We start from the raw sequence: 69171 nt of genomic DNA on the forward strand, positions 1-69171 counted from the left end.
CGATAATATTGCCGGCAATGACAGCTCCTGTCGGCTGCGCTCATTAGTTGGCATTTATCAGCTGCGCTAATTAATTGGCGTTTATCAGCCCCGCAGGGAGTTTGCGTAATCGTCGCTTTACGAGGGCGCAAGCGATGATTTGTCCGTGACATTTGTTTTTTTTGTCAATAGTGTTTTTTTGTGTGTGATCAGAATCAGAATATGTATTCACGCTCCTCCGGTTGGCCTACGTAGGGTGCGAAAGAAGTTCAACATACTTACAAACATACATGCCGATGAGCTATAAAGCTCTTTTTCGCGTTGGCAGCCGTGGTGCAAAGCCACAAACAATAAACATCACCTCAATAAGCACCGTTGCGGACTTAAAAGGATTAATATATATAATAGGCGACGTTTCGGGCAATGGCCCTTCTTTATAGGTACACAGGTAGAGATGCCGGACAGGTTTGTCTCTCTCGTTGACGATAAAGCGGTGAGTGGAGGGGGGGGGGAGGTGAGGGGGGTGAGCGGGGTGGGTGGGTGGGTGGTGGTGTTACAATGGAAGGAGGTTTCTGAAATAATTCATTCGACAACGAAGCAACGCGTTGCGCCTACGCTCGCTCGGCCTAGAGAAGGCACGAGTACACGCGACGCGTCACCGTGTGCACGTGCCTAGAGAAGGCACGAGTACACGCGACGCGTCACCGTGTGCACGTGCCGAGAGAGGGCACGTGTACACGTGCGCACAGCTCCCTCGGCGAACGCACTGCCGGAGGGCGGGGTGGAGGTGACGGCATTCCCCGCGCCGTGCGGCGCGCTACGGTGGGAAGCTTCATTAGGACAGACGGAGCCGTGCCGATCCGCGCAGTGCCGGGGGTTGCTGAAGGAAGACGGTGGGGGGGGGGAGGGGGTAACACAGACGTGGGAGCATAGAAGTACTGCACAACGGTGGATTGTTCTGATGCTCCGCCCTCTACTGCCCATCACTGCGTCGCTCCCCGGTAGACTGCAACGTCTCCTGTGCGTGGTAATCGGTCCATGTTTCGTACAGGCTCAAACACCCCCCCCCCCCACACTGCGCTGAGCCTTCTGAGATCTTAACGGGATCGGGTACAATGCGGAGAGACGGAATATCCACGGGTCGGGCTATATCACGTACAAGAAGAAGAAAAAAACAGACCAGTCCATTAAGTGAGCAAGCTTAGACCCGTGTGTAAAAAAACACACACACACATCCCTCCAGGCATTCGCCAATCCCGCTGGTAGGCCAGAATAGCGTTAAACGCTTTTAAAATATTATATTCCTGGTTTCGCGATCCGTTGCCAATGATAATATTTCGCTGGCAATCTTTGGCAAAGGGAACGGGCGTGGGGGGGGGGGGGAAGAACCACGCAGACTTAGGCATTGGTGCTGGAGGGTTCTGTGGTGAGTTGGGCTATAGAGTTGGTGAGCTGTGTGGTGAGTTTTGTATCGGTGATGGTGAGCTGCGTGGTTAGTCTAGTATCGGTGATGGTGAGCTGCGTGGTGAGTTCAGTATTGGTGTCTGTTGGCTTGTTGGCTTCCTATGAAACGGCACTTGCAGCAGCTGATAGCTGCCCACGGCGGCAACGAGAGGGCACTGGTAATGACGTCTGGAACAAGGAGCCCTCTGTGTATTTTGCACGGCTCGCTCTGCTGATGAGGCCTGGGAGGGCGAAGCCGATGCCAGAGTTATTGCGCTTAATCAAATGTTCCCGGTTAACATAAGCGAAGGCCGATAGGCTGCAATAAAGATCGTATTGATTTGAAGCTTTCGTGACTGCAGGAATTCACACTCTTTGGTTCTTTCGGTAAAGTCACGTAGGTATAAAAAAATTATAGATCACGACGTTTCGATCGCAACACAAGCGATCATCATCAGATCGTCATCGTCATCACCTGATAACGATTGCTTGTGTTGCGATCGAAACGTCGTGATCTATTCTTTTTTCTACCGACGTGACTTTACCGAAAGAACCAAAGAGTAAAGATTGTTTTGCTGAGGAGTTATGGAACAGCAATAACTAGTATCGCCCACAATATCGCGGCGTGGATACGACTCGTGTATGCTTTGATCCAGAGGTGTAGTGATCTTGGCTAACGATGCATGCTGAACTTCTTTCGCACCGTACGTAGCCCAACGGCGCCAATCGGAGGCGCGGAACCACGATGATGAATCATCAGCCGGGGTATGAAAAAAATAAGAATCGGGGTTTACCCTTTCTGGCGATAAAACAGTTGTCGAGATGTCAAACACCAAACCTTTCACCAAGCAATCATCAGCCGGGGATCAATCCACTGCTGGATGAAGGCCTCCCCACGCTCCTGCGAAGCACCCAAATGCTGTTGCATTCCGCACGCCAGCCGAATACATCGCTCCGTCTCCGCGTGAGATTTCCCTTGTCGGCTCGCTCGCTCGCTCGCTCTCCCTGCCGCCTGTCCCTTACGTTGTCAATTTGCGTTACTTTATGTTCGTCTGACGCCATTGATTTATTAAAAAAAACTAGTCACTTATTTTTTGCAAGCAACATTAAATCTAAAAAGTCTCCCTCCTCGCCCCCCCCCCCCGCGTCTCACCCAACCACACCCAACACTCCCCCACCTCGCAACCACCCACCTACCCAACCACTCACCCACCCACCCACCTCCCTCTGCCTCACTCATTCTGCTCCCCTCCTCACCCTTATTCTTAACACCCCCACCTCTCTCGCCCCCCCCCCCCCGCCTCCCCCCTCTCGAGCCACCAGTGGAACGAGTGAGTTTAGCGAGCAATCCAACACACGCCCCATATCCCACCCACCCACCCACCACTCTTCCAACCCCCTCTCTCCCCCCCTCTCTCTCAAGCCCCTCCGCCCACAAATTGCCGTGACCTCCCATGAATAAGAGGCGGCTCGCCTGTAGGAGCGTGGCCAGTGCACTAGCCCTGCCAGTCCCCCGCCAGGAGAGACAGACAGAGAGAGAGAGAGACCAGAGTGGAGACCTCCAGTTGTGAGCGCGAGCGCGCTGAGAACGACGAACATCGCCCGACGAGAGAGAGAGAGAGACGCGGAGAAGACAAAGAGAACGAGGGAGACAAGAGGAGGGAGAGACACGAGGAAGGATCCACGTGGGAAGGTGGACTGGCACGGCACGGCACGCGCGCGCACGCGATCCACGACCAGGGCTCGAGAACGCCCGAACATAACCCGGCAAAAGAAAATCGGTAGAATTCAATAATTGAAATTTCTCATTTTTTTTGTTTAAGTCCAGCACGCGCGTCCCCTGCACCAGCCCTGCGTCTGCCCCTCTCTGCTTCTCGCGTGACCCAGGTGAGCGCCTCTGTCGGGTGCATCTGTGCGGCTATGATGGTGACGGTGCTGATGACTATCTGTGACGATGTGCAACAGTGAATTATTCAACCAGGTGAGAAAGAGCCCATTCAAATGAGATTATTGCAAAGGAGGCATTGGCTTTGATTGCTGATGATGGGGGTGTTGGCATGTTGGTGAAGTCGTGGTGGTGGTGATTGATGGCGTTGTGGTGGTGGCAATGATGAAAGTAGTCGTGATGACAGTGGTGGTAATGATGATGATGATAGCGAAAAATGACCATAGATGAATGAATGGAGGATGATGGACAGCGATACTATTAACGACCGGTGCTAACTTTCACGTGCGTCAATTAAAACAGCCGTTCGTCTCCACCGGATTGCCCCATCAATGGATCATCGCCACGGCCACGCGCCTCGTCGATTGACAGCGATTGCTCATTCGCGTTGGAGGTGGCGCGTGTCTCGGACCGCAGGGCACCCCCGGGGGGGGGGGGTCCCTCGGCCGCTAACGAGAGGCGCGTCTCATTGCGATTTCACGGGGCAATTTGGAGAAGCCCCTTACATCTGGAGAGAGCGGCGCGAAGCGACACGCACACTCAGGATGCAGCCCTCTCGACTCCGTCCAGGCCCTGCCGCTTCGCAGCGTTGAACATCTCACGCGGCCCAATAAGATCACCCCCCCACCCACCACCACCCCCTACCCACATCTCGCGCCAAGTAGGAAAAAAGACGCGTGTGTAGTGATGCGTCTATAATGTACACACGTGCCGAATTCTCCGCGTGCGATTCAAATCGAACTAGCAGCCCGCGCGTTCTTTGGCCGTGCCCGTCCATCGGTGCCTCCATCCCTGCGGATGTGGCGCCGTGCCAGCCAGCCAGCCAGACAGTGACACGTGTGTTTCTCATGCTGTATGAAGTTGCGGTTACGTCTTTATACTCCGGTAGATGTGTGCGTGTGCGATCAGATTGCGATCGCTTTATGGGACACCGGATGCACTTTTCGGGTGCGTCCAACTCTCTGGGGTTGTCTTATGATCCATAAAATACGATCATGAGGACGTTAGTATTACTATAATCTACAGTAGAAAAACACAATGTTGATAGTAACTTTCAACAATTTTCCAATTCCACTGCTGGATGAAGGCCGCCCCTACTCTCTGTCGGTCGCGGCGGCTGTTTGACCATACTTCACCACGCCGGCCAGTGTGGGGATTGGTGAATGTGGTCGAAAGAGAGAGAGAGAGGGGGGGGGGGATTTCGAGGACTGCTCAGATACCACTCGCTGCCGTTGATGCGAATCCGAGGCCACGGATCGAATCTCACGTGGCCGGGTTCGTAGCGCGGTCACGCCAACCACAGCGACACCGTCTCCCCACAGTGTATCTCTCTCGCTCTATATATAGGCACACAAACACACACACACACTACACACGATGAGATGTGCAGATTAAATTCCACCGCGTTCCTAGCAAAACGCCCCCCCCCCCCCGAATTTAATTTCGGAACGAAACAAAGGAAATGTTAATTGGGCGGTGTTTGTTGGCCCGATCCGCGCGTAACGAGGAAGCCGTGCGCCTGTTTGCTCTGCTCGGGGGTGCTCCGATTTCAAAATTTGAAATTAAAACCAGGACGAAACGAAGATTTGTAGAGCGCGCAATTGCGCCCACCCACGCCGCCTCCCTCCTATCACAGGATGCGTTGAGCAGACCACACTCGTACAGGGAGAGCGACTCAGTCAAGCATGGGCAATATAGATACGAGCGTGCATTTCTTGAGCTTGGACTTGGAAGGGGGGGGGGGGCAGGTAGTCGACAGCACGGATGCCTGGGGGAGGGGTGGGGGGATGGAGCTTCCAGGCGATTGGGTACAGCAAAAGAGAAGCAGCGACCTCCCCACTCGTTGAGTGAAGGCTGATTTGGGGGAGCTTCGAGAGAAAGCCTGAGTTGCTGGAGCGGAGAGCACGCGGAGGGGATTGGAGCGAGATGAGAGGGGAGAGGGAGGAGAGTACGTGGAGGGGAGTGGAGTGAGATGAGAGGGGATAGGTAAGAGAGTGCGTGGAGGGGAGGGGAGTGGAATTAGAGGGGAGACAAAGGAGAGTGCGTGGATGGGAGTGGAGTGAGATGAGAGGGGAGAGGTAGGAGGGTGGGAGAAGGGGAGTAGAGTGAGATGAGACGGGAGAGGGAGGAGAGTGCGTGGAGGGGAGTGGAGTGAGATGAGAGGGGATAGGTAAGAGGGTGGGAGAATGGGAGTAGAGAGATGAGAGGGGAGACGTCGGAGGGTGTTTCACCTTGATGAGGGTTTGTGAAGTCTGGAACTCCTAGGCAGGAACAATTCACATCGCCGTGGCCTGGAATAGAACTCGGATCGCTGGGTCCATAGGGCGTTACAACAACCATAGGCGATGGCTTTGAGAGGCCTTCACACAGCAGTAGATAGACCATGGCTGCTGATGATGCTGATGAATACTCAACAGCCCACGTGTGTAAGCGCTGCTGACCGAGACTCGCACGCACGTTGCCACAATTCATTGTTAATTGAACGAGTCTCAGTGAATGGGTTGGGGTTGGTGAATCAAGCACGGATTTACGACTACTATAGCTGGAGCGCTGGCTAAGGTTGGCGAGTTGCTTGGGGAGATTGTGTTTCTTTTTTAACCCAGCAGTGGATTGATCATGTTTGATCGTGATGATGATAATGATGCCCACTCGGCTGGGCAAATAGTTGGTTGTCTGTAGTAGGCAGTACAGCAAGTAGGTTCGTGACACGTCCTGACCGAGAGCCCGTGGTGCGGACATCGTTTGAGCACGTGTCCCCGCGCATGCGAAATGAATCGTCATAATCATTGATTCATCATTTAATCAAAAAAAATTCAAACATCAAGCATCAAGAATCATCTCATCATCATCGAGTCATTAAATCATCACATCATCTTTATTAATTTTGCACATATTGTATGTATGTTGAACTTTTTTCGCACCGTACGTTGCCAACCGTGCTAATCGGAGGCGCGGGGGAGCACGTTCGTCGCTCGTTGCAAAGCTCCGCGGTTCCAACCCAGCGGCCGCTCCGATTAATACTGCTGCGGGTGTTGTATTAACCGCAGTAGCACTTTGCGCCTTTTTTTCATCGGTGGACGTTTAAATATCCCCCTGGTGTCATTCGCAAGAGTAGGCCATTGGGTGCCAGGCGCCACGGCGCAAAATGTGGCAACGTTCGAAAGTTCCCCGCAAATTCTCCTAAATTGGGACCTCACGAACACACAGCCGCAACAGCAGCAATCAATGCCCCCTACTGGCAGATCCATGCTCCCCAGGTCACTCTCGCAAATTCTTTCGTATGGAATTGTGAAAAGCAACAGTGTTTTTGTCTTAATGATCGTCATAAATGAATGCAAAGGTTCTTCATCCAGTCCAATGAGGTGGTTGACGCAGTGTGGATTTCAACGATACCGCCAGGATGTGCATGGATGGAGCATTCGTCGGTGCATTCGTCGCAAGTGAAACTTCCCCATCCCAGTCTCGTCGCCTTCTCGCCTGTGTCAACAAAAAATCAACTCAAATTTTCCTTAATAATAGTAATAAAAACACAGCTTTGTGAGCGAGATTCACTTGCAGCGAAAAGCGCTCGCTCGCTCGCTCGCTCGCTCACTTCCCTCCGCAATTTGAAATCAGCGCGCATTTCGAGCAGTGGTTCTTAACCTTGACTGCAGCCTTCACCCCCCCCCCTTGGTTCTCAGAAGAGGCATCTGGCAACCCCGGGTTAAGAACCACCGGTTTAGAGTTGTGTTGTGCTGCTGTGAATGGCCTCACACGGTAAGCCGCCTCGCTGAGCTCTCATCTGTGATCAGCAAGGGTCGCTTCTGAATGAAGAGCGTCATAACTCAGTGGGCCTTACCTGGTGAAATAAAGCAAAGAATAGTTGTTAGTTAGACGCACTCGCCCGCACCCCCCCCCCCCCTCTACTACCCGCCTTGTGCCCTGACCGCAACACGAGGAAGGGGATTAGGGGGTGTATGGGGTCACGGGGTAGGGCTGGGGTCTCGGCCGAGTGTCGGTGTTTGTGTCAGATATTAAAAACGCGTGCATACTCGTTCAACCCAGGCAATCGGCAATCAAAGTAACAAGAAGAACCATGTTTTTTCGCTTCTTCTTTTTCAATTTTCCGTACGGAACTCAAGTATTTCAAGAGCCGCGCAACGCACGTGGCGATTACGATACGCTGACGTTCCTTCAATCAATCACCGTCACGCAGCGGTCCTTGAAGAGCCGCACGCGTTTCCCGAGCTACAGGTTGCTGACCCCTGGTGTCGACCCCCAACTTTGGATCCCTCTCCTGCCCCCTTCATCCTCCCTCTCCTCTCCGACCCTGGCTCCATTCTCCCCCCCCCCTCCCTCCACTGTGGCTTAACAGACGCGCCGATTCATCGATTAGTATCGATTATAAAAGCTCACGGCGCATCACGTGCACGGGACAGCTAGCGCAAAGAATCGCGCATACATATACGGTGCAGAGACTCATCTACTTACGAACACTCGACTTACGAACTTTCAGAGGTTACGAACAAAGCTGTCCGTATGTCCAGTTGCCTGTTTCGGACCGAGAGTCGAAAGCTCAACTGCCGCGCAATAGACGGCGGTGGTGGAATCTACATCTGCAGAACACGAAGAACCAGTGGCATCTACATCTATAGAAGATTATGCAACTTTTAAATATATTCCCCGTTTTTAGTGTGCACGCCGTACAACACGTTTGGAATCGACGGGAGTAAAGTTGGACTTAGGAACACATCGACTTACGAACAGTATCCTCTGGAACCTAACTCGCTCGTAAGTAGAGGAGTCCCTGTATTTATTCAGCTTCGTGTGCGTACCTAACGAGTTTCGATGACGTCAACCCGCCAGCCACGAGAAGCCGCTGCATTCATCGGAGTGTAGAAAACCAAAAATACGAGTATCATCTGCGTCTCGACCGTCCGCCAGTAGAGGGCCGCTACGTTCGCCACAGAACTGCGGGGGATTTCAATCGACGTTTCAATCGAATCGGGCCATCTAATGGAATGAGCGGGGCGTGAAACATGACAGACGCGTTGCGTGCTCCACAGCTCCCTGCCTCCTCTCCCCTCCCGGCCCCTTACGGAGTCTCTCCACCTCCTCCCCTCTCCCCCCACGCCCTGCCAGTCGCCTCACCCCGGCAGCCACCGGGCTGCCGAGTCGTCATCAATCTGGCTGACTCGATGGGGCACAGTCACCGAGCTCGGTCGTGACGCAGTTCCCTTCCCGTAATTATCGCCCCCCCACTCACCCCACCCCTCTGTCGACCCCCCCCCCCTCCACCGTTCCTCAACCCCCCCCCCCCCCCATCATCACCATTACCCCCTCATCTCGACTCTTGCATCCATCCCTCCCCCGACCCGCGGAGCCAGCCGCGCGTGTTAAAGTGCGAGGCTCGCTTGCGGCTCCACTGAGCAGCGGTGGTTGCTGGTCAATTGGGGGGGAGGAGGAGGGGGCTAAGCAAAATTCCACTCCCCCCTCTCCCCCCACTTTAAACGTATAAACTCCTAGTGAGATGACATGACGTCAAAGTGAGTTCTCGCTTCAATTGAAGCGAGGCTCGTCTCTTTACATGCCCTAATCCAGCGGGTGAAAATTCCGCAACAAAGTGGTACTAACGTTATCGACCCCTAACCCCCCACATTGATGATGGGCTGAGTCGATGCCCTAGCAGGATTTTAATTTGCAACCTTGGCATTGCGAGCCACCGCCTGGCCTGTGAGATGACAGAAGAGACATCGACAAGCGGTCCCCCCCCCCAAGGGCAACAATAACAACTAAGCACACGCGAAGGTCCCCAAGAAGCTCAAGGGGAATTTAATATCGTTCCCTCTCTCTCTCTCTCGCATCCCCCATCTCCTCTGTTATTTATTTTCGCCCGTCTCAATCACATCTCTCGAGCTTTTGTCCACATTTCTCAAGACTCCCTACATTTCTCTCGTCGCAATGCATCACTGCCTCGTGTCTACATATCTTCTGTCATCTCACTGCGAGTGTGTGATATCGAAAGAGCCCTACCCCCACCCGCCTACCCTGCCCTCCCCCCCAAAAAACAATTGCTGCATCCAGTGGGCCAGCACCACCACCACGGCTGGCAGAGAAATTCGCCTCTAAATCCTCACACGTTTTGTCCCGAGGCCGATGTTTGCCTTGTGCCAACATTTGCGTGCATTTCCAGGACCCCGATTGAGTTGACCTAATGACCCCTGCACGGGAGGGGGGGGGAGGGGTGTGAGGGATGTTGGGAGGGAGGGGAGGGGTCACACTCTGTCCACATCACGACGCCAGGCGACGGTGCCAAGGTGGCGCAGCGATGGTCTAAAATGTGAAAAGGTTAAAAGCGCAGCCCCGCAATTGCGCGCGCCCATACCACTGCTGGCGGGAGGGCCTCCACTTAGAGCAGTGGTTCCTGACCTGGGGTGCACGCACCCACTGGGGGTGCGAGACGTGGCCAGATTTTTTTAGAAGGTAAATCATCGAAAGACAAATCAAGCACGGACACGTGAGTGCAACTTACTTTGTTGCACCAAACGCCTACGTATTTATTAACATTATACGGTTTTCTTAACGATTGAGAATCAACGGGGTGCAAGGCTGCAGTCAAAGTTAAGAACCTCTGACTTAAGAGGGAGCAACTAGACTGTCGAGAACCTATCGCTCTAGGGTGTTTATTATTTGTTGTTGCCTACTTTACCACGCTGGCCGCAGTGGTTAGCACGCAGAGAAAACAAACTCGTGAGACGTAAAACAAATGCACGATAAGCTGAACGAACCCACTTGCTGTACTGCCATCTGCTAGCTACCTCACATCCCAGTTACTTCTATTCACTGCCACTGTGTTCATCCACTCTTGGATGAAGGCTTCCCCACATCGTCATGTTACCGACCTCGCCTAGTATACAGCAGTTCGTGGGTTCGACCCTGACGCCTGCTGTAGAGTTGAAGTTTGCGTGTCTCTCTCTCCCCGTGGTCGCGTGGATTTTTCTCCGGGCCCTCCCGGTTTTTTCCCTTCCACCATTTAGAATCAACATCACGCGTTTACAGTATTTGGCTTGCTATTACTGTCCACACGGCAAGCCACTTCGTTGAGCTATCACTTGTGATATCCAGGTCGATTCTGATAAATAGCGTACCTGGTAAAATACAATATATAGATCTAATGCACATTTAGGGTTGCTTGACCATATTTCACCATGCATGCTATGGGGTCAGCGTGGTATGGTGAAAGTGGGTGGGGCGACGAGGGGTGAGAGAGCCGGAGGGGAGTTTACCAAGCATCGGTTCAGATAACAGTCGGCACTGGAACGAGCCCTGGCCGGGATTCGGCCTCAGATCGCACGGATTATGAACCAAGTGTACCTCCGCTAAGGATGCTTATTATGCTCACCACAAATTCCCAGCGCTCCCACGCACGTGCCACGCGGCCCCTTTAAAATAATACGTAATTGCCCGTAGAGCTCGCAGCATTCAAAGCCTCTAAATTGGAATAATTTTCCTGTCTAGTTTTCTAGGGATTTTTTTTTGTTGTTGGCTAAACGCGAACAATGAGAGCACTGTTGTTACGACCCCAGGACCATATCTCCAATTGGCAACTTGGGTGGACTGTAATGAACAATAAGAGCTGTTGATACGACCTAGGGGCCATCTCTAGAATTGGCCACTTGGGTGGACTGTAGCGAACAATGAGATATCTGTTGTTTCGACATAGGGACCATCTATAGAATTGGCCACTTGCGTGGAATGTAATGAACAATGAGAGATCTGACTATTTCACAGCTCTTGTTAGGAGTTGGCCGTTTCTTGTGTGCCGATGGCTCGGGTGCAATTCATTAATTAGTTTAGCAGCTGCGTGCATGGCTGAGTCTCGAGACTCAGTCGCAAGCAGGGCCACAGGAAGACGTCTTCACAATTATCGCCAGTCGCCTGATGAAGCTGGTCGTTGTTTGTACTCACCAGCGAAACGTCAGAGTACTCGAATTGTGAATGTTGTGGGTTTAGTCTCCAACACACCGGTGCGCTGAGCTAGTAGCTAATTGGCACGTTTTGGTTTTGGCGACAAACCTCACTAATTAGCTGTGTCGGGTGGTGGCGGGATTAACGACACATTTATTCTTACGCGATGTTACGAATTTTTTTTTATTATAGTGCCACTGATTTAAATGTTTGGCCTATGCATTTTAAAAGTTATATATTGCTATATATTTGTACATTCCTACAGATTGATATCAGGGAGTTTGGCTTTCATGACAGACGTGACGTTAAATAATGACCTGCACAGCGATAGGAGAGCAGCAACTTCCAGCGTGCAAACAATTGAAGAATCAAACACGGCAAAAACGCCACCCGGCAATTTGAAATGTTACAAAATAAATTATTTTCATAATAACCTCTGATAGTGTGGTCGGGGTTGTACCACGTGTTGTTCGGCACGTGGAACGAAACGTCGGACATCATGCCAAACACACACGCGGTACAACCATCGGGGAGATATACAGCACAACGGCGAATTCCTCCGTATCAATTTGAGTAAGTATTACTTTATTCCACCATTGGAACATCATTTGCCAGTAAAAAATATGATAATTGGTTTTTTACCCTTCTATTTGGCAATAAAACTGACACCTTTTTAACAAGGAGTCATGTTTGCATAGACCACAATACCTGCAGTCATAAGGTGTAAGTTTTGTTGCCAGATAGAAGGGTAAAAAACAATTATCATATTACTTTATTTTTTGAGGTTATTAAAGCCATTCATGCTGAGGCTGTTAGTTGTCCCCCCACCAGCGTTATTGTACCTGTGCCATCGGCGTCACGTGACGAACAATCCGTTTGGATCTCTCACGCCGCGCGTAAAAGAACGGTTCTTGCGGAGGTCACGGAACTACATCCGAGAGCCCACCACGTGACCCCCGATCCACACGCTAGGGGGCAGCACTTTACAAAGTTCGTCTTCATCGCAGAACCAAATGTACGATCATTATTGTTTTTCGATTTAAAGCTTTCGTGACTGCAGGGATTCATCTTCTTGGTTCTTTCGGTAAAGTCACGTAGAAGGGAAAAAATAATAATAATAATTCTCACGACGTTTCGGCCACAACGCAAGCAGCCGTCCTCAGGCGAAGAACAGGTCTGTCGGAAAGACAGCGTATCTTTCCGACAAACGCTGTCTTTCTGACAGACCTGTTGCTTCACCTGAGGAAGGCTGCCGAAACGTCGTGAGAATTATTTGATTATGTTTTATTTTTATTATTTCCCTTCTACGTGACTTTACCGAAAGAACCAAGAAGAATGATTGTTTTGTGTGCAGTCATTGGTGACCATCGGGGTGACCCGGTTACACCACAGGCAGCGGCTGGAACTTGGATTCGAACCCAGGATCTCAACGGTGCTGGCTCCGCGCTCCGACCTCCGAGCCACCCGGTCACCTCCAAATCATGAATTATTAAAGGTTATAATTGTTCTTTGTAACAAAAAACTAAATTGGCTCCAACACGTGCGCCCTTTATGTTAATTACTCGCAAATTATATTTTTTGCATAATTGCCAAATTTGACTTCCATTCAATGCCTGCAAGTAAAGTTTAATGGTGGGGGGGGGGGGCAACTTAACCCCCCCCCCACTCCCCCCGTCATCCCCCCACCCCCCCCCCCGTCCTTGCCCTCTTTCTATCGACACTCACGCGCGCGTGTTCGCGTGTTCGCGTGTTCGCGTGTTCGTGCACAGTGCTCTTGCCAACTCACTGCTGGGTAAGTTGGCTCCCCACGTCGTTGCTGCGGGTCATGGTGGAAGGTGGTGGGAGGGGTGGGGGGTTATCTGACCATACTTCACCACGACGATCAGTGCGGGTTAGTGAAGGGCCTGGAAAGCCATAGGCGGTGGGGCATCGTGGAATACAACAATGGATTGTGATTCACTGCCATCAGCTGTCCACCGCATCGCCCCGCGGTATAAACAATGCACGCTGCTAAACTTTGTGTAGTGTGGATGGCATGGACAGGGAATTCACGATGAACTGGACACATTTCCCCCACTTGTTCCCCAGTGCAGATGCACCGCCTGCACACTCGATAGCGATACCCCCCCCCCTCCCCGCTCCTCTCCCCTCCCCGACGTTCCTCTCCTCCTCCTCCTCTCCCAGGGCCGCGTCTGGGCTGACCGTCACCATTCCTCTTGAAACGCGACACGGACGGAGGGCGACGGGAAACAAGCGCAATTTTGTTTAATAATGGGGCCGAGATGAAATCTATCCGCTTATCCGACCGCTCCCGCCACCGTTGGTTTGTTCATTGGGCACAGATGTGGGGGGAGGAAGGAGGGGAGTGATCAGGAAGGGGGGGGGGGTACAAAGTTTACATCAGCGCAATTACCGCCAGATCCCCTAAGCCTCCGGAACAACGCGACGCAGCTTGCGTCTGGGTGCGCGTTTCATTCTGCGCGGCCTTAAACCTCCTCCTGATCTTCCTGATCTTCTTCCTCGTTCTCCTGGCCGGGCCCGAATGTCCCCGAATGAGATTCGACTGGTTTGTAACACAACACAGAATTAATGTATCTCTTTGTTTTAACGCCCCGGGGAACCGGTTCAGATAATCGTCACGGGTGTTGGTGGCCGTGAGCCGGCTTCGAACCTCGGGGTCGCCGGGTTGGTCCGTAGCGCAGCGCCGCAACCGCTGCGCCACCGCTCCCCGACACGCACGGCACGCGCGCACACCCAAACACGCACACGCGCACCCCATCCTGGCAGTGGTGAGAAACATAACTTTTTAATTTTTGGGGGGGGAAGAAGAAAAATATTTTTTTAAGAACACAAAATTAATTCGCGCATAAGCAAGCGTCGTGTTTTGCCTCGAGTCAGAGTTGGCGCTAACTACCTCGTTGCATGTCTCGTGGTCTCAAATGGGCTCTTACCTCGTTATAAAGGTCACATATTTGTCCAAACACATGCGCGCACATATATCACTAACACATGCGCGGGCACGCACAGACTCACTCACACACACACACCACACACACACACAGAGAAAGACTCGCATATCCTGTGCAACGAGTAGCCAAATGGCAAAAATTCTGTCAGCGTGCATCTACTGAGAACGTTACGGTGCAGGAAAGGATGAGGTGGTGGGGGTGTGGCTAGTACCACGACTGACCACCCTTTGTCTCCCTACCGCTGATATTTTCACGCCACACCAGGTTCTCATTTAAGGCTGAGTCGACCTAGGGGAGGCCCAGGACCGGTTCCGATAATCGTCATCGCTGTTGGCCGTGAGCGGGAATCTAACTCCGGGCGCCGGGTTCGTAGCGCAAGCGTAGTGCTAACCGCTGCACCGCCGCTCCCCATACCCACACACGCGCGCGTGCACGCAACAGACTCTTCAATCTGCCATCAGGAACGTGTTTTTTCCCCAAGCTCACTTAACTCTTAATAACAGTTGGAATAATGTTAACCTGCGTGTGTGTTGTTCCCACCACCCACTCACCTCTCTCTCTGTCTGTCTCACCGTGCCATTCCCAGCACCCACCCACCTCTCTCTGTCTCTCGGTGTCATTCCCAACACCCACCCACCTCTCTCTGTCTCTCGGTGTCATTCCCAGCACCCACCCACCTCTCTCTGTCTCTCGGTGTCATTCCCAACACCCACCCACCTCTCTCTGTCTCTCTGTGTCATTCCCAGCACCCACCCACCACTCTCTCTCTCTTTGTCTCTCGGTGTCATTCCCAGCACCCTCCCACCTCTCTCTGTCTATCTCTTGGTGTCATTCCCAGCACTCTGCCTATCTCCATGCTTCTTTGGGCACATTTCAGGTCTCGCTCAACGTTTGTCGGTCTCCACGTTTCCCGTGTCTGATCGGTGCCCGCGCGGGTACCATGCGCTGATTGCAAAGCTGTCTTCTTATCGCCGTTTTTTCAATAAGAAATCCCAACTCTGCGGATGTAAATGGCAGCGCGTGGTTTTTAAATAACGCAATTGGAATGTTGACAAGTCGAATCCTGGTTAGGGATGGACCCAGACCGTCATCCTCGTAGGGTCGATAAAATTAGTACCACTTTGCGGGAAACTCAAAAGCGGTTGTCCTATAAAGAGACTCGTCCCCGTCCACGTAAGGTGGAATTTTCCACCCAGAGCTGTAAACGTGAAGTAAAACTTTGCCTTCTTTCGTACTTTTTTTTGCTCCAATTCAGGTTCTCGGATGGCGGGTCCCAGGATGAAGCCTCTCCATTCTCCCCACGGCGCGAGCGGCCGGCCCCGCTCCTCCGCCGCCCTCATCATCGCCGTCGCCACCGTCGGCGTGGTCATCTTCAACGTCGCTGCCACGGCTGGTGAGATGCGCACGTTCCGCGTGAGGAAGCACGTGCATCAGCGCGTGTTGCATTGAGTTGTGTGTATGCGTGTGCGCGCGTGTGTGTACCTGGTGCCTTCATTAGGTGCTCGCTAACAGCACTTGCCCCAACAGTCCGTTAAGGCTATACGGGGGGGGAGGGGTTCTTTATATTTGTACCTGCCACGGTGTGTAAAATATCAGTGCCGGGAAGACAAAGGACAGCCGGGCGTGATGATGGTCCACGCACAATAGGCGCTCGCTAACGGCACTCCATTGGCTACACGAGGCACCTTTGTCTGAAAGGTATGGCAGGCGTCGATTACAAATCAATTCCCTGCACCAAACGACACGTCCATCGAATCGATCGTGGTGCTAGCCCCCCCCCCCCGCCGGTCGAGCCCCATCAGCCCGTTTAAACGTCTACAACCAATCGTGCGGCAGAGGCAAACCTTTGTCTTTGTCTCGGCCGTCACGTGTGCACGCATACGGGGGGGGGGGGGCGATGTGAGGGGGGGGGGCTGTGTGCGCACGTGCGCGCGCGCGTGCCTGGGCGCGAGCGAGGCTGGTCACGCGGAGCGACTGTGACGTCATCACCGCAGTGCCACGTCACCGCTCGCACCGCCTGTTGCCGCGTTTCGCAAATTGCGTAAACGGCCGCCGGAGCGTTCTGGCAATTATTATTTCTTCATCATCATCATCCTGATTGTTGTTGTTGTTGTTGAGGAGTTTGGTTGCAGCTGTCGCTGTTACGGGGCGGGGAAGGGGTGCTCGCTAACAGTACTTGCCCCTCCAGCCTGTGAAGGCTATATGGGGGATCTTTGTCTTTGTTATCATGAGTGCGGGTGAGACACGAAGGCGGAGGAGTGCGGATTTTAAGAAACCTGCCCCAGCACTTTGCAAGCGGCTGCGTCGGCGACTTGAATGGGTGCGCTGTGCGACCTTTCTGCATTGGAAGCCCAGCGTGGTGGTGCTGGTGGTGGTGGTGGTGCTGCTGGTGGTGGTGGTGCTGCTGGTGGTGGTGCTGTTGGTGGTGCTGCTGAGAACCCATTCACACCGGCGGCATCCCCTCGTCCCGCTGCTGCTGTTACTCGAAACTCCTAAGGACCTCCGCCTCGTGGTCGGGATCGCTTTACTCGGCGGCAAGCTGACGCGGCCGCATTGGCATGAGATGAGACGCATGCGCGCGCGCGCGCCCGTGACACGCGCCGCGCTCCGGGGCTGCTGCTGCTGTTGTTGAAACAGCTGGCGCATTACGCGCGTGCTCACAAACGAGCGGCGAAAATTATTTGGGGGGGGGGGTGGGGGGGGGAGTAGGCGGGGGGAGTGGGGGGGCACACAACTACATTGACAAAGATCCCCTCCGTGTAGCTTGTTGGGGCAAGTGCTGTTAGCTCGTAGAAACGTAATGAAGGCGCGGCAACCGCGGGTGTGTGGTGGTTCAACACCACGACGCAGAGGCCGCCTTTGTCTCCCCAAGTGTACGATGCTCACTACACACCGCACCAGCCACTGCTTTGTTTTTCACCAAGAGGAGGCCCCGGACTTGTCCATAGACTTCGTCGCCGGTTTTGGCCGTGAGCGAGAATCGAACTCGGCTCGCCGTGGCTCTGTTGCGCTGACGGCCGCGCGCCACCGCTCCCCACGCATCCAGAACGCGTCCAGTGCAGCGTATACAAAGACAAAGACCCGCCGTATAGCCTTAACAGACTGTAGGGGCAAGTGCTGTTAGCGAGCACCTACGAAGACCGGCACGGCACACGAGGGAGTGGGTGGCCAACACCACGCCCGGCCGCCTTTGCCTCCCTAGTGGCGATGTTTACGCACCGCACCGGGTACTGATTTGAGACTGAGTCGACCTAGGGGAGGTCCAGAACCGGCTCAGATAATCGTCACCGGTGTTGGCCGTGAGCGGGAATCGAACCCGGGTCGCCGGGTTCGTAGCGCAGCGCGGCGCTGACCGCCGCACCGCCGCTCGCGCTCCGCTCGCGTAGAGCGGCGGAGTTGTTGTTGTGCGTCGACGCGAGCGTGGCAACGTCTTAGCAACGTCGTGGAAACGTCGCGGTGCTTTTTTTAATTGTTGCTGCCGGGAAGCAGAGGGAGGCACGCGCGCACGCACGAGCCGCCGCCACCCACGAGAGTGAGGGACGCAGAGCGGTCGGCTTTGCGGGGCTTATTGCAAACACGTGGTGGCCGGGCGCACATCGCTCGCTCATCGGTTATCGTCACGCAGACATCGCTGATGAGAAGAAGTAGAAGAAGAATAGGCTGTAAGCATTCCCGACAATGGTGCAGGTGTTAAGGTCCTTGTTTCTTTGTTTTCATCATCATCTTGATATCGACCAGACAAAATGGGTGTCTCGTTGATACCAAAATCGCTGTCTCTATGCCTTGGTGATACACTCAGTCATCATCATCACTACGATAATCATAATCGCCATCAATACATTTGTAATCCGCGCATTCTGTCATCGATGATTATGGTCATTGGTCGTCAGCATTATCATCATGACCTCGATTCAACTTGTTTTCATCGTAGTTGATGACGATAATTATGATAGTCGTCATCATTATCATCATTGACTCAATTCTACTTCGTAAACAGAGAACGCTGACGATGACTGAAGGGCGAGGCGGATAACGCAACGCTCTGTGTTAACACGTGCTACGATGGTGGTGGATGGAAATATTGATGGTGATTATTAAGACCATCACGAACATGTTACTGATGATGATAACGACGATGATGCTTTTGACGTTAAAGTTGCTGCGAATGATTCCTCTACCGCTGATGGTGATGATGAATGTTGCTGCTTCTGCCACCGCCACGGTTGTTGCTTCTGCTGACGTTGCTCCCGCTTCTGATGACGACGCCCACCACCATCATCATCATCCTCATCATCATCTTCGTCTCACCACCATCGCCCCCTTTCTCCTGCAGCCTCGGGTCACGTGCCCACACCGAAGGCCATGAAGGTTCGCGCGGCCCGGCAAGCGCCCGTGCGCGGCGTCCTCGCCGGGACGGTGACCCTCCCCTGCAGCTACGCGCACAACCCCCACGACGACGAGGAGGTGGCGGCGAGCCACCCTCCTCCCGACCGTGACCACAAGCACCACCACCACCACAAGCACCACCACCACAAGCACCACCACCACCACCACGGGGACGACCACGTCGACCGAGGCACCGTGCCACCGACGCCGGCCGGCACACACTCGCGACCGCGCGTCAAGTGGAGCAAGTTGGGCGCCGACGGACACTGGGCGGACGTGATCGTCTCGCAGAACCTCCACTCGCGCGCGGGTCCCGGGTTCGAGGGCCGCGTCTCCCTGCCGCGGTTCCTGGCGCCCCACGGTGGCGGAGACGCGGCGAGCGGAGACGCCTCGCTCGAAATCTCGCTCCTGCGCGACTCCGATCGCGGCACGTATCGCTGCGAGGTGATGGCCGGCATGGACGACGAGAGGGACGTGGTGGAGCTGCTGGTCGATGGTGAGCGGTGTGGCCGTCGTTGTTGTCGTCACCCCACGAGCAATTGTCGTCGTCGATGTCGTCATCATCATCGATGTCGTCATCATCATCAGTCGTTGCGATGTACCTTGTCTTACCCTTTAACATCACAATCTCCCTCTCACGCTCGGGCCTTCCCATTTACCCCTCTCTCTCTCTCTAGCTACCTTCTCTCCTCCATCTCTTTCCTCTCCATCCATCCATCCTCCCCCCCTCTCTCACTCTTACATCTCTTTTCCTCTATCTTCCCCCTCCCACATACCTCTCTCCCCTCTATCCCCTCCACTCTCCTCTCTCTCTTACGACTCGACGCTACGTGCCTCCCTCTCAACTCTCTCCCCCTCCAATCTCCAATCCTCTCTCTCGCTCCCTTACATCTCGTCCCCGTGGCTGTCTCCCCTCTTCCCCTCCCCCTCCGCACTCTCGTCTCACCAGCGCCACTTCATGTTTCTGTTATCATAGAATATTTTCCGAGCCCCCATCCGTCCGGACCCCCACCGGCACAACCAACTATCCCTCCCTCCTCTCCCCCCACCTCTCCCCCCCAATCATCATTCCATTTCTCCCACACCAACGGGAAAAGGCAGAGGGCAGCATTTTTGTCTTCACCGGGTAAGGCCCGCTTAGCAACGTAGCTCTTTTTCAGAAGCCACCTAGCCACAAATGATCACTCGACGAAGCGGGCTCATCACGTGGATATTTACAGCAGCCGAATACTCTAAACGCGTGATGTTGATTCTAAAATGTGGAGGGAAAAACCAGAGGACTCGAAGAAAAATCAACGCGACCATGGGGAAAGAGAGAGAGACACGCAAACTCAAAATATACAGCAGCAGGCATCGGGGTCGGGATCGAACCCACGACCTCCTGCATACCAGGCGAGGTAGTTAACATCTCCTAGCCACCGTGGTGCACAGCCTCTCCCTTCCCCCCCCCACCCTGCACACCCAACTCCCCCCCCCCCCCCACCAACGACGAAAGGCGGAGTGGAACAACATTTTCCAGAGCTCTGCCCCGGGACAGCTCCGGCTGGAACGAAGCAAGCCCCTGTCGTCTCCCCCCCCCCCCCCCGCGTCTCCCTCCCGCGCCAGGTGTGGTGTTCCACTACCGCTCGGCGCAGAGCCGCTACACCCTGGACTTCGCGAGCGCGCAGGCGGCGTGCGCCCAGAACGGGGCGCGCCTCGCCTCGCCGCAGCAGCTGCAGGCCGCGTACGAGGACGGCATGGACCAGTGCGACGCCGGCTGGCTCTCCGACCGGAGCGTGCGGTGAGAGACTCGCTTTGCACCACGACCGGCCAGTGACGACGACGACGGGTCGCTCGGCTGGCAGAGTCGCGCGTCTCTCAACTCGCCTGCGCTCCCCCCCCCCCCCCTCGCAATGCCGCGTGCCTCTCACCTCGCGTCACCTGCAAAGCCACGTGGCATGTCCTTAGTCTGCAAAGTCACGCGTCGCTCGCCGAGGCTTGCCTGCAAAGCCACGTGGCATGTCCTTCGCCTGCAATGCCGCGTGTCTCTCACCCATGTCTCTTCACCTGTTCAGCAACGTGTCTCTCACCTACGCCCGGCATGATGAGTCACGTCGCTCACCATGGCTCTCTCCGAGCATTGCTCGGCTCTGGAACTCCCTCCCCACCGTCTCCCTTTGCCGCAGGTCTCTCGATCGACCGACGCGGGCGCGCGTGAACTCGCGTCTTATCGCACCCTCTTTAATCCGGCGCCCGCTGTTCTCCCTGGTGCCCTCAACCCCCCCCCCTCCCCGTTGCCACCCGCCTCTCGCAGGTATCCCATCATCCGGCCGAGGCCCGGCTGCTACGCGGACAAGAACGGCAACCCGGGCGTGCGCTCGTACGGCCAGCGCGCCGCGCACGAGACGTACGACGCGTACTGCTTCACCGAGAGGCTCGCAGGTTTGTGCGCGCCCACGTACGCGCGGGTTCAAATTCTTTCGCGCCGTGCGTAGCCGACCGTGCTAATAATCGTGGGTGCGGAGGAAGGGCAACGCCACTCTCCCGCAGCCCGTAACGACAGCAGCCAGTTCGCCACTAAGTGACGGTGAAGTCACCACGGCGCTTGTGCCAGGATAGGTGCGCTTTGAGGCTATCGCTTGAAGCTGTTGTCAGGAGGAGGTCACGGGAACAGACCCAGCAGATGGCATGGTGTTGACCGACTGAGATGGGTAGATGCACCATCTGTGCCCCCCGTTGTTGTTGTTGGAGGGCGACTGACTCCAACTGTCCAGTAGAGGCCTTCACGAACCTCATCCACTTACTCTCACTCGCTCTCGCCTCACCTACACACACTCATCACTCGACACACACACACACGACGATAAGAGACAAAGATCCCTGGTATAAGTTAAAAAGGCTGTTGGGGCAAGTGCTGTTAGCGAGCACCTATGAAGGCCGGAATGGCACGCGAGGGGGTGGGTGGCCAGCACCCATGCCTGGCCGCCTTTACCTATGCATCTCGCCAGGTACTCATTTGAGGCTGAGTCGACCTAGGGGAAGGCCCAGGACCGTTTCAGATAACCGTCACTGGCGTCTGTGACCGTGAGCGGCGATCGAACTCGAGCCGCCGGCAGTGCCGGATTAAGCTAGTGCGTGGCCTGTAGCATATGTTATAAATGGGCCCTAAATAAAAAAAATATGCATAAATATTAAAACACACTTTTTTTACTTGCACAATAATATTATTGTAATACAACAAATCGCTAACCTTAAACACCCAGTCGTTTATAAAAGTTGAAGGCAGTATAGTACTATAGTAATAGAGCAAGTGCAGAATCACTGATCCGGAATTGATAGCTTGAAAGCATTTAGCGCAGGGCCCTTGAAAGTGCGGGGCCCGTAGCTACTACATATGTAGCTACTACCAGGTACTACATATGTAGCTACTACACATGCAGCTACTTGTGCTACTACGATAATGCGGCACTGGCCGCCGGGTTCGTGGCGCAGCGTCGCCGCTACCCGCTGCACCACCGCTCTCCATACGCACGGCGCCGCGTATTGACGCTCGCGCTCTCCCACCCACCCACCCCGTCCCGTCCCTCCTAGTCGAGGTGTTCCACACGACCTCCCCGGGCCGCCTGACCCTGAGCGAGGCCCGCAGCGTGTGCGAGGCCCTCGGCGGCGGCCTGGCCACCGTGGGGCAGCTGTATGCCGCGTGGAAGTTCGCGGGCCTCGACCGCTGCGACGAGGGCTGGCTGGCGGACGGCAGCGCGCGCTACCCCATCGTGTGGCCGCGGCAGAACTGCGGCGGGCCCGTGCCGGGCGTCCGCACCAAGTACCGCTACGCCAACCAGACGGGCTTCCCCAGCCCCAACTCGCGCTTCGACGCCTACTGCTACAGAGGTGAGGGGTGTGTGTGTGTGAGTGTGTGAGCGTGTGCGTGTGTGTGTGAGCGTGTGTGTGTGTGTGAGCGTGTGTGTGTGTGAGCGTGTGTGTGTGTGAGCGTGTGTGTGTGAGCGTTTGTGTGTGTGTGTGAGCGTGTGTGTTTGTGTAAGCATGTGTGTGTGTGTGTGAGCGTGTGTGTGAGCGTGTGTGTGTGTGTGTGAGCGTGTGTGTGTAAGCGTGTGTGTGTGTGAGCGTGTGTGTTTGTGTGTGTGAGCGTGTGTGAGCGTGTGTGAGCGTGTGTGTGTAAGCATGTGTGTGTAAGCATGTGTGTGTAAGCATGTGTGTGTGTGTGAGTGTTTAGGGGGCACCTGCGTATTTTGCGCTCGCGAGCCACTGCCGAGCACAGTATCACCGCGTAACTTGCCATTTAAAAGTGGGTAAAAAGTTTGGCGATAAATAAACAAAGACAAAAAGTGTGTAAATAATCGCAAGTTAATGCATTTCCCCCCCCCTCGTCGAATTAATGCCGCGTTCCAAATGCGTGTCAGGAAACCAACCCGCTCTGCCGGAGCCAGCGCTGGCCTCTCGGGCCGAGGAGACGCAGCAGGCCCAAAACGTGGCCCCTCCAACTCCTCCTGCTCAACTCGCGAGCGACCCCGACCAAGACGAGCAGGTGACACCGCCGATGAGCTCCTCCTCTTCGAAGGAGGAGGTGGAGGAGGTGGAGGAGGTGGAGGAAGAAGCCAGCGTGCAGGCACAAGCACCGCCACTCGCGGTCGAGCAGCAGCAGGAGGAGGCGACGTCGCCACGAGATGAGGTCACAGGTCACGAAGAAGAACATTCTGCTACTTCAGAGCCATCATCTCCGTTACCCAAGGAGGAGGAGGAGGAGAAATCACCTGAAGTCGTGCTAACTGGTCATGAAGAACTGTCGTCCGCGACACCTGAGGAGACTTCGCCGGGACACGTGGTCGCAGATCATGAAGAGTCTTCATCTCCTACACCCGAAGAATCGGCATCTCAGACACCTGAAGAACCATCACCTTTGACACATGAGAAGATATCGCCAGATGTGGTCACAGATAATGAAGAACCGTCACATCTGACACCTGAGAAAACATCACTTGAGGGTGAGGTCACGGGTCATGAAGAACCTTCCTCTCTGACACCCGAAGAATCGGCATCTCAGACAGCTGAAGAACCATCACCTCTGACTCCTGAGCAGATATCGTCAGATGTGGTCACAGATCATGAAGAACCGTCACCTCTGGCACCTGAAAAGACATCACCTGAAGGTGAGGTCACGGGTCATGAAGAACCTTCCTCTCTGACACCTGAAGAATTGGCATCTCAGACACCTGAAGAACCATCACCTCTGACTCCTGAGAAGATATCGCCAGATGTGGTCACAGATCATGAAGAACTGTCACCTCTGACACCTGATAATACATCACCTGAGGGTGAGGTCACGGGTCATGAAGAACCTTCATCTCTGACACCTGAAGAATTGGCATCTCAGACACCTGAAGAACCATCGCCTCTGACTCCTGAGAAGATATCGCCAGATGTGGTCACAGATCATGAAGAACCGTCACCTCTGACACCTGATAATACATCACCTGAGGGTGAGGTCACGGGTCATGAAGAACCTTCATCTCTGACACCTGAAGAATTGGCGTCTCAGACACCTGAAGAACCATCGCCTCTGACTCCTGAGAAGATATCGCCAGATGTGGTCACAGATCATGAAGAACCGTCACCTCTGACATCTGAAAAGACATCACCTGAAGGTGAGGTCACGGGTCATGAAGAACCTTCCTCTCTGACACCTGAAGAATCGGCATCTCAGACACCTGAAGAACCATCACCTCTGACTCCTGATAAGATATCGCCAGATGTGGACACAGATCATGAAGAACCGTCACCTCTGACACCTGATAAGACATCACCTGAAGGTGAGGTCACGGGTCATGAAGAACCTTCATCTCTGATACCTGAAGATTTGGCATTTCAGACACCTGAAGAACAATTGCCTCTGACTCCTGAGCAGATATCGTCAGATATGGTCACAGATCATGAAGAACCATTACCTGTGACACCTGAGAAGACGTCACCTGAAGGTGAGGTTACGGGTCATGAAGAACCTTCATCTCTAACACCTGAAGAACTGTCGTTCCTGATATCTGAGAAGACATCGCCAGGAGATGTGGTCAAAGATCATGAAGAACCATCACATCTGACACTTGAGAAGACATTGCCAGAAGATGTGGTCACAGATCATGAAGAACCATCACCACTGACACCTGAGAAAACATCACCTGATGGTGAGGTTACGGGTCATGAAGAACCTTCATCTTTGACACTTGAAGAACTGTCGTTCCTGACACCTGAGAAGAAATTGCCAGGAGATGTGGTCAAAGATCATGAAGAACCATCACATCTGACACCTGAGAAGACATCATCTGAGGGTGAGGTCACGGGTCATGAAGAACCATCACCTCTGACTCCTGAGAAGATATCGCCAGAAGATGTGGTCACAGATCATGAAGATCCGTCACCTCTGACACCTGAGAATACATCACCTGAAGATGTGGTTGCAGATCATGAAGAACTGACACCTTTGACATCTGAAAAGACATCACCTGAAGGCGAGGTCATGGGTCATGAAGAACCTTCCTCTCTGACACCTGAAGAATCAGCATCTCAGACACCGGAAGAGCCGTCACCTCTGACACCTGAGAAGACTTTACCTGAAGTTGAGGTCTGGGGTCATGAAGAAGCTTCATCTCTGACACCTGAAGAACCATCGTTCCTGACACCTGAGGAGACTTTGTCAGGAGATGTGGTCAAAGATCATGAAGAACCATCACCTCTGACTCCTGAGAAGAAATCACATGAAGATGAGGTCAGGGGTCATGAAGAAGCTTCATCTCTCACACCTGAAGAATTGTCGTTCCTGACACCTGAGAAGACATTGTCAGGACATGTGGTCACAGATTATGAAGAACCTTCATCCCTGACACCTGAAAAGACATCACCTGAAGGTGAGGACATGGGTCATGAACAATCTCAGATACCTGAAGATCTATTACCTCTGACACCAGAGAAGGCATCACCAGGAGCTGTGGTAATCATTAATCATGAAGAACAATCACCCTTGACACCTGAGAAGCTTTTACCTGAAGGTGAGGTCACGGGTCATGAAGAACCTTCATCTCTCACACCTGAAGAATTGTCGTTCCTGACACCTGAGAAGACATTGTCAGGACATGTGGTCACAGATTATGAAGAACCTTTGTCCCTGACACCTGAGAAGACATCATCTGAAGGTGAGGTCACCGGTCATGAAGAATCTTCATCTCTCACACCTGAAGAACTGTCACCTCTGACACCTGAGAAGACATCATCTGAAGGTGAGGTCACCGGTCATGAAGAACCTTCATCTCTCACACCTGAAGAACTGTCACCTCTGACACCTGAGAAGACATCGCCAGGAGATGTGGTCACAAGTCATGAACAAGAAACTTCCACGCCACCTTTGCCATCATCTCTGATACTCGAGGAGAAGACATCACCCAAAGATGACAGCGCACATCATGAGCAAGAACCTTTCCCCTCAGAACCATCACCGTCTACACCCGAGGACGATAAAACATCACTTGAAGACGAAAATCCTTCTTCAGAGCCACCATTTCCAATATCAGAAGAGGAGAGGACACCACTACCCGATGACGATGATGACGATTCACCTCCTCATTCAGGGCCGGAGGTCGTCATTGCGGGCGATACGCCGGTGGAGGCCGAACCTCCCGTCGAAACGTCGACGGGCCCAGAAATGGCCCTCGTGGACGTGCTGACTCAAACGGAGCGACCCCATGACGAATCTTCTCCTCCTCCTTCATCTTCGGACGAGGCTGAACACACCGAGGCAACTCCGTCGGCAGCGTTGGCAGAAGAGGCCGTCAGCCACGTGGAGGGAGACCTCGCAAACGACGAGGTCGAAGCTACGACCGCCAAAGCTCTGGGGAAAGTTGACGCGCCAGGAGGCGATGAGCCAACGCCGGCGGAGCTTCCCGAAACGTCGGACTTGGTGGGGAGAGTAGAGTCGCCTGGTGAAGGCCCACCAGTCGCTCAGCCGGACGTGCTCATCTCCCAAGACTCCGGGGTGGAAGAAGAAATCACGGCGGGGCCTTCGCATGCCAGCTTGCCGGCGTTGGCCGCCAGCGTGGACGGCGAAGGTAGCGGCGTCACGATCGAAGCGGTGGATGGGGAAGCAACGACCGAGCCCTCGGAGGAGTCGAACGCCATCGTCTCACTCGCCGAGCACCAGCAGGAGGATGACTCTGGCGATGCTGCTCCCGCTCCCTTGCCAGACGAGGCCAAGGGCCACGTGGAGGAGATGGTGGCGCCGACTCTGTCAACACTGATGACGACCGTGCAGATGCTGCCCGAGTCAGTGACCGAGAGCGACGACGACACGACCGAAGGCTCGGGAAACCACGTCGACTCCTCGCCGATATCGCCGCCGGTCGTGGTCAAAACCGCGGAGCCCGAGGCGGACGAAGAGGAGGGGCCGGCACCGGCGCCCGCATCCGAAGCGGCGGCGGGGGCGACGGCGGCAGCGGCACTTTCGGAAGAATCGCACGAACCGGAACGATCCGCGCCGGATGCCGACATGGAGGAGGCGCCGCTAGGCTCCGACGCCAATCACCCCACCACGGCGCCGGCCGGTGCTCACGCAGCAGCGGCCCCGGCGAGCTACGAGACGCACGGCGCCTTCCCCACGCTGAAGGAGCAAATCGCGGCGCAGGCCCGGCTGCTGGACCGCGGCCGAGACGACTATGCCGGTTACGCCATCATCGCCGAGTCGACCGCGGCGCCGGTGGACGGCGATGAGGGACGCCATCCATCGTCGCCACCAGAGACGCAGGACATCGACGAGGGCTTCGTGCAGGTGCTGCCATCCGTGGCCGTCAAACCCACACCGTCTGGTGCCACGTCTTCGCCGGCCGCTCACGTAGAGATGCCAGGAGAGGGGCTGGCCGGGAGCGAGACGTCTCCGGACGAAGCTCAGGAGCCGTCCACACTTCCCAGCGCCCTGCAGGAGTCTGCCCCCGAAGGTAACCGCCGCCCCCCCCCCTACCCGCGACCTTCTAACCTGCTAACCTGCCCCCTCCCGCCCCCCCCCCCCCCCCCCGTCCACCGCAGTAAAGGACTAGCGTTGTCAAATAACGAGGGCGGCTGTCTCAGTGGTGCGGTTGCTGGGCGGATTCTCGCATCGCAGGAGAAGGGCAGGTGGCCGGCGGTTTGGGGGGGCGTTCATCCAGCAGTGGATTGACCATGGCTTCTTATGATGATGGTGGTGGTGACAGTTAGTCGTGTGCGGTGGGTTAAAGTGTAGGTTAGGTACGCCCACCTCCTTAAGATGTCCGGCAAGACGCGTGACAGATTGGGCCATTTAATTAGATTGGGGGGAACTGCATAACACGAATGGGCGCACATGGCGTAGGCTTGCGACCTGCTTGCCCGACCGTCAACTTTTGCATCCGCACATACGGTGACAATTGATTGGACCACAAAAGTTGTTGCCTCCGAAAAAAAGTTAAAACGACAATAAAAAAAGACCGCATTTCAGCAACGGCACGCTCCATCCATCGCGGCGATCGACTCGGCTATGCCGACGCGCCCTGGCGTCGTTCTCACACCGCGACGCTTATAGGAGAAGGAGCGAAACGTCGGGCATCATTGCCCGAACCACATGCGGTACGAGTCGGTGCGGCGTTGTAATGTTTGGTGAGGGAGACTTATCCTTTAGTTTGTTTTAGTTTTCTGGGCATGGGCATGGGCAGGATGGGGGGGGGGGGCGAGGGAGGTTGCTATTTATTTTTTCCCACTTATTGTTTTTTTGCTTTAGAAAACCGCTCGTTATTATTTTTAATTAACGTGCATGGCACATCTCATGGCGGCTGTTTGTTTCAATCTGTCAGCCGAAAGACCGAGAGGGGCTCCGCATAATCCACGTGGGAATTTAATGTTTCTCCTTCTGCAAAGCGCTGTCAGTTCTCTCTCCAAATAAACGGCTCCCAGCGCTGCCACGAACGGCGAGCCCTGCAGTCGGTTCACGCGCCGACCTCGAGAGGGGGAGGCGGGGGGGGACACTTCTGAAATTTCAGTCACCGGATAAATGAAGCGTTGGCGTGGCCATCCTTGTGGAGCACGACTCGTTCGCGACCGCTGTTTTATTCGCCGGTGAACGTTGAATCGGCGTTTCCTGTTCCGTAGGTTCCGGAGACGTGGATGGGACGGACAAGGAGGCCGAACCTCAGCCTCCGTCGTCCAAGGAGTCCGAGGAGTCTGAAGAATCCAAGGAGTCTGATGAGCTGTCTCCTCTTCTGGAGGCTTCGCACGGCGTAGAGAGCATCGTCCTGGCAACCTCTCCCACCCCAGTGGAGCCTCTTGCCCCAGAAGCTTCTGCGGGGATCGACCTCAACAGCGACGTGGCCACGCTGCCACCCGCGTTGCTCGCAGAGCCGGCGAGCAGCGGCGGCGACTCTTCTTCTTCTTCCGAAGAAGAAGAGAAGCCGGTGCCAACTTCACCATCCGGGGAGGAGCAGGAGGAGAAGCAGGAGGAGGAGCAGGAGGTCGCATCGACGGAGTGGTCCGGTCTTCCTGAGCTGCAGCCGGGTCCCCGCATCTCCCCCGTGGCCGATCTGCCCGATGAGAAGCACGCGGGCGAGGGCGGCGAGGGGGGCGACAACGATGATGACGCTTTGATCGAAGCCTCCACAGGCAAACCCGAGGTGACGATGCCAGAAGACGGGATCATGGGCACTCCTCATCCGGAAGCCGCATCGGAGGCGTCTGGCGCAGAGTGGCCGCACTTCGCGGGAGAGTCGGGGGCGGAGGGAGGCGAGGGAACAGACGTCGCCACGGCCGCAAGTGGCGTGGAGACGTCGCCCGAAGGCAGTGGAGAGCCCTGGACGGTGGCGTCGCCGCAACTCGAAGATCCTTTCGTCGAGCCTCGGGTGGAAGGCGCCGCACCTGCCGATGACACGGACGTGGGCGCCCTCGACAGAGAGCCGTCCCAGGCGTTGGAGGTAGCCTCGCTGACGCCGGAGACACCGCAGGGCCTTTTCATCTCGGCTCACCCTCCCGCCGAGAGCGGCAGGTCGCACGCCGATGAGGAGGAGGAGTCGAGCGGAGAGGGGGCCCTGCCGAACGTGCCGCTGGTCCTCATCGCGTCCGTCACCACCCCCGTTCCCGCGGCGCCGATGGAGCCGAACGGCAACAACGGCAACAGGAACGAACCCCAGGAGGCGGTGTCACCCATCCTGTCCCAGATCAAAATCCCCGACAAAGAGCACCCGGGCGAGCAGTACCCGGAGGGCGAGCAAACGGAGGGGCGGGCCGACGGTGAGCGCTCGACCAACGAGCCCCCTCCCCAAACGTCGGACGACGTTTTCGCAGAGGGAGCGCCGCACGGACCGTCGGGTGCCCACGACCAGCGGCCGGCCGAGTGGGTAGAGGAGAAGGCCTACGAAGGTTTTGTAGAGGAGGCGGATGAGAAAGAAGCTGCAGAGGCCGACAAAGAAGCGGACGGACCCACCGGCACCGCGCCGACTGCTCACGCCGACCGGGAGCCGGGCGGCGTTGATGGCACCACCTTTCCCGGCGAGCCGGAAACGACTCCGGCAGAACAGCCCAGCATCTCTTCTACGCACGGAACGTCCCCGAACGTGACCGTGAAGCTTCCCGCGCACGCGCACGCTGACGACAAAGAGGAAGAGGAGAAGGAGGAGAGGGGCGATGGCATCCCGTTTGGAAGGCCAATTCCCGCGGACGAAAACAACGCACTGGCGAACGAACTGCCGGGAGAGACCGCCCTAGCTCCCGCGGTCCCGTCGGCTGGACAGCTGTCTACTCAGTCGAACGTAGACAGCGACGACGATGACGAGAATGAAATCGCTGCAAACTCACCAGTCACTCCGGCCCCTCTGGGGGACTTCCACGAGCCCTCGAGCATCGACGAGCGGCCACAGGGAGCCGAGACGAGCAGCAACGCGCCGGAAGAGGAGAACGTTTGGAACTGGCCCTCCGTCGTCGACCCCGAGGCCGGTGTCCACGACGGAGGGGCGTCTGCGGAGGCCGCGGGCGTCCCGGCATCTGACACGCCGGCCGTCGGAAAGGACGAGGGCGATGAGTCGGGGGAGCCATCGTCAGCGACGACCGCCACCGGTCCTCCGGTGTCGGGCCACGCCGTGGGGCCCTCGGAGGAAGACGTCGCAGTACCCCATGCGTTCACGCCGTATTCCATCGTCGAGTGGGAGGAGGACAGCTCGGTTGCCGGCACGCCATTCCCCGACGAGAGCCTGGTGCTCTCCCTGCCGGGTGAGCGGGGCGGCGTTCGCGAGGGCGGGCACAGCGCAACCTCACAAACGACCCGGCGAAGTCGGTCACCCTCACTCGGGGGCCTCTCACGCGGCATCGGAGCGGTCGGCGCTGCTGGCGAACGTCGAATTAATCATTGGCACCATATCCCTCTCTCTTTCTGTCGCCTCGGCTAGACTGCGAGCAGAACCCGTGTGAGAGCGGCGGGCGCTGCGTGTCCTACGAGGGGCAGCACCACTGCGTCTGTGAGCCGGGCTACTCCGGGGACCGATGCGAAGTCGGTGAGTCAATAAATGAATTATTCTATTTAAAATACATCACAGTGTCACTCAGGCGACTCAGCCGCTAGAGGCTGCTACGTTTCCCCCATTGTTGTGAATGTAGCCGTTTTTTATCGTTATCACAACTCTCTGATTAGCACAGTTGGCTACGTACGGCGCGAAATAAGTTCTACGTACACACATACTCTGAAATGAAACAATTGATTGAACGGGCGGGTGATTGTTACGGCGCTAGTTTAATAACAATAAAGACAAAAGCCCGATCGCCCCTGCAGACACAGAGCCTTGACCTCGTAGCACTTAGAAGAAGGCAATTTACTGTTGGTCCCGTTACCAACAATGGGTCCAAATAAACAATCAAGGTCAAACTCGCGGACTATCGGTCCAATCGCCAACGAACGGTCCAATCGAGAACGATCGGGGCTAATCGCCAACGATCAATAACTATCGGTCCAATCACTAACGATTGGTCCAATCGCCAACTATTAGTCCAGTCGAGAACAATGGGGGTCAATCGTCAACTGAGATGTTCATCTGGCCGAGCGAGGCGCCGGGCATGGCGTCGCCACGTGGGGTCCCCCCGCTCGTGTGATCACTCAGGAACCGATCTCGCTGCGTTCACAGAGGTGGACGAGTGCGAGTCCAACCCCTGCCACAACGGCGGCACGTGCGTGGACCACGTGGCCTCCTACTCGTGCCAGTGCCTGCCCAGCTACGCCGGCAAGCACTGCGAGGAGGGTGAGTCCGAGATCTCTCGTGGGAGATTTTCTTTTTTCACGAAGACTGGCGCGACTTGAATCCCCGCGTGGAATGTGACGTTGAGAACAAACAAAAAAAACGCTCTATCGCCCCCTGGCCCTAACCCCCGTGAACGCAACACACGTACCCGCAAGCCTTAATCGCTGCACTCGACACCTGGGACTCGGGGACGGCACAGCGAGCCCGGGCAATGAATCGGACCGTTGCCACGTGGAGCGCGAGCGAGGTTTCTGGCGCCGCGTGACCTCGGGACTCGCCAGGGGTGAGTTTGCGCTCGACCCTTGCGACGGCGATCGTCACCGCCGCCCGGGACGCCGTGACGTGACCAGGCCGTGATTCTGCAGCTATCCACATGACGACAAGGCACTCCGTTGACCCATCATTGCGTGTGGCCAGGTCGCTTCTGAAAAATATGTTCATACCTCCAGTGTGGGCTTTACCTGGTAAGATAAAACAAGTTTGGTATTGTTTGTACTTTTTTAAGAGTGATTTTGTATTGTTCTGACCGCGTGCCCCTACTGGACATCTGTGCTGGGGAAAAAGTTTTATAGCTCGTCGGATTCCTCCGGTATAAATAAAAATTTTGATTCTGATGAGCCATGGAGGGGAGGGGGAGAAGGGGGGGGGGCTCACTCGGGCGCAGATCGTCGTGACTAACGCTGCCGCCGCTGTCTCTTCTCTCTGTCCCTGTTTGCTGTCTCTGCTCTGTGTGTCTCTACGCTCGCTGTCTCTGCTCCCTGTCTGTCTCGACTCTGCTGTCTCGACTCTGCTGTCTCTGCTCGCCGTCTCTGCTCGCCGTCCGTCCCACGCTCGCTGTCGCCAGACACGGAGATCTGCGAGCCGGGCTGGCAGAAGTTCCAGGGCCACTGCTACCGCTACGTGACGGAGCGTCGCGACTGGGAGCGCGCCGAGCGAAGCTGCCGCACCTTCGGGGCCCACCTGGCGAGCGTGCACTCGCGCGAGGAGCAGCGCTTCCTCACCAGTACGCCTCCCCGGGGGGTCGGCGGGGGTCAGTCGGGGTCGGGGGGAACGGGAGAGGGGCGCTCGGTGTGTGGGTCAAGGAAGGGGTGGCACAGGGCGGAGTAGTGGTGGTGGGGGTGGTCACAGTGTGGGGGGCGGTAGTGGTGTTGCGGTCTGTTGAAGGTCACACGTGGGCATCTTTGTCTCTTGCTGTTTGTTTGCTGCACTACTGAACCCGGCGAACCGAGTTCGGTGATTTGTACCTGGTCCAGGGCCCCCACTAAGTCGACTCAGCCTCAAATGAGTACCTGGTGCGGTGTGTAAACATCGCCACTGGGGAGACAAAGGCTGCTGAGTGTGGTTTTGCCCCCCCACCTCGTGTGCCGTGCCGTTCTTCACAGGTGCTACTCGCTAACAGCACTTGCCCCAACAGTCTGTTAAGGCTATACGGGGGATCTTTGTCTTTTTTTGGGAGGGGGGGTTTCAGTGGAGGTCAGCGGTCAGGGGGTCACAGCCACCACCGATGGGCTCTTCACACGGCTAGCTCGAAGCCAAGCCGCCACTGCCGCCAATGGAAACGCTTGCTACCCCGCCCGCCCACCTTTGTCTCTCTTTCTCTCGACAGGTCTCGGCCAGTACCAGTGGATCGGCCTCAACGACAGGATGTACGAGAACGACTTTCACTGGAGCGACGGAAGCCACCTGGTAAGGGACTCCGTCCAGACTCTAGACGGACTGCGCGCGCGTGAGAGGGAGCGAGCGGGGAGAGGGGGGGGAGTTGAGGGGGGGCGGGGAGACACGTTGGGGGGTAGCGGGGAGAGGGGGGGCAGTTGAGGGGGGAGAGGGGGGCAGGGAGACACGTGGGGGGGGGAGCGGGGCTGGAGAGGGGAGGAGGGAGAGGGGGGTATTGATGATGGTGGTCGTGGGCCCAAGTCGAAATTTTGGCAACGGCTGGAAGGGTCCCCGTCGCAGCGGCAGAACTAAGTGGGGGGCGTGGGGGGGGGGGTAATTGCCCCCCCCCCACCCCCCCCCCCCCCCACTTGAGCCCCACAAATGGAGTACTGTCTTATTGATATTTGTTGAAATTCAGGGGGATGAACGACACCGAACGTGGCCTCAATCTAGACAACTACTAAAACATTGCGAGTGTGTTCGCATTGAGCTGAGCCTACGCGTCAGGCGAACGGCGACGAGTACGATGATGTTGGCGATGATGGTGTTGATGACGGCAAAGTTGATGGCGACGATGATGTTGACGATGATGATGACGATGTTGATGATGTTGATGATGTTCATGGTTTTGATGACAAGGATGATGATGTTGATGATGTGCATGGTTTTGATGACAAGGATGATGATGATGTAGATGATGTGCATGGTTTTGATGACAAGGATGATGATGATGTAGATGATGTGCATGGTTTTAATGATGTCGATGATGATGGTGTTGACGATGACGACAAAGTTGATGTCGATGGTGACGATGACGATGTTGATGACGTTGTGCCACGTGGCCTTGGTAGGACTACGAGAACTGGAGGCTCAACCAACCCGACAGCTTCTTCGAACCCGGCGAGGACTGCGTGGTGCTCATCTGGCACGAGAACGGGCAGTGGAACGACGTTCCGTGCAACTACCACCTCACCTTCACCTGCAAGAAGAGCGCAGGTGAGCAAGCGCACGTGTGTCTGCGCGTGTGTGTGTGCGCACGTGTGTGTGCGCGTGCACGTGCACGTGTATCACCGGCCTGTGAACACGTGTGTGCGTGCACACGTACGGGGGCCGAGTTCGATTTCCCCGCTCGCGGCCACCCACCGACAACCAGCGACGATTATTCTGAACCGGTCCTGGACCTCTGCTTAGGTCGACTCAGCCTGAAACGAGTAAGTACCCGGTGCGGTGTGTAAGCATCGTCACCGGGGAGACAAATGCGGCCGGGGGTGGTGTTGGCCGCACCCACCCGCCCCGTGTGCCGTGTCCAGCCTTCACAGGCGCTCGCTCGCTAGCAGCACTTGCCCCAGGAGTCAGCTGAAGGCTATACCGGGGTGGGGGATCTTTGTGTCTATGAAGACGCGTGAAGTGCGCGTGTGCATGGCAAGGGCGTGGTGCTGTTCACCCAGCATCTTCCTCATGCCTTGCCGGCTTTACAAAGGTGCTCACTCGCTCACATCACTTGCCCCAACGGTCCGCTGCAGGCTATCCGGGGGGGGATCTTTATCATTGCCTTTGTCTGTGCCGCCCTCCCTCCCCCCGCCCGGCTGCCAGTGTCGTGCGGGCCGCCACCCGTGGTGCCCCACGCGCGCTCCTTCGGGGCTCTGCGCGGCCGCTACGAGCTGCACGCCCTGGTGCGCTACCGGTGCCGCGAGGGCTTCGTGCAGCGCCACCAGCCCAGCGTGCGCTGCCGCGACAGCGGCCGCTGGGACGAGCCGCGCATCACCTGCGTGCGACGTGCGTGCCTTGGCCGACGAGCCGCTCGGACACACGCACGCACGCACAGCCCACGTGTTCCCACGCAAGCCACGTGTCTACACACAGCCCACGTGTCCCCAAGCAGCCCACGCGCGCACGCACAGCCCACGTGTTCCCACACAATCCACGTGTCCACACGCAAACCACGTGTCCCCACACAATCCACGTGTCCACACACAACTCTCATAACGGTCATGGGACTTCCTTTGCCAGTAGCAAAATATGAGAGAATGTTTTCCCCTTTTTTCTGGCAACAAAACAGGTGTTAAGATGTTAACACACTAAACTGAAACCTTTCACAAGGAATCATGTTTGCATTCCGACCACAATACTTGTGGTCGGAATGCAAACAGAAAACATACTCTCATAACGATAATGACCATCATGACGATGATGAGTTGACCATGATTATGGTGATGATGATGATGTTCCAGCCCCCCCCCCCCCCCCCACAGCAGGAACCACTCACCCACACACCACGTGTCCCCCACCCCTCCCATATACAACCCACTTCTGACGCACCCACCACACACACCACGTGTCCACCCCCACCGCCTTCCAGCCCCCCCCCCCCCCCCATGAAGGGTGACAATCATGACGATGATGATATTAACTCATAACGATGATCATGACGACACACGATCTACGTACGTTGAACTTCTTTCGCACCGTACGTAGCCAACCGCGCTAATCGGAGGTGCGGGGGAAGGACAACAAACTAAACACACGCAAAAAGCAGTCCTAAATAAATTGGTTTTCAATCTAAAAATAAGTTCATGTTGATGATGACCATCGTGACCATGGTGATGTTGATGATGATGATGGTGGTGGTGTTCCCCCCTTCCCCCCACAGCCGGCACGATCGCGAGGAGCACGAGCCAAGGTCGTGACCCTGCTGCCCCCCACCAGCACCTCGCGTGGTCGCGCCTGCCGAGGCGTTCACCGCACCGGCACCGCTTCCTGCACTGAGCCCCCCACCACCCCGTACCCCCCCCCCCATACCCCACGTGCCCCCCCCCCACATCCCCGTGCCCCGCCCCCACCCCCCGTGCCCCACCCCCCGCGTCCCAGAGCCTCCAACTTCTCTCACCCCCCCCCCCGCAAACCCAATCACGACGGCTCCCAGGCCACAAGAGGAACGCATCGACTAAAATCATCGATATTTCTTTTTTACGACACGTCGATTGAAATCATCGATGTTTTTTAATTGATCGATTTTTATCGATCGATTCCTAGGAAATACGATACACGCAAATGAGTGTCGTTGCGTTTGAGAGTGGTGCACGTTTAATGTTCGCGTGCTTTTCGTATCTCACGGGGAGCGCGTGACCTCTTCCTGCCGCCTACTAGAGGCCGCTACATTCACGACGGTCGAGATTTTTTTTTTTTTAATAATTTAATCGTGACTAAAAATCGCTACTATGCAATTCAACGCTGGGTGGGGAGGCGGGAGGAGTGGGAATCGTTACCCGCCTGCTAAGATATGCAACAGACGATGACGCATCGATTCACATCGATTATTCGGCTCACGGACACACGCATGGAATCGCGCGTGTTCGGATCTGCCTAAAGATGATTATTTTACGATCCGCAAGCAAGAATGCGTAAGGAGCCGGTGAAAAAATGAAACTAAGAAAAATATTGCTTGATTTTATTCCTTTCATCCCGAATTGTGACATTGTGAAGCCCTTGCATCGCGGCGTCGTGAGCCGTGGGCGCATGGTGCTCGAGAATATTGGGTGCCAAACATTATCAGAGTTGTGTGTTTTTGTTTGCATTCCGACCGCAGGTATTGTGGTCAATGCAAATATGACTCCTTGTAAAAAAAGGTGTCAGTTTTGTTGCCAGATAAAAGGGTAAAAAAACAATTATAATATTTTGCTACTGGCAAAGGAGGGTTCCAATGGTGGGTGCCATACTCTTTGGTTCTTTCGGTAAAGTCACGTGGGTAGAAAAAATAATAAAGATCACGACGTTTCGATCGCAACACAAGCGGTTGTTTTGTTTCCTTTTCCGCCTGAGGACGACCGCTTGTGTTGCGATCGAAACGTCGTGATCTTTTATTATTTTTTCTACCCACGTGACTTTACCGAAAGAACCAAAGAATATGTATTCCTGCAGTCACGAAAGCTTCAAATCAATATTGGGGTGCGGCACGCCATTTACAGACGAGCACGGAGGGCGAAGTAGAGAGCACGAAATGTCCAAAGCGCAGAACAGACTCGCGGTTGAGACGCGACGGATCACGAGGGATGAAAATATCCGGCAAATAAGTTCGTCGTTTTACAGCTCAGCCGTCGCTGCCACGACCCTGGTGATTTGCAGCCAACGGGCTGCAGAATGTCCAAGTCTCTGCGTCGGGAAGAGCTTCGGTTTCATTCGGAATCGCTCAGCAGTCTCGTTTAGCGAGGGAACACTGGGAGTTTTGAATTTTCACGGAAATTTCTTCAGTCACGTTTATGGAAAGGGTACCGGATATACAAATTGGTTTGGTTTTTTTTGTGACGTCGTGAAAAGTTAAATGTTCACGAATGGAATTCGTCAAACATCTTAAGTGTGGCAGGACCCTCCCGATAAACATCGCTGAGACTCAGATGAGGCTCTCCTCGGATAAATGGAATCACCGTATTGTCCGGATTATAACACACGCTTGTTTTTTTTTAATATTTCTGTATTTCAAAGAAAACGTTGGTCACCGTGTGTGTGTGTGCGCGTGTGGGAGTGTCAGGCCATATCCTCTAGATCTGAATAATACGGCAATACCACAACACTGGGCCGATAGCCCATTGATAACCAGAGGAAATGACACGTGACTGCCGCTTTATGACGTAAAGAGAACGTGTCTCGTGTTCACGGACGAAGACAGCTTTAAACTTAAAATTTTATATACCTTACCGTGGCTGTGAGTATATGTGTATGAATATTTTTATATATATAAATACACAGTATATATTTTTTTTGAGAGAGAAGAGGAATGGGGAAAAATATAAGTACATTTCATTGTTGTAAATCTGTTTCTTTTGGAAATGTCAGAGCACTTATCATGCTTGTCCGCAGGAGGGCGCTGTGTCGCTGTGTTCGACAACGTGAACCCTTCGTCCAGACTTAAGCCAACGTGGTCCAAAGTCACCACCAAGAGGGTGGGGGAGGGGTTGATTGAGATCTCGTAGAATGTATTCCAGCCCCCCCCCTAATTCCCCTGGACCCCCCCCCCCCCCACCTCGCCTTACTCATTCCCCCGGCAACATGGGCGGGCTGGGGAAATATTTTCAGGAGCTCAGCCCCGGCTAGCTCCGGCTGAAAGGAAGCTCTGTTTATTACGGACGGAGAAGAAACACCACAAACCTATGGCTGTTCCGCTTTGTTTAGAGACGTTTTGTTAGAAAGAGAAGAAACAAGGTGGAGTGGTGGCGCAGTCGTCAGCGCACTGCGCTACGAATCCGGAAACCTCGGTTCGATTCCTGGTGGCTACGGCTCACATCCGTGCCGAGCGATATCCGGGGCTCTCACCCCCCCCCTTTCCCCAATTCGTACAGCGTGTGTAGACCATCATCCAGCAGTGGAGTGACACTAGACTGTTAATTGATCATTACCTTTTAAGGGAAGTGAAATCGACCTGCTCGAAATGGAAATGCAATTTTTGTTACATCGTGTTGAATGGGGTCACGTGATTCCTACAGCCACTAGAGACCGCTATCTTCACCGCGGTGCAAAAAAAGACCTCCTTTTGAATGGCGAATCCTGAATTCATATTGAATCGTGGGGGAGGATGAACCGTCATATCCCTTCGCCACGCGATTTATTTTTGTTACCCTGAAGAAGACTAAGTGGCTGAAACGTCGGCTTTTTTATCTTCCTCTCGGCGAAATGACTCTTTTTTTTAAGTTTAAATGTTGGGGTTGTTTTTCGAGTCCAGTGCAAAAGGCCCCTAAAATATCGGGACACGTGTTAAGGGGCATCGTGTAATGTGCCTGTGCGTTGCGTGTACGTGATCATGTGTGTGTGTATGTCTTTGTATCTTTGGGATGGGAGCGTTGGAGCAGTGGTTAGCGCACTGCACTACGAACCCAGCTGGGTTCTTAATACACAGCCTAACATCAGTGACTTTTGATGTAAACTGGTTCCGTGGCCCCAATAGGTCGGCTCGGCCTTAAACGAGTACCGAGTGCGGTGTGGAAAAACATCAGCAGTCGGGACACAAAGGCGGTCGGGCGTGATTCTGACCATATTGCTCCTTGATGTTCCGTGCAGGCCTTAATAATAGGTAATCGCTAACAGCATCTTCCCCAACAGCCTCATGCGGCGGTACGGGAGCTATTTGCCTTTGTGTGTGCGTGTGTGTACGTGTGTGTGTGTGCGTGTGTGTACGTGCGTTTACGTGCGTTTACGTGTGTGTACGTGTGTGTGTGTCATTTGTTTTGGTTAAAGATATATCTCACGAGGTTTAAGTGTCGGTATGCATAGGATGCTGTTACAAATGAATGTACGCGTAACTTGCAATCGCGTACATTTGTGGATATCTGGTGGCGTTGTGCGGCAGCGGTCGGTAGCGCACTGCGCTATGAAGCCGGCGGGCTGAGTTCGACTCCCAGACACGGCGACGTGAAATCTGAACAACCCCTTAGCTATTCTTCACCAACCCGCACTGACCAGCGTGGTGAAGTATGGTCAAACAACCGCTACCCCCCACCCCCATCGCGCTTGGCGATGGGGGTGGGGGAGGGGAAGTAGTTTCATCCAGCAGCGGATAGACAAATGGGTGTAAATTAATTTCAAAAAACGGGCTTTTAAAATAACCTTTGAACTAACACGTTACAATTGTTCCACGTGTGATGTTGCTGAAGGCATCACAGATAATAGTATTATTATGATCAGTGTCCAAATCTCAACAGCCAACGAGGAACCTAAATGCTTGACTAACTCTTCATTAGTTTTTTGTTATGATTTTGCTTCTAAATGTTATTAAACAAAATAAGAGGGTTGCAGCGTGGGGGTAGCTTTTGACTTTTGTTTGGGGGAAAAATGCTCTTTAAAAAATATATAAGGCATGTAAAATGCATTAGCGTGTATATTATGTATACGGCATGTTATCATAATATCAGTATTATTATATATTATTATATATATATATCCGCTTTAATTAAAATGCGCTTTTACCAAAGAGACCCATCATTTGCCTATAGCTGCCGGTTCGATCTTGGGGTGAAATATTAATGTTTATATAATTCAAACGACAAAGTTGGACGAAAAACAGCAAAAAAACTAAACTATGTGCAGTCTATAGTTCCAATTTTGTTCATGCCTTCTGCTTTTCTTGAAATAACGTGTACATTATCTTGTAAGTCTGATATCCCCCCCTACCCACATGCACACCCATTCTCGTACCGCCTTATATACGTTACAAAGCAATATTCCTAATCGCCTCGTCTTACACGTCATGCCTTACGTTAATGTGTATGGTGTATTGACTACAAGACGCACGCTCTGAAACGCACATGCTGGGCAACGCATGAAGTCTGTAGCACTCTCCTCCCCCTAATATCCACGTTAAAATCGGATAATATCTTGTCTGCCGGATTGGCCCTCCCAGACTCCCCGTGTCATTCGTTCAAATGCGGCAACTCCGGACCGGTTTCGCCCTCTGCAGGGACTCATCAGCGGGGTTTTGTCTGGACTGGTTTCTGTTCTCGTTGCGGCTCTTCGGCAGAGTCGGCCTAGACATGGTTTCATCTTTCTACGTCTTATCAGCAGAGTCGCATGGACCAGTGTTTTGACTGCATGTGTCTTCATCAGCAGTCGCATGAGCCAGTTATGACATACACAGGGCTCATCCAGCAGAGTCGCGTTGACTTTTCGTGATGAGTCTCAGAAGGGTGGAAACCAGTCCATCGTTTGCCTTGTGTAATTTGCGGAAGTCGTCGTGAGTGAAACTACTGCCATATGTCAAGATGACGTCCCAACCCAACGTGGACACAACGTACGCTGTGGTGCACGGCGGCGGGGAGATGATGGCTTTTGATGCGGTTTGAAATCGTCGAATGCAACGTGCTCTGGTCGATTTGGTGGGCGAGGCGGCGGGGGGGGGGGGGTGAATGAAATGTTCATTCATTATGTTATGTTAGTTCATTCATTTCAGTCATTCCTCCGGGACGCCTGTAAAAAAATAAACGAGATGTTTTAGCTCACAAGATTTGTGTTTTTTTGTTCCTGGTTAAATATTTTCAATAAACAAAATCAATTGGTTAAAATGTTTGTTGTTATTTTTTTTTTGCTGTCAGATTCATACGTATTTAAGCGAGGCCCCGTTCAGATTCAAAGCGTCGTCTTGCCGTGGACTTCGAGCGTGTCCGCGAGCTGCGTGGATGGATGTGATCACGCTGTTTTCGTGACGAGTCGCAGACTGCACTTGTTTTCACCATGGAACTCGATGAAAATTAAGTTAAACCAAAACAAAATCAATTACATTTAAAAATGCCACTCGCCAACGGTATCCCAAGCAGAGCCCTCTCAGCGTCGATCTTGACTTAAAGCTTTCGTGACTGCAGGAATTCATATTCTTTGGATCTTTCGGTAAAACCCCTGAGTCACCAGGTAATCAATATCATCATCAGCAGCAGCCATGCTCAATCCGCTGCTGAATGGAGGCCTTCCTAACCCGTCGTCATCTCTCGCGGTCTGTCCCACGATGCAAAGCGATCGGCACGGCACCTCCTGCGCCGAGCCGATTTTTTGTTTTGTTATCGCTCCGTCTCTCCGCCGGCGGTTGACCTCTCTCTCAGACCCGATCGTAGGACTCACAAAAATCGATCAATAAAGTTTATTCAAAACCAGGTGGGACTGCTCCAGTCACACTGATTCATCTATTCGACGAGATACAGCTCTTTTTTTCCACTGGCCACATCCGTGCCGAGCCAGCAGGAGGCGCCCCCGCAGCACGGATGGTTTTCACAACTGGCGATACCGCAATGCTGTGCCGCGACCTAACTATGCTAATCTGGCCCCTAGGGCAAATGTTGAAATTCTGCATCTAGGCCAAGCAGCGGCAGCACGGTCCGTCGTGACGACGTGTTCACCGAGCCTGACGGTCAGCCGGCACACGAGTCGAAGGCGGCGTGTACCGTTGTCATCACTGACCCACAACGCGTCTTCGAGTGGACAAACAAAACCTGGGGGCCCCAGTCTCCTGAAGCCGCGCAGGGCTGGGGCTGGCTCGGCACGGCCCCGTCGTGGCTCGGTTATCGGGGGTAGTGGAGAAAAGAGGAGGGGAAAAAATAGGCTGAAGAGACACCGAGGTGGCCGGGAGTCGTGCGTTAAAATCCTGTCCGCGTCCCTTCGCGTCTCAAACAAACCAACAACAACAACAACACAACGCTACTACTGCGGGGGACAATGCCACGTTTGCGTTTAAAACTTCACAGTAAAGTAGACAGCTACGCGCGCCTCTTAAGAACACGGCGAACGACGGCAATGACAACACTGGCCGCCAGTCCGTTTGCGGTATTCCGCCTCTCTCTCTCTCACTACAGGAACAGAGTTAGGCACTGTGGTTGAGTGTTTGCGGTGGACGATGGGGTGAGAAGCGGTGATGTCTGCTACGGGATTTGTTCATTGGTGGGGGTCATTTGAAATGGGTGCGAGGGGGTACGGCGTGGCTGCGAGTGTCTCTGGGGGGTACAGAGTGGGGCCGAGTGTTTTCGGAGGTGCGGCGTGGGTGTGAGTGGTTTTGGGTGTACGGCGTGGGTGTGAGTGATTTTTGGGGTGGTATGGTGTGGATGCAGGTGGTTTTTGGTTGTACGTCGTAGGTGCGAGCAGTTTTTTTTTTTGGGGGGGGGGGTACGGTGTGGGTGGTTTTTGGGTGGGTATGGTGTGGGTGAGGGTGGATTTTTGGGGGGTACGGGCATGGGTGGTTTTTTTTTGGGGGGGGGGGGTATGGTGTGGGTGACGGTGTTTTTTTAGGGGGGATATGGCATGGGTGAGGGTGGATTTTTTGGGGTACGGCGTGGGTGGTTTTTGGGGGGGGGGGGGATGGTGTGGGTGACGGTGGTTTTTTGGGGGGGATATGGCATGGGTGAGGGTGGATTTTTTGGGGGTACGGCGTGGGTGGTTTTTGGGGCGGTACGGGTTGGGTGCGGGTGGTTTTCGGGGGGCGAGCGAGCGCGCCCACTCAGAGGGCAGTGTCCTCGCTCTCCCGCGAGCTGTCGAAGAGCTTGGCGGCCGTGGCTTTGCCGTCGTACTTGGGCTGGTTGCCCCGGAAGTCCTCGGGCAGGATGTCGGCGTCGAACTCGGCGTAGTACTGCACCAGATCCTCGCCGTGCACGCGCACCTGCGGGAATCCCAAAGACAAAGGTTCGCCCCCCCACGGTGTAGCCTCCGCAGGCTGTTGGGGCAAGGGCCGTCGTGGGTGACGGCACCGCAAAGAATGGTGGCCGACACCACCAGCGCCCGGCCGCCTTTGTCTCCCCAATGATGGATGATGTTTTTGCACACCTCACCGCGTAAGGGGCCGTCGATAAATGACGTCACGCGATTTTGGACGATTTTTGACCCCCCTCCCCCCTTCGTCACACGGCGTCACAAAAAGTCAGACCACCCCTCAAATATGACGTCACAAAGCTCTGCCCCCTCCCCCAAACAAAAATTAAACATGCTTTAAATCGCTTTAAACTATTGTCATTGTAATGTGTATTTAAAGTGGCGCTATCTCTGATGTTGTAGGATAAAACATTTATTAAAACGTCTATTTAATGAATTAGATCGTGTTGTCTATATTGATTTAAAGTTGCGCATTTTTACGTGACGTCACATTTCTCAAACCCCCTCCCCTCGTCACACATGTCTGACCCTCCTCCCCCCCTAGGTGCATGACGTCATTTATAGACGGCCCCTAACTCGTTTTAGGGCTGAGTCTACCGAGGGAAGGCCCCGTTTGGATAATCGCCACTGAAGCTGGACCTGGCCGGGAATCGAACTCAGGTCGGCAGGTTCGTAGCGACGTGCGCTCGTCACAGCGCCACCGCTCCCCATTACGTCACACAAAGATTCCCCGTATAACTTTAAACAAGCTGTTAGGGCAAGTGTTGTTAACGAGCAAAGATAAATATCCCCCGTAGCTTTTAACAGACTACTGTGGCAGGTGCAGTTTAGCAAGCATCCCACTCTGTCTCACACATAAAAACAAAGGTCCCCTGTATAGCCTTTAACAGACTGTTGGGCCAAGTGCCGTCTCGTACAGAGGCAAAGATCTCCCATGCAGGATAGCCTTCGACAGCCAAACGCCTCCCACGATCCTCTGCAGTTCTGGATTGGGTGTTAAGAGATTTCAGTCACCCTGCGCCTCCGATTAGTGCGTTTGGCTACGTACGGTGCGAAAGAAGTTCAGCATGCACACGTACAACACGCGATTGGGGACAAGTGCTGTTGGCGAGCACCTATGTTGGGCCGGTGAATGTGCGTACACGCGGAACGTGGACGTCGTAATTACATTATTGCAGTGACGTGCGGTGAGGTCAATGGCTGGGGCGGCACTGGCTCGTGTCAGAGCCAGATTCACACACTGATGGGGGCGTGTCCTCACTGAGGGGGGCGTGTCCTCACTGAGGGGGGCGTGGCCTCACTGAGGGGGCGTGTCCTCACGAAGGGGGCGTGGCCTCACTGAGGGGGCGTGTCCTCACTGAGAGGGGCGTGTCCTCACTGAGGGGGCGTGTCCTCACTGAGGGGGCGTGTCCTCACTGAGGGGGCGTGTCCTCACTGAGGGGGGCGTGTCCTCACTGAGGGGGCGTGTCCTCACTGAGGGGGGCGTGTTAGACACGTCCCCCTCAGTGAGGCAGATGTGATAGCTGCCTCCCCTGGTGCTTTTTCATTGCAGTTTCATGACGAGACTAGCGAGCCTAAATATATTTATACACATAAGTGAAATAAGTTGCCTGGAGTATGGAAGGCGAGGATATGAAATGAAGGGGTCTACAAACATTACATTGATGACATACTGAGATAGTAACAGGCACGCGCTTATTGCCCGCGCTCCATCCAGTTACTGAGGGATCAGTGGAAAATTTTAATATTTATTTTATTTGAATATTATTTTTTTTTCTTTTCGTACCAGCTATTAGCATTGGAGTATGGCAGGTGAGGCTCTGCCTCCCCTGCCTCCCCTGGCCGCACGTCCCTGGTTGTCAGCTCAGCGGGTGCCGGTACAATCGGGCCGGTGGGGCCCCAATATTTAATTCGTCTCGCAAGGTCACACCCCGGCTTATCATGTATCTCTCTGCGTCTCCTCCTGCCCTAATCACATCGTCGTTACGCTCACGGTCTCGAACATTTAGCGCTGTGGGGGAGGAGGGGGGGCGCTCCATCCCCGCAGAAAATGCAGCCACGACTGAATGACAGCATTTTCATCCAAAAATTTCAATTAAACCCGATCTTTTAAATACTTTACTGTGTTATTTTTTACACTGCTGTCGAAAACATATGGTGGTTTACACTATGGGAACCTCATTTGCCAGTAAAAATATGATAATTGAGTTGTGCTCCTTTTGGCGTCATCTGGTCCAACCCATGTGAGACTAGGCTCTAAGGAAAGCTGTCTCGGGTGTGGACCAATCAACTTCAAGGACAGTGCTCATTATCAGAGTTATGTTCTTTTGTTTGTATTATGACTGCATGTATTGCGGTCTATGCAAACATGACTCCTTGTAAAAAGGTGTCAGTTTTGTTGCCAGACAGAAGGGTAAAAAACCAATTATCACATGGTGGTTGTCAAGGGGGGGGGGGTGGAGGTGGGAGGTCCAACTCGTCGCTTTGGCCATCATAGGCCACGGCACCCCCAGGGTGCCCTCACGCTCGTCACGCCGCTCCTAGACCCCAGCACTTACCCTGTCCAGCAGCTTGGCCTTGAGGAAGGGCTTCACGATGTTGTAGGTGGTGGTGAAGTACCACGGCTGGTTAATGAAGTGCACGGCTTTGAACCGCGCGGGGAAGGAGTCCTGTACCGCACGGCGGCGTGGGCGAGGAGGAGGAGAGAGGTGTTAATGTGCGATGGAGGTGTGTGGAGGTGGTGATGATGTGTGGAGGTAGGTGGAGGTGGTGATGATGGTGGTGGTGATGATGTGCGATGGTGTGTGTGGAGGTGGTGGAGGTGGTGATGGTGTGTGATGATATGTGGAGGTGGGTGGAGGTGGTGATGATGGTGGTGGTGATGTGCGATGGTGTGGGTGGAGGTGCTGATGGTGTGTGGAGGTGGTGGTGTATGATGGTGTGTGGAGGTGTGTGATGGTGTGTGCTGGTGTGTAGAGGTGGTTCTGTTGTGCCACAGTTGGGTTTTGCGAGTTGAATTGCTTCGTGGGTATTTACGTGCCCCTATCGGTGTTCACGTTACACGTTTATCTTCAGTTTATCACGTAGGCTTTCGCGACCAGTATTATTAATCATAAAGGTTTTTGGGTTAGATCGCGTTATTTATAAATGTGCCTTAAACCTCCACCACCCGAGACGGCCAACCTTGCTTGACCAGGGTGAGAACTCGGGAGACCAGGACATAGTCTCATTATCAAGAGAGTCCTGGGGGACAATGATGCAGTCTCTGCAGCCAGTATGCGGCAGCTGGCCTGTACCACAACACATTCCGGTGATGCCAATGCCAAACCAGAATCCCAGCTCCGACACCGCTGAGTCTACCGTCATCCCAGTGGTGTAGTTACGATATTATCAGCAGCTCAGGTTGGTGCAGCAGTCGGTCAGGGGGGGCCTACAATGTTTTATTTGTCTCGCACGGTCCGCAACCCAGGCTATTGTGGATCTACGGCTTCTCTTGCCCTGGTCACATCATCATTATGCTCACGGTCTCGAACGTTTAACGCTGTCGGGGGGCGCGCAGTCTTCGCCAAATGTACAGCCACTACTGTGCCGTGCTTAACTCGTTGCAATAGAATCGGCGCGTATCCAAATTCAATAAATATCCCGGAGTTCTATGTCCGATTGTCATTTTAACTCGAGTTACCGTCGTTCAAAGCAACATACTTTTCGTTACGTTACATTTACGTTTCTTTACTCTGTTACTTCCAGTACTAAAACTGTTGCAAAATATCTCTCATCGTGGTTGTCTAGAGGAGCCTCCAACTCGTAGCTTTGGCCACCAGAGAGCGGGGGGGGGGGGTGGAAGGCGGGGGGGGGGGCAAGGCACCCGTGGCCCCCCACGCTAGTTACGTTACTGCGTCATCCCAATTGGATGCAAAACAACAACAACAACAACAGCACGGCCAGCCTAGAGACCTGCAGCATGTCCACCATCTTCTTGAGCTCCCAGGGTTTGATGCCGGAGGCCTGCTGCATGCTGAATCCGGTGAAGTTTTCGATGATGCAGAAGCCGTTGATCTGGGTCTCCTCGTTGACCAGGAGGTCTTCCAGGATGATGCAGTACGCGCGCAGGATCTGCGGAGAGCGACGTGAATTAAAAAACAACAACCATCAACAAACTTAAAACAAAGAAGAAGAAGAGAGAAAATATAAAGAGGAAGAGAATGATGCGAGATGGACGCTGTGGTGGTGGTGGTGATGGCAGTGCCATAGATCAGTTCAGACGTTTTTGGGGAGCGGAGGCATAGCGGTCAGCGCTACGCTGCGCTTCGAGCCCGCGGCGACCCGAGTTCGATTCCCGCTCACGGCCAACGCCGGCGACTATTATCTGAACCGGTCCTGAGCCTCCCTTAGGTCGATTCAGCCTCAAATGAGTACCTGGTGCGGCGTGTAAACATCCCCACTACTAGGGAGACAAAGGCGGCCGGGCGTGGTGCTGGCCACCCACCCCCTTGTGCGCCGTGCCGGCCTTCATAGGCGCTCGCTAACAGCACTTGCCCCGGACCAACAGTCAGTCAATGGTTATACGGGGGATCTTTGTCTTTGCCATACATCAGTTCAGAAGTTTATTTCCCGAGTTTCGCTGCTTGTACGACTGCTGGTGTCGATGGCAGCGCGACGGCTACAGTCTCACATTCAGGTGCGCCAGGCCAGGCAACCGCGTCAAGGGCAGTGGAGTGGCATCGTCGTCGCCTGCGTATTTGTGGATCGGGGCATTGCGTCATCGCACGTTGTACGGTCTCTGTTCGGGATGACCGCGGTCGCACACGGGAGAGTTGTTGATTTTCACATTTCATTTCACAGACTTAATTTCACATTTCATTTCACCGACTTAATTTCACAAACTTCAAATCTCGATCTTCTTGGTTCTTTCGGTAAAGTCACGTCGAAGGGAAATAATAAAAGAATAAAAATAAAACATAATAGAATAATTCTCACGACGTTTTTCGGCCACAACGCAAGCAGCCGTCCTCAGGTGAAGAACAGGTCTGTCGGAAAGACAGCGTCTGAATGGGCACCACCAGGCTTGGCAGCGTATATTTAAGCTGGGTTGGAGGGGGGAAGGGGCGCCTTGACAAAGGAATTTGCATATCAAGAGGAATTTAAATCGAAATTCAAATCTAGCATATCACATTTGTGCAACAGGTATCCGCATCTACTGCCGTGGTTTGTGCAGTGGATGCGGTCTGGGGTGGATCATGAGCTTAGTGGAAGATCAACCCCAGGGTAAAGCCCATTGAGCTAAGAAGCAGGCAGACAACATCAACGCATTCCACGATTACAGGCGTAAAATAGAAGCAATTATTTCGTAAAATTGCATTCACGCTTAGAGCGTAGCGATGTTAACAAGAGAGTCGGTTTAAAGTAAACTCCCCCGTACAGCCACTAACCGGACTGCTCCCGCTGAGATCAAACACCGGTGGCTCGAGTCGGCCGCAGTGGCCAATCACCTTCCTCGTCACATACACCATCACCTACCTCGTCACCTACCTCGTCACTCACCTACCCCGATCACCTACCTCGTCACCTACCTCGTTTCTCACCTACCTCGTCACCTACCTCGTCACCTACCTCGTCACCTACCTCGTCACATACATCATCACCTACCTCGTCACCTACCTCGTCTCTCACCTACCTCGTCACTTACCTCGTCACCTACCTTGTCACTCACCTACCTGGTCATCTACCTCAACCACCTACCTTGACCCCCTACCTTGTCGCCTACCTCATCACTCACCTACCTCGATAATCACCGACCTCATCACCTTCCACGATCGCCTACCCCGATCACCTCCCTCCGCAAACACCCACCACGTCGCCTACCTCCATCGCCCACCTCGTCGTCGATCTCAGCACCTGCGGTGGGTGATCGCCCCCCACCTTGTCGACCGCCTCACCTCGTCGAAGGTGATCTCCTGGTAGTCCCAGTGCTCGATGTTGAAGAGGAGCACCACGCGGCCGTATTTGTCCCTGGAGGGCAGCACCCCCGGGTAGCCGGCCTCGATGGTGCTGCGCAGCGCCTCGGGGCACAGGTTCTCAAACAGCTCCGGGTACTGCTCCCTGAAGTGCACGTAGCCTGGCACGGGGTGCAGATCAAGGGGGGGGGGGGGCACTCGTGTGGAAGGGCAGTCGGTCACGCGCGCGTAAGAGGGGGGGCGTGGTTACGCAAGAGCAGTCGCGAGGGCATGGAAAGGGAGTGTTGCGGGAAAGGTAATTCATTTAAATTACGGTGGCTAGGAGATGTTCACTACCTCGCCTGGTATACAGGAGGTTGTGGGCTCGATCCCGACCCTATCCCCACCTGTATAGTTGGAGTTTGTGGACCTCTCTCTCTCATCATCATCATGGTGGCTAGGAGATGTTCACTACCTCGCCTGGTATACAGGAGGTTGTGGGCTCGATCCCGACCCTATCCCCACCTGTATAGTTGGAGTTTGTGGACCTCTCTCTCTCATCATCATCATGGTGGCTAGGAGATGTTCACTACCTCGCCTGGTATACAGGAGGTTGTGGGCTCGATCCCGACCCTATCCCCACCTGTATAGTTGGAGTTTGTGGACCTCTCTCTCTCATCATCATCATGGTGGCTAGGAGATGTTCACTACCTCGCCTGGTATACAGGAGGTTGTGGGCTCGATCCCGACCCTATCCCCACCTGTATAGTTGGAGTTTGTGGACCTCTCTCTCTCATCATCATCATGGTGGCTAGGAGATGTTCACTACCTCGCCTGGTATACAGGAGGTTGTGGGCTCGATCCCGACCCTATCCCCACCTGTATAGTTGGAGTTTGTGGACCTCTCTCTCTCATCATCATCATGGTGGCTAGGAGATGTTCACTACCTCGCCTGGTATACAGGAGGTTGTGGGCTCGATCCCAACCCTATCCCCACCTGTATAGTTGGAGTTTGTGGACCTCTCTCTCTCATCATCATCATGGTGGCTAGGAGATGTTCACTACCTCGCCTGGTATACAGGAGGTTGTGGGCTCGATCCCGACCCTATCCCCACCTGTATAGTTGGAGTTTGTGGACCTCTCTCTCTCATCATCATCATGGTGGCTAGGAGATGTTCACTACCTCGCCTGGTATACAGGAGGTTGTGGGCTCGATCCCGACCCTATCCCCACCTGTATAGTTGGAGTTTGTGGACCTCTCTCTCTCATCATCATCATGGTGGCTAGGAGATGTTCACTACCTCGCCTGGTATACAGGAGGTTGTGGGCTCGATCCCGACCCTATCCCCACCTGTATAGTTGGAGTTTGTGGACCTCTCTCTCTCATCATCATCATGGTGGCTAGGAGATGTTCACTACCTCGCCTGGTATACAGGAGGTTGTGCGCTCGATCCCGACCCTATCCCCACCTGTATAGTTGGAGTTTGTGGACCTCTCTCTCTCATCATCATCATGGTGGCTAGGAGATGTTCACTACCTCGCCTGGTATACAGGAGGTTGTGGGCTCGATCCCGACCCTATCCCCACCTGTACAGTTGGAGTTTGTGGACCTCTCTCTCTCATCATCATCATGGTGGCTAGGAGATGTTCACTACCTCGCCTGGTATACAGGAGGTTGTGGGCTCGATCCCGACCCTATCCCCACCTGTATAGTTGGAGTTTGTGGACCTCTCTCTCTCATCATCATCATGGTGGCTAGGAGATGTTCACTACCTCGCCTGGTATACAGGAGGTTGTGGGCTCGATCCCGACCCTATCCCCACCTGTATAGTTGGAGTTTGTGGACCTCTCTCTCTCATCATCATCATGGTGGCTAGGAGATGTTCACTACCTCGCCTGGTATACAGGAGGTTGTGGGCTCGATCCCGACCCAATCCCCACCTGTATAGTTGGAGTTTGTGGACCTCTCTCTCTCATCATCATCATGGTGGCTAGGAGATGTTCACTACCTCGCCTGGTATACAGGAGGTTGCGGGCTCGATCCCGACCCTATCCCCACCTGTATAGTTGGAGTTTGTGGACCTCTCTCTCTCATCATCATCATGGTGGCTAGGAGATGTTCACTACCTCGCCTGGTATACAGGAGGTTGTGGGCTCGATCCCGACCCTATCCCCACCTGTATAGTTGGAGTTTGTGGACCTCTCTCTCTCATCATCATCATGGTGGCTAGGAGATGTTCACTACCTCGCCTGGTATACAGGAGGTTGTGGGCTCGATCCCGACCCTATCCCCACCTGTATAGTTGGAGTTTGTGGACCTCTCTCTCTCATCATCATCATAGTGGCTAGGAGATGTTCACTACCTCGCCTGGTATGCAGGAGGTCGTGTCAATCCCGACCCTGACGCCTGCTGTATATTTGGAGTTTGCGTGTCTCTGTCTCTCATCATCATCACGGTGGCTGGGAGATATTCACGACCTCGCCTGGTATACAGGAGATCGTGGGATCAATCCTGACCCTAACACCAGCTGTATATTTGGAGTTTGCGTGTCCCTCTCTCTCTCTCTCATCATCATCACGGTGGCTAGGAGATGTTCACTACATCGCCTGGTATATAGGAGGTCGTGGGTTCGATCCCGACCCTAACGCCAGCTGTATATTTGGAGTTTGCGTGTCTCTTTCTCTCTCATCATCATCACGGTGGCTAGGAGATGTTCACTACCTCGCCTGATATACAGGAGGTCGTGGGTTCGATCTTGACCCTAACGCCGGCTGTATATTTGTAGTTTGCGTGTCTCTCTCACCCCGTGGTCGCGTGGATTTTTCTACGTGTCCTCCGGTTTTTCCTTCCACATGTAGAATCAACGGGCGTTCAGATTATTTGGCTGTTGCACATTTCCACATGATAAGCCACTTCATTTGAGCTATCAGTTGTGACCAGGTCGCTTCTAAAACAACAACTATATAGCTCAGTGTGCCTAACCTTACTCGGTGAAATAAACAAATTGTACCGTTTTTTTTATTTTAATCAGGGTTTTATTTCGTACGGAGCTGTCCGGGGCTGAGCTCTGGAAAATATATCTCCTGTCCCCCTCTCTGCTGTCGGGGGTGGGCACGGGGAAATTCCTTCACTGCCGTGAGCGATTGACGCATAAGGCCGGACAGTTATAGATGACCACGGTAGACCTCCATCCAGCAGTGGATAGGGCCTGGTTAGGTATATGAACCTTATGGCGGGACCCCGGGGTCCCATAAGCCCCCTGCTCTCGCACAAACTTCGTTGCGACGTCATTTTATGTCTGTTGAAGGCGAACGACACGGCAATCTATTCCTCTTGACGGGCTCTATGCGATGCGCTAATTGAAGTTTAAAAGTTGTATTTCTTCTGCGCATTCGTCCTCGCTGCTGCGCTTGGGCACGACGCGACAACAGAACGATCCGCGCCAGGCGGGTCGCGGCGTTTGTGTGCGCGGTGGGACGGAGTCGTCAAAAGTAAATAGATTAATTACGATTTTGACTTCCGTTTCTTCGGGACCCCGGGGTATCCGCCACGAGGTTCATGTGTGTGCTGCATGTGTGTGTGTGTGCCGCGTGTGTGTTGATATCGCTGATGTACGTGTGCCAGGCTTTGTGCGTTAAAGAGACCACGTGCGTCTCTAATCGGATCTCGCATCTGACCCAGAGATGGCTGAGTGGGCGGGGGAGTTGGTGGGGGTGGGGGGGAGGTGGAGGGGGATGGTGGGGGAGGGGCAGTTGGTGGGGGTGGGGGGGAGGTGGAGGGGGTGGTGGGGGGGCAGTTGGTGGGGGTGGGGGGGAGGTGGAGGGGGGTGGTGGGGGGAAGTTGGTGGGGGTGGTGGGAGGTGGGGGGGCAGTTGGTGGGGGGGAGGTGGAGAGGGGTGGTGGGGGGCAGTTGGTGGGGGTGGGGGGAGGTGGGGGGGGGCAAGTTGGTGGGGGTGGGGGGAGGTGGAGGGGCGGCTGCACCCTCCTCCACTCCTCATCTACGTCGCACCAACAATTCCGTAATTAGAGAGTTGCTCATTACGAGCCCAGCTCATTGTTGTACGAAGAGGTGTGTAGAGATGCCACCAAAGACAACGATCCCCCGTATAGCCTTCAAACAGACTGCAGGGGCAAGTGCTATTTGCGAGCGCCTATTAAGGCCTGCACGGCACACGAGGGGACGGGTGGCCAGTACCACGCCCGACCGCCTTTGTCTCCCCAGTGGCGATGTTTACACACCGCACGAGGTACTCATTTGAGGCTGAGTCGACCTAGGCGAAGTCTGGGACCGGTTCAGATAATCGTCACTGGTGTTGGCCGTGAGCGGGAATCGAACTCGGCTCGCCAGGATTGTAGCACAGCGCAGCACTGACCGCTACACTACCGCTTTGCCAACACCTACCTACACACACATACAACGCCGTATTACTCTCTCTGTTAGCGAGCGCCTATTAAGGCTGACACGGCGCACGATGGATCGTTGTGTTATGGCCAGCACCAACACCCGGCCACTGCTATCGCTTTTGTCTGCGGCTTCTCGCTGGCCGGGCTGCCTGATAATGACGACAATGCTTTGTGCCTTGTCTCGATGAAGCAAATTTCTTCATGACGAAGCGCCCTTTGCGCCGAGGCTTCTCAGAGCACCCCCCCTCCACCCCTTGTCCCTGTGCGGAATACACCGCGGACAAGGGAGCACGTGCCTCCACGTACCCTTGACGAGGTCGTACGCGCGCGGAACGTCGAACTTGCGCGCGCGCACGAAGCGCAGGAGGAAGGCGTCGTCCTTGGCACGCATCTTTGCCGCCACGGTCATGCAGAAGTCCTCGTCCGTGTCGGCCCTCTCCATGATCATCTCGCGCAGCTCCTGAACGGCGGAGCTGCGGCGCTCGTCCGTCTCGTTCAGCTCGTCGCGAGCCTGCCGCCGACGGTACCGGCGTCATCAGCGTCATCATCAGCAGCGGCAGCAGCGGCAGCAGCGGCAGCATCATCATAAATCATCAGCAGCAGCAGTGTCGTCATCAGCAGCAGCATCACCAGTATCATGATTAGCATCATCATCATTATTACCAGTCGAGTTTCGTCATCATCAGCGGCATCATCATCAATCATCAACAGCAGCATCATCAGCATCATCATCAACTGCAGTGTCGTCATCATCAGCAGCAGCATCATCATCACCAGCAGTATTATCATCAGCAGCATCAGCAGCCTAATCACCATGTTTGTCAGCACCATCATCAGCACCACCATCAGCGGCAACATCATCGGCGTCATCACCATAATTAGCAGCACCATCAGCATCATCAGCAGCAGCAGTATCATAATCAGCAACAGTAGCAGCATCATCAGCATCATCACCAGCACTATCATCAGCATCATCAATAGCAGTATCATCATCAGCAGGAGCAGCAACATCATCACCACCATCAGCAGCATCACCATCATCACCACCATCATCACAAGCAGTATCATCACCATCAGCATCACCATCATCATCAGCAGCATCACCATCATCAGCAGCATCAGCAGCAGAAGCAGCATCACCATCATCATCAGCAGCAGAAGAGGAAAAAGAAGCGCCATCAGCATCATCGCGAGCAGCGTCTTCAACAGCGGTGGCATCAGCAGCATCAGCAAAATTGGCAACATCAGCAGCAAGCATATTTCACACATCCCATCGGCCGCACGGCGTTCTGATGGGCGCATCTCATCAGCAACATTGATTCAATACAATTAAACTCTGCACCGGTTTCGGCATTCGATATCTAATCTGCAGAGCCAGGGGCTCACTTAAACCAATGCCATGTTGAACTGCATGATGGTTACAGGCAAGGGCCCTCCTCTGTAAGAAATGTGTCCCGAGCTCGAAGCAAAATCACGCCACCATGGGCGCCACGGTGGCTAGGAGATGTTAACTACCTCGCCTGGTGTACAGAAGGTTAGGAGGTCGTGAGGTCGATCCCGATCCTGACGCCTGCTGTATATTTGGAGTTTGCGTGTCTCTCATCATCACCACCACGGTGGCTAGGAGATGTTAACTACCTCGCCTGGTGTACAGGAGGTCGTGAGTTCGATCTCAACCCTGACGCCTGCTGTATATTTGGAGTCTGCGTGTCTCTCATCATCACCACCACGGTGGCTAGGAGATGTTAACTACCTCGCCTGGTGTACAGGAGGTCGTGAGTTCGATCCCAACCCTGACGCCTGCTGCTGTATATTTGGAGTCTGCGTGTCTCTCTCCCCGTGGTCGTGTGGATTTTTTATCCGGGTCCTCCGGGTTTTATCCTCCACATTTATAAGAATCAACATCCACGCGTTTAGAGCGTTTGGCCGCTACACGTTTCCACGCGATAAGCCACTTTGTCGAGCTGATCATTTGTGGTGGGCCAGGTCGCTTCTGAAAAAGAGCAACATCGCTCAGCGGTGCCTTACCTGGTCAAATAACACAAATTAAAAACGAGTTTTTGAGTTTTATCACGACGAATTACACTCCTGAACGCGATCGGCGCCTGGCCGCGTCACCTTCTGCAGGGTGTGCGCAGGGACTTTGCTGCAGGGCCCGAAAACGGGCCCGTGGTCGCGCGGGGTCAGGCGGTCCATCTTGGAGCGGAGGGCCTGCTCCTCCTCCGAGATGACTCGGAACGAACCCATCTGGGCGGACACGCGCGCACGCATCAATTCCGTACGCGCACGCACACACAAGTTGACCTTATGCATCACGTGTGCACAGAGAGAGACACACAGAGAGACGCAGAGACACACGCACAAAGACAAAGATCCCCCCGTATAGACTGGTGGGAGAAGTGCTGATAGCGAGTACCTATACAGGCCGGAACAGCACACGGTGGTGTGGGGGGGGGGGCAACACCACTCCCGGCCGACTTTGTTTCCCCAGGATCGGTTCAGATAATCGTCACTGGTGTTGGCCGTGAGTGCGAATCGAACTCGGGTCGCCGGGTTCGTAGCGCAGCGAGCTAACCACTACACCACCGCTCCCCATACCTCCAGACACACACACACGCACGCGCGCGCGCCTAGGCACACAGAGTCACACAACACCCACCCACACTCACTCAGCCGTACGTACGCGCGAGACATTTCAATTAGACTCCGCGGCGGCTGGGCGTTCCCTCCCACGCGTTCGCGTCGAGATGAATAACGCGACGCCACGCGCCCTCCTCCCTCCCCAGGAGCGCACGCTGAGGACTCACCACCTCGGACATGGTCGTCTGGCGCGACGGGAGGCCGCGAGTTGCCGCGAGGAGTCGGTCGCCTGCGACAAACACGGAGCAAGGGAGAACGACTTAATCGCATGCGCAATAAGACCGCCTCTCTTCGCCGTGTGTGTGTCTCTCTCTAACTCCGTGTCTCCTGCGTCTCCGTCTATATCTGCATTCATGTTGGGCTTCTTTCGCACCGTACGTAGCCAACCGCGATAATCGGAGGTGCCGTGGAAGGACAACAAACGAAACACAAATAGCAGTTTTAAAGAAGCGAGTTTCCAATCGGGATTTAAAAGTGCATAGCTCCAGTGGCTTCTGATGTCTCTTACTGCGCCTCATAGGCCCTGTCACCATCTCTGAGTCGCTTTCTTTGTCCCCTGCATCTTGGTGCCCTCCTGCCTCAAGTGTCTGTGCGTCTCATGTGTCTCTGTCTATACATATCTGAGTCGCATCTCTGTATCTGTCTGCCCAACCCCCCCCCCCCCCCCCTTGTCCGATCTCTTTGTCTATCTGCCTCGAGTCCGATTCCCGGTCGCGGCTATAACCATCGGTAGCGAAACACGTCAGAGTCGATCCCAACATCTTCCCTGCGTCGTCGACTCAGCCTCGCAACGAGCACCTGGCGCGGTGCGCCAACAAACGTCAGCACTGGCGAGACAAAGGCGGCCGGGCAGAGGCTGCTGGCCACCCCCCCCCCCACCCACCCTCTCGAGCAGATGCCGCGACCCTTAATAGGTGCTCGCTAACACCGCTCGCCCCAGCTGCGCGCGTACGCAACGCTTACGGTGGCACTCAGCGACGCGCGCGTCTCGCAGAGAGCGCGCTCGCGCGTTCCCAGGAGACGGAGCGGGAATTCGGAACAAACCTCGCGGGGCGGAGCTGAGCGGCACGGCGCACTGGCTGTTGTTAGGGTTACCCCGGGGACATGGCACGGCGCGCCGCTCTGAATGGGGGCTCGTGCCGATCGCCTCTGCGCTTAGCTCGCCCGTTCCTCCTCATCTCCCCCCGTCTCCCCTCTCTTGCGCGTGTGTCAACTCTCCCGTCCCTCTCCCACACCATCTCCCCCCGTCTCCCCTCTCTTGCGCGTGTGTCAACTCTCCCGTCCCTCTCCCACCCCATCTCCCCCCGTCTCCCCTCTCTTGCGCGTGTGTCAACTCTCCCGTCCCTCTCCCACCCCATCTCCCCCCGTCTCCCCTCTCTTGCGCGTGTGTAGTTAACTCTCCCGACACTCTCCCCCCCCATCTCCCCCCGTCTCCCCTCTCTTGCGCGTGTGTAGTTAACTCTCCCATCCATCTCCCTCCCCATCTCCCTCCGTCTCCCCTCTCTTGCGCGTGTGTCGTTAACTCTCCCGTCCCTCTCCCTCCCCATCTCCCTCCGTCTCCCCTCTCTTGCGCGTGTGTAGTTAACTCTCCCATCCATCTCCCTCCCCATCTCCCTCCGTCTCCCCTCTCTTGCGCGTGTGTCGTTTACTCTCCCGACACTCTCCCTCCCCATCTCCCTCCGTCTCCCCTCTCTTGCGCGTGTGCAGTTTACCTCTCCCATTGCTCAGCTTCCATCTTCGTCAGCGCCTCTCGTTACCTCTCCCTCGCTCACCCTCCACCTCTCCTCTGTGTGTGTAAGTTACCGCTCTCTCCATCTCCCTAGCTCTTTCTCTCTCTCCATCACACTCCGTCTCCCTTACTGCGTGTGTGTATCGTTACCTCTCCCTCGCGCTCCCTCCATCTCTCTTCTGCGCGTCTCGTTACCGCTCCCTCTCTCTCTCGATCATGCCTCGTGCGGAGGCCCTTCCCCCAGCAGTGGAGTGAGCATGACATTTCAGGGCCTGCGCCTTTACCCTACTCCAGCTACTCATCCGCAAGCCTGTCACCGTCTGATCGTAGGGTTAGGGAGTCTGTTCACGTAGAAGTTTCAGCCGAGCGAAGACTTTATTAAAGTCTAGTTTTGTTTTAACTCTGCCAAATGACGTATGGCCGAGTTGTAATAATGATCTGTCACGGCGTCATCCATAAATTATATCCCCAGGAGCTCACAAACCAATGGCCTTGTAAGTTAGATTAACCAGATTTTTTTAGTTGGTGCTAATTTCTCAATTGTATTTTGGCCATTTCAGCTGCCACGCGGCGGCGGCAGTAATAGTTCAACGTACATAATGATGGTCATTTTTAAAATCTACATTGCAAACTCGTTTCTTTAAGACTGATTTTTGTGTTTAGTTTGTTGTCCTTCCCCCGCACATCCGGTGTGCTTTGCACAGTGCGAAAAAAGTTCAACATCCATACATACATCATCATATCATATGTACGCAAATGATTGTGATGGTGAGTAGGATGATAATGACGAGAATGATTAAGTTAATGATGGAATGTTGAAATGAAGTGATGATGATGACAATCATGATGATGATGACAATCGTGGTGATGGCAATCATGATGATGATGACAATCATGGTGATGATGATGACAATCATCATGATGACAATCATGATGATGACAATCATCATGATGATAATCATGATGATGGCAATCATGATGATGATGACTATCATGATGATGACAATCATCATGATGACAATCATGATGATGGCAATCATGATGATGATGACAATCATGGTGATGATGATGACAATCATCATAATGACAATCATGATGATGACAATCATCATGATGACAATCATGATGATGGCAATCATGATGATGATGACAATCATGGTGATGATGATGACAATCATCATGATGACAATCATGATGATAATGACAATCATGATGATGACAATCATCATGATGACAATCATGATGATGGCAATCATGATGATGATGACAATCATGGTGATGATGATGACAATCATCATGATGACAATCATCATGATGACAATCATGATGATGACAATCATCATGATGACAATCATCATGATGACAATCATGATGATGATGACAACCATGATGATGATGGCAATCACGATGATGACAATGTGCAGGTATGCACGACACGACGACCCCCACGTTAATGGCAACGATCGTGATGCTCTCACGTGGTGTGCAAGTAATTGATGATCACGACGACGGTGATAATGACCGGCATGCATGCAATTATCATCGACACAAGATGACACTGATGACGTATGCAATTATCATCGACACAAGATGACACTGATGACGTATGCAATTATCATCGACACAAGATGACACTGATGACGTATGCAATTATCATCGACACAAGATGACACTGATGACGTATGCAATTATCATCGACACAAGATGACACTGATGACGTATGCAATTATCATCGAAACAAGATGACACTGATTTCGTATGCAATTATCATCGACACAAGATGACACTGATGACGTATGCAATTATCATCGACACAAGATGACACTGATGACGTATGCAATTATCATCGACACAAGATGACACTGATGACGTATGCAATTATCATCGACACAAGATGACACTGATGACGTATGCAATTATCATCGACACAAGATGACACTGACGACGCATGCAATTATCATCGACACAAGATGACACTGATGACGTATGCAATTATCATCGACACAAGATGACACTGATGACGTATGCAATTATCATCGACACAAGATGACACTGATGACGTATGCAATTATCATCGACACAAGATGACACTGATGACGTATGCAATTATCATCGACACAAGATGACACTGATGACGTATGCAATTATCATCGACACAAGATGACACTGATGATGTATGCAATTATCATCGACACAAGATGACACTGACGACGTATGCAATTATCATCGACACAAGATGACACTGATGACGTATGCAATTATCGACACAAGATGACACTGACGACGTATGCAATTATCATCGACACAAGATGACACTGATGACGTATGCAATTATCATCGACACAAGATGACACTGATGACGTATGCAATTATCATCGACACAAGATGACACTGATGACGTATGCAATTATCATCGACACAAGATGACACTGATGACGTATGCAATTATCATCGACACAAGATGACACTGATGACGTATGCAATTATCATCGACACAAGATGACACTGATGACGTATGCAATTATCATCGACACAAGATGACACTGATGACGTATGCAATTATCATCGACACAAGATGACACTGATGACGTATGCAATTATCATCGACACAAGATGACACTGATGACGTATGCAATTATCATCGACACAAGATGACACTGATGATGTATGCAATTATCATCGACACAAGATGACACTGACGACGTATGCAATTATCATCGACACAAGATGATACTGATGACGTATGCAATTATCATCGACACAAGATGACACTGATGACGTATGCAATTATCATCGACACAAAATGACACTGATGACGTATGCAATTATCATCGACACAAGATGACACTGACGACGCATGCAATTATCATCGACACAAGATGACACTGATGACGTATGCAATTATCATCGACACAAGATGACACTGATGACGTATGCAATTATCATCGACACAAGATGACACTGATGACGTATGCAATTATCATCGACACAAGATGACACTGATGACGTATGCAATTATCATCGACACAAGATGACACTGATGACGTATGCAATTATCATCGACACAAGATGACACTGATGACGTATGCAATTATCATCGACACAAGATGACACTGATGATGTATGCAATTATCATCGACACAAGATGACACTGATGACGTATGCAATTATCATCGACACAAGATGACACTGATGACGTATGCAATTATCATCGACACAAGATGACACTGACGACGTATGCAATTATCATCGACACAAGATGACACTGATGACGTATGCAATTATCATCGACACAAGATGACACTGACGACGTATGCAATTATCATCGACACAAGATGACACTGATGACGTATGCAATTATCATCGACACAAGATGACACTGATGACGTATGCAATTATCATCGACACAAGATGACACTGATGACGTATGCAATTATCATCGACACAAGATGACACTGACGACGTTCAAAACGACGAGTAACCTGTCGTGATCGCTCTCACCAAAAAATGTCCTCTCTCTCTTCTCTCTTTCTCTTGCTCTCTCTCTCTCGCTCTCAGTCCCTCTGTTTGCGAGACGACCACGTGGCTGGGCCCAGGAGGTTACCGGACTCCGTAGGCGAACGGAACGTCTGGGCTGGAAGAGTGACGCGACGGGGAAGATTCGTTCCAGAGACCTCCGACTTTGTAGGACCTGCCCTCGTGATTGTGACGAGTTTGGGGCGTGGGGGGTCGTGGGGGTGCGTTGTGGGGGTGGGGGGTAAGGTGCGGAGGAGGAGGGACGCTTTGTTTTTTGTTTGGTAGAAGGTGGTGGATGGGGGGAGGTGTTGGGGGTGGGGGGCTCTGCATCATCCAGTCACTGCGGAGATTATCCCATCACACGGCGCGAGGAGGGGGATTTGCCCGCGTGACGTCAAGCACGGCACGGCTGGGCTCCTGGCGGCATTGCAACCTCCTCACACCTCCTCCCACCTCCTCCTCCTCGTCGTCGCGGGGAGGATTTGTCGCGGCGCGGTCCTCCGGGGCTCTCTGTAAATGGCCACAGGTGTTGTTGCGATTTGTAATCGGATAATTGCGCAAGGTGTCAACTTGGTAGGAATTTGTGTGAGATGGTTAATGGCTTGCGGGGGGCGGGGGGAGGGAGGTGGGGGATCAGGCCTTCATCCAGCAGTGGATTGATTATGGCCTATGATGATGATGTTAATGTCTTCATTTGAAATTGCCTACCTCGTCGTGGGTTCAATCCCGAGCCTGCCCGCCTGTATATTTGGAGTTTGCGTGTTTCCCTCTCCCCGTGGTCGCGTGAATTTTTCTCCGGGTCCTCCGGTTTTTCCCTCCACTGTTGTAAATTTCCATATTTTAAGCCACTTCGTTGAGCTATCATTTGTGGCCAGGTCGCTTTTGAAAAAAGAGCTACGTGGCTCAGTGGGGCTTTACCTGGTAAAATAAAAAAATAATCCGGTTTAGTTTTATAGAATACTGGCGGATCGCCACGTATATTTACGCGCGACGGACGTATCCTGCGCACCACATCTCCCGCACGGTCGGCTACGTACGGTGCGAGTTGAGGTTCAACAGACAAAGATCCTCCGTTCGGCCTGAACAGACCGTTGGGGAGATTCTACTTTCGAGCGCTCTCTACGTCACGTGGGAGGTGGTTAGCAATCATCAGGCGCGAGCAACGATTTAATTCGCCTTCAAAAGTCTAATGTCGAAAGTGGCCAGGCGTTCGTACGCACGGTTCACCGAATTCCAAACAACAGGTAGCTTTAGAATGGCTCGTCGCACTGCAGATTGCACGTGCAATCCTGAAGATGCTGACGTTTCAATTCAATTTAGAAACGTCCGTTTAAAGTACTGTATACATTTAATTTAGAAGCGTCCGTTTAAAGTATACATTTCCACGTGATAAGCCACTTCATCTTCTTGGTTCTTTCGGTAAAGTCACGTAGAAGGGAAGTAATAAAATAATACAAATAAAACATAATAAAATAATTATCACGACGTTTCGGCCACAACGCAAGCAGCCGTCCTCAGGTAAAGACTCTGTCTTCTCGACAGACCTGTTCTTCACCTGAGGATGGCTGCTTGCGTTGTGGCCGAAACGTCGTGAGAATTATTTTATTATGTTTTATTTTTATTATTTTATTATTTACATTCTACGTGACTTTACCGAAAGAACCAAGAAGATGAATCCCTGCAGTCACGAAAGCTTTAAATCGAAATATAATCCACTTCGTTGAGCTAATATTTGTGGCCAGGTCGAAAAGAGCTAGAAACTCAGTGGGCCTCACCTGGTAAAATAAAAATTCATATTTTAGTTAACGTTCAGATATCGACTGGGACAGCTGGCGATAACTTGACTTGGACAGCGCAATAAGTGGGCGGTTCTAATTCTCCGCCACGCGATTCGTCTTTTGAAAGAAAATTAACAAACAAAATTGCGTGACAATGCGTTTGCCAGTGGTGCACAAAGCAAAACAACAATCATTGGGTCATTACCCTATGCTATGAAGGTGGCCCATTGCCTGAAACGTCGCCTACCATATATATTTGTTTCCTCTACGAGACAGCGTTATTGGCGAATGTGTTGCGTTTCTAAAGAAGACAACACGTGTTGTTCCCGCGTGACACCTACATGCCCGTTTGTCACTCCACTGCTGGATGATGAGAGGCCTCCCCCATGCCTGTCCGTGTATGTGGCGGGGAGCGGTGGCGCAGTGGTTGGCGCACTGCGTTACGAACCGGCCATATTTTGAACCGGTACTGGCTCTCCGCTGGGTTGACTCGGCCTAAAATGAGTATGCACGAATGCCAAGTGTAAACATCAGCACTTGAGGGGGGGACAAAATCCGTTCGGGCGTGATGCTACCCTCACACCACCCCCGTGTGTGTGTTTACCGCTCTGCCCTTTATCGGTGCTCGCGAGCTGCACTTGCCCCAACAGTCTGTTTGGAGGCTATCGGCGCATCTTTGTCTCTTGCTGTGTGTGTGTCACAGCGCGGCAGTGCAATGGTTAGCGCTCTGGCTGCGCCACGAACCCGGCGACCCGAGTTCGATCCCCGCTCACTCCAGTGACGGTTATATTGCACCCGGTCCTGGGCCTCCCCTAGGTCGACTCAGCCTCAAATGGGTACCTGGCGCGATGTGTAAACATCGCCACTGGGGAGACAAAGGCGGCCGGGCGTGGTGTTGGCCACCCACCCCGTCGTGTGCCGTGCCGGCCTTCATAGGCCCTTCTCATTTAACAGCACTTGCCCAAACAGTCTGCTAAAGGCTACACGGGGTGTGTGGGGAATCTTTGTCTATGTCAGAGACGCGGCGCGCACGTGGCCCCGCGTGACACACAATGGGGGGGTGGTGGTGGGGTCACGCTCTTGGCGTGGAGTTCGTGAACGCCGCAAAAAAAACACCAATTAGCGGGTAGATGCGGGGCTCCCTGAGCCTCGCTCCCTAAGCCTCGCTCCAGCAGAGGCATTGACCGGGACATGTCCCCACTGCCCCTCATTACCGTCATTATTATCTCACTCCCCCCCCCTCTCTCTGTGTCTCTCTCCGCCTCGCTGGGAACGCGGCTCGCGCACAGCGGAAGATGATGGCAAGTGACACTGACGCTCAACGCTTTGTGTTCGCAGGAATGCTGCCGTTGTCCGTTGCATGGTGGTCAGCCGCTTTCAGGACTTTGCGATCCAGAGGGTCTCCTAATTAATTCTAGATTTGAAGCTTTCATGACTGCAAAGATTCATACGCTTAGTTATTTCGGTAAAGTCACGTAGGTAAAAAATGAAATTAAAATTAATAAAAAATAAAAAAATAAAAACACGACGTTTCGGAGGCAACACAAGTCTTCGTCATCAGGTGGGACCGTCACAGCCAGATTTACTGCAAGCGGCGGTGAGGCTTCGTACGGCCAAATCACCACGGTAGCGAGATGTTAACTACCTCGCCTGGTATACAGGAGTCGTGGGTTCGATCCCGACCCTGACGCCTGCTGCTCTAAACTTAATAACCAGGCTACAGTCTACATTATTGACTGCCAGTACACTTTCGCCGATTAAGAACCAGGCTACAGTATTTTTTTTTCTATCTACGTGACTTTACCGAAAGAACCAAAGCATATCTATTAAACTCGTTTTTATTTTACCAGGTAAGGCACACTGAGCTATACAGCTCTTTTTCAGAAGCGACCTGGCCACAAATGATAGCTCAACGCAGTGGCTTATCATATTTTTTACATTTATAGCAGCCAAAAAATCTAAACGCGTGACGTTGATTCTTCATGTGCAGGGGAAAAACCGGAGGACCCGGAGAAAAATCCACGCGACACGCAAACTCCAAAGGTGCGACTCGCTGAACAGCACTTTCCCCAACGGTCTCTACAGGCTACACGGGATACCTTTGTCTTTGTTATCACTTGCAAAGAGCGATGTTCCATCTCGAAGGGGATTATCCAGGTAAAATATGTTCCGCCACCCCAACGCCCGCGAAGGACGTCAAGACAAGCGATGTCTTTGTTCCTTTCGGGGCAATTAATCCTTCCCAGCGTCGGCCACCACGTGATGGCCCTCGAGCACAATTTACAAACTTGGAAGCGCATTTATATTTTGTGTTCGAAATTGTTCACGCGCGTTAACCCAACCCGCTCGAATTTGCCGCCCGATTACAGCGGCGGAGGCAATTAGCGGTGCATTCCGCACGTACGAGAAAAAAAGGGCTCGTTGTCCGAAACGTTAGTCTGATTGTATATGCTGCGTTTGTATGCTGCTGCAATCAAAACAAACAAAAACACACACGATTCGTGCTCTTTGTAGCAGCGGTTGTGTACGTGGTTGGCGTACTGTGTGTGACGCTACAAAGCCGGGAAACCCGAGTTCGAATCCCGACCACGGCTAACGTCCGTGGCGAGTGGTCTCTAAATCGGTCCTCTACCCACCCCCCACATCCCCTTCACCTACCCACAACTCTGATCAGCGTGGTGAAGCATGGTCAAACAACATCGCCAATACTTCATCAATCAGCGGATTTACACCAATGTAAATTAATAGTTACTCATTATTATTATCATCGGGATCTCGCCGAGTTGATGAGTTGAACAAGAGAACTCCGTGAACCGAATGGATTGGACTTGGGGACCCTACAAATCGAAGGCCTGGACGCTACTGGACATCTGTGAATTGCTACAGGACATCTGTGAACTGCAGGACATCTGTGAAAAAAAAAGCTTTATAGGTCACCGGATTCCTCCGGTATAAATACAGATTGTGAGTATGATTGGTCTCACGCAATCGACAGGGGTCAGTCTAAAGTTCTACATCGCTTTAAAGTCTCACGATACCTCCCCCCACCGCGATCGATATACCATCCCCTCCCTCGGTGCACCAAGTAATTCGCCTCCCGTGGGAGTGCGACGTTGAACGCCGGAAAGCACTCCGGCTCTCGCACCGTTGGCCAATCCACTGCTGGATGATGAAGGCCTGTCCTACGCTGCGCTTGCCCGCGAGGGAGTGCCCGGGACCGGCTCAGATGCGACTCGCCACTGACGGTGACAGCCGTGGTGAACCGAGTTCAAGTTTGAGCGGTCCGTGGTGCAGTGCGCTAACCACTGCGCCACCGTTCCATCCACACACTCGCACACGGGTGCACCTACAGGTTTCCCTCGCTCCGCGCGGGTTCGGTTTGTGCGAATTCGCTCTGCGCGGTTTAAATTCACTCGCGTGCGGCTATGCGGTCGGACGTGGAACAACGTTGCGTGTACTGTGTATGTGCTGTGTGCGCTATGCGTATGCACTGTGTGTACTGTGTACACCACTCGGCACGCATCTACCACTTACCGCGTACAGCGAGGGAAACCTGTGGAGTGCAATTTTTTCTGTATTGAATTTCGTCGAAATTATATAAGGGGACTTGTAACGCGCTGGGAACAGGCTGGCTTTGTTCACGCAGGCCTGTTTAGAGACGGCAGAGGTGGGACAAAGTCATTGTTATGCAAGTCCAAGTCGAGTCTGAAGTCATCAAATTCATGACTCGAGTCTGACTCGAGTCCAAGTCACATGACTCGAGTCCACACCTCAGAGGTGGGACAAAGTCATTGTTATGCAAGTCCAAGTCGAGTCTGAAGTCATCAAATTCATGACTCGAGTCTGACTCGAGTCCAAGTCACATGACTCGAGTCCACACCTCAGAGAGACGGGGGGTGACACACGGATTAATCTTCGCGTAAACCACTTAACGGGTTATGGAATTGACCAGAAACTCACCAAACAACATCCGAGTTTTGTGAGCGGCAAGGGGGGGGGGGGCTCTCCACTACGTTTCTAATTGGCGTCCTCGAATGTCCGCTTACAAGGAGGCTCCCGTCGTGTTAAATAATTGGAGCTGCTGTAGCGAGATGTTAACTGGGGCTGAAGGATTTGGGGGAAATATCTAATTGCGATTTTTATTACATTGCGCTTTGTTTTGCGATTACATTTTTTTAAGTCAAGCTTCAGTTCAATATTCACTGTGTAATAGATTAAAAACATGTGGAGCATTACCACAGGATACCATCAACATATTAACTGCTTTATATATTCTAATGCAAGGATGAGAACTTAAAAGATATGATTTGCTTCCAAAATGTGTTTGTTAAAAAAACAATTCAAATAGAACAATCAAACATATAACAATTGTTATACTATGGGGACCTCATTTGCCAGTAAAAATATGATAATTGGTTCTTTACCCTTCTATCTGGCAACAAAAAAAGGTGTCAGTTTTGTTGCCAGATAGAAGGGTAAAGAACCAATTAACAATTGTTATGTTAAATAAAGAACGTTATAATTAAAAAAACAATTCCAATAAGAAAGTAAACGGACTTTGTTTAAAATTGCGATTTCGATTTGAAATCGATTAATCGTTCAGCCCTGTTAACTACCGGGACTTGTGTACAGGAGTTTCGTGGGTTCAATTCCTACCCCTGGTACCTGTATATTTGGAGTTTTCACGTCTCTCTCTCTCTCCGTGGTCGCGTGGATTTTTCTCCGGATGATCACGTGGCCAGGTCGCATCAGAAAAAAAAGAGCTATATAGCTCAGTGGGCCTTACCTGGTTAAATGAAAATATAGCCCAATTAGTTTTAGTAAATTGATGGTTAGCGCGATGGACTTGTAGTCCAGGTCGCCAGTTCTGGTCCATCTCTTGGCGCGGCTGTTGCAACGACTTGAACGTTTTCCTTGGCCCCGTTGGATGGATGAACCCTGACCCCTGGTGGCACCTCTGGGTAGCGACTTATGCTCAGCTCCACGCACTGAAACGCAGTGGGGACTCTCTCCAACGTGCCGTCCTCCTCATCCACCCCACGTCTCAATAAAGTTCACTGGGACCCTCGATATCTCGAGGCCGAAAACATCTTCCCATCTGGCACCAGCCGCAAAAGCACCGAGCTGTACGATTCTTAAATTAGTTACTTTGGGCGTAGTAGGTGTCTGTACGGATTTGTGGTGGCGCAGTGGTTTGCCCGCTGCCCCTCACCACGGCTAACATCAGTGGCAATGTTTTTTTTATCCAAGGCTGCCCCCCCCCCGAAACACTACCCCTCCCCCAACCCACATAGTCTAGTGTATGTTGAACTTCTCTCGCACCGTACGTAGCAAACGGTGCTAATCGGAGGTGCGGGGGAAGGACTAGATGGTGTGTGATACTAATTTTCAAATATACAGCTCCGCCATCCAGACGACAGAGCCAATCAATCAAGTTGGCATGCGGGCAAACATGCCAACTGATTTGGGGGTTATTCAGCGAG

The 69171-nt window shown here is 53.4% G+C and overlaps 2 protein-coding genes across 3 annotated transcripts; one reads left to right on the forward strand and one right to left on the reverse strand.

Annotated features, from left to right (window-relative positions):
* Positions 1-2913: 2913 nt before the first annotated feature.
* On the forward strand, positions 2914-41605 carry LOC133346676 (aggrecan core protein-like). Of its 2 annotated transcripts, XM_061558460.1 has the most exons (16): positions 2914-3115; positions 3246-3309; positions 15539-15676; positions 18617-19165; positions 20275-20449; positions 20963-21090; positions 22240-22536; positions 23067-27638; positions 28801-30906; positions 31083-31187; positions 31812-31925; positions 32770-32955; positions 33532-33611; positions 34430-34574; positions 35172-35354; positions 36229-41605. In XM_061558460.1, the coding sequence occupies exons 3-16, from the start codon at positions 15547-15549 to the stop codon at positions 36342-36344; spliced, it is 8886 nt and encodes a 2961-aa protein (XP_061414444.1). In that variant the 5' UTR covers positions 2914-3115; positions 3246-3309; positions 15539-15546; the 3' UTR covers positions 36345-41605. The 2 variants fall into 2 exon arrangements, with proteins under 2 accessions (XP_061414444.1, XP_061414445.1); XM_061558461.1 differs by having other exon boundaries at positions 2914-3309; positions 32770-32928.
* Positions 41606-42178: 573 nt separating this feature from the next.
* RLBP1 (retinaldehyde binding protein 1) lies at positions 42179-57843 on the reverse strand. Its single transcript, XM_061558483.1, is given in 9 exon segments — positions 42179-43698; positions 46247-46357; positions 47643-47801; positions 49625-49803; positions 54332-54536; positions 56144-56272; positions 56833-56894; positions 57710-57791; positions 57793-57843. Coding segments are annotated over 9 exon segments (1137 nt in total). The 3' UTR covers positions 42179-43539.
* Between the last annotated feature and the right edge of the window lie 11328 nt (positions 57844-69171).

This window comes from Lethenteron reissneri, chromosome 24, assembly GCF_015708825.2.
Source record: "Lethenteron reissneri isolate LAM-NWPU_2019-01 chromosome 24, ASM1570882v1, whole genome shotgun sequence".
In the NCBI taxonomy this organism is placed as follows: domain Eukaryota; kingdom Metazoa; phylum Chordata; class Hyperoartia; order Petromyzontiformes; family Petromyzontidae; genus Lethenteron; species Lethenteron reissneri.

Coding starts and splice junctions, on each gene's coding strand:
- LOC133346676 (XM_061558460.1), top strand. CDS start 15,547: ATGGCGGGTCCCAGGATGAAGCCTCTCCATTCTCCCCACGGCGCGAGC. Junction 20,450..20,962: donor CTCTCCGACCGGAGCGTGCG/GTGAGAGACTCG, acceptor CGCCTCTCGCAG/GTATCCCATCATCCGGCCGA. Junction 33,612..34,429: donor GGAGCGACGGAAGCCACCTG/GTAAGGGACTCC, acceptor TGGCCTTGGTAG/GACTACGAGAACTGGAGGCT.